This window comes from Oncorhynchus mykiss, chromosome 4 (assembly GCF_057628025.1).
Source record: "Oncorhynchus mykiss isolate SJ-2025 chromosome 4, ASM5762802v1, whole genome shotgun sequence".
In the NCBI taxonomy this organism is placed as follows: Eukaryota; Metazoa; Chordata; class Actinopteri; order Salmoniformes; family Salmonidae; genus Oncorhynchus; species Oncorhynchus mykiss.
In genome coordinates, this window is record NC_143025.1 from 35562503 (window position 1) to 35634591 (window position 72089).

Sequence of the window (72089 nt, forward strand, 5' to 3'; positions counted from 1 at the left end):
GGAATACAAGTCATTTGTACAACTGAATGCATTCAACTGAAAAGTGTCTTTTGCATTTAACCCAACCCCTCTGAATCAGAGAGCTGCGGGGGGCTGCCGTAATTGACATCCACGTCTTCGGCGCCCGGGGAACTGTGGGTTAACTGCCTTGCTCAGGGGCAGAACAACACATTTTTACATTCTCAGCTCCGGGGTTTAATCCAGCAACCTTTCGGTTACTGGCCCAACGTTTTAACCATTTGTAGCCTCAAACATGCAGGGGATTTGTTTTGGAAAACATTGTATCCCATTGTGCTGGGATATGGAAAACAAATTATCAATCATGTTGCTAAATCAGCCAATCAATTAATCAATCAATTTATCAACCAATCCATCGGTTTAACTTTATTAGTTATGATGTACCTCAGTATACTGCAGCACAGCTCAGGGGAGAGACAATTGATATTCAATTCAAAAGATATGTCCAACATATTAACAGTAGAAAAACAACATGAAACAGCTACATTATCTGCTTTTTATACAATCACTATAGATTTAAGGATTTACCTTAAACAAAGGAAGATCAGTCTGTGAGTGTATGTAAGTGTGTGTGTCTGTGATTAAGGGCTTGAATTTTTCATATCGCTGAAGCTATAGCGTGATTGCAATTTAAAGGTAATTTCCGATCCAGCTCAGATGTGCAGTCTCTACTAATGTGGGAAAATTGCCTTTAAATTCCTATGCCCTTTAGCTCAGCTCTTTGCGCCACGGATTGAATCGAGCCCAAAATATGAGAGGGATAGGAGGGGAGGACATATTAACAAAAGCAAAAATTGTAAGGAAGGGAGACAGTAAAAGAGTAAAAATGAATACAGTAAAAGTAGAATAAATCTGTCCAACCCACCTCCAATAATCTTTATTCATGAACATTGTTCATCCCTGCCACACCTTATACACGCATGTAAGCAGTGTGAATTGGCTAGCTAGTTAGCGGTGCGCGCTAGTGGCATTTCAATCGATGACATCACTTGCTCTGAGACCTTGAAGGTCTGCAAGGACTGTGGCTTTTGTGGAGTGATACAGTTGAAGTCGGAAGTTTACATACACCTTAGCCAAATACATTTAAACTCAGTTTTTCACAATTCCTGACATTTAATCCAAGTAAAAATATGTTTTAAATATCAATATGAACTTTATCAAACAAAACATATTATGTAACACAAAGTCCTATGAGTGTCATCTGATGAAGATCATCAAAGGTTAGTGATTAATTTTATCTCTATTTGTGCTTTTTGTGACTCCTCTCTTTGGCTGTAAAAATGGCAGAATTTTTCTGTGAGTTGGTGGTGACCTAACAATCGTTTGTGGTGATTTCGATGTAAAGCCTATTTGAAATCGGACACTGTGGTGGGATTAACAACAAGATTACCTTTAAAACGGTATAAGATACATGTATGTTTGAGGAATTTTAATTATGAGATTTCTGTCGTTTTGAATTTGGCGCCCTGCACTTTCACTGGCTGTTGTCATATCGATCCCGTTAACGGGACTGCAGCCCTAAGAAGTGTTTAAGAATGTGAAATGTCAGAATAATAGTAGAGAGAATAATTTATTTCAGCGTTTATTTCTTTCATCACATTCCCAGTGGGTAAGAAGTTTACATACACTCAATTAGTATTTGGTAGCATTACCTTTAAATTGTTTAACTTGGGTCAAACGTTTCGGGTAGCATTCCACAAGCTTCCCACAATAAGTTGGGTGAATTTTGGCCCATTCCTCATGGCAGAGCTGGTGTAACTGAGTCAGGTTTGTAGGCCTCCTTACTCACACAGGCTTTTTCAGTTCTACCCACAAATGATCTATTGGAGTGAGGTCAGGGCTTTGTGATGGCCACTCTAATACCTTGACTTTATTGTCCTTAGGCCATTTTGCCACAACTTTAGAAGTATGCTTGGGGTCATTGTCCTGACTGATGTCTTGAGATGTTGTTTCAATATATCCACATAATTTTCCCACCTCATGATGCCATCTATTTTGTGAAGTGCACCAGTCCCTCCTGCAACATGATGTTGCCACCGTGTTTCACGGTTGGGGTGGTGTTCTTCGGCTTACATGCCTCTCCCTTTTTCCTCCAAACATAAAGATGGTTATTATTGCCAAACAGTTCTATTTTTGTTTCATCAGACCAGAGGACATTTCTCCAAAATGTACAATCTTTGTCCCCAAGGTTATGTCGATATAGGACTCATTTTTACTGTGGATGAAGATACTTTTGTACCTCTTTCCTCCAGCATCTTCACAAGGTCCTTTGCTGTTGTTCTTTGATTGATTTGCACTTTTTGCACCAAAGTACATTCATCTCTAGGAGACAAAGCGCGTCTCGTTCCTGAGCGATATGACGGCTGTGTGGTCCCATGGTGTTTATACTTGCGTACTATTGTTTGTACAGATGAACGTGGTACCTTCAGGCTTTTGGAAATTGCTCCCAAGGATGAACCAGTCTTTTGGAGGTCTACAATCTTTTTTCGGAGGTCTTGGCTGATTGATTCAAATTTTCCCATGATGTCAAGAAAAGAGGCACTGAGTTTGAAGGTAGGCCTTGAAATAACATCCACAGGTACACCTCCAATTGACTCAAATTATGTCAATTAGCCTATCAGAAGCTTCTAAAGCCATGACAACATTTTCTGGAATTTTCCAAGCTGTTTAAAGGCACAGTCAACTCAGTGTATGTAAACTTCTGACCCACTGAAATTGGGATACAGTGAATTATAAGTTAAATAATCTGACTGTAAACAATTGTTGGAAAAAATACTTGTGTCATGCACAAAGTAGATGTCATAACCGACTAGGCAAAACTATAGTTTATTAACAAGAAATTAGTGGAGTGGTTGAAAAACGAGTTCTAATGGCTCCATCCAAAGTGTTTGTTATACTTCTGACTTCAACTGTAGATCGTGATGTTTCTAAGGTGACTGTCGTCAATGTGTTCAGAGAGTCCCTGGTTCAAGCCCAGGTTGGGGTGAGGCGAGGGATGAAAGCAACACTGTTACATACATATAAACTCATAAATTAGTTAATCAATATCTTTTAGCTATTGGAGAAACATCTCATATAGATCATTCAGGCCATAAAGGATAAGAAGAGAAAGAGAAGAGCACCCAGTTGAAAGGGTGTAGATTTGAACACGTACACTGAGAATGGAGGACCGCTGCTGTATGTTATCTAGGGGTTGGTCTGTGTTTGTGTCTATATTGCAAGTGTCTACATACAAAGTATGCTGTATGTGTTAAGTCTGTCTATATCTCTACAGAAGGCAAGTCTATTGTTGTGTCTATAGTCAGTCTACAGTCTTTGACTGTCAGTTTGCGTAGCAAGTCAGTCTCCATAAGATGTCAAGTCAGTCATAAGAGAAAGTCTTTAGGTCGGTCAGCATTAGAGATGTCAGTCCAGCAGAGATCAGTCTCTATAAGAGGTCAGTCTCTTTGAGGGGAGGGTATGGGTTAAGGGACTGTACAGTGGTCTGGTCTTCTCTCCCAGTGCACCTCACTAGTCATACAGAGGAGAGCACCTCCCCTGACGTCTCCCTCTCCCTCTCCTTCTGTTCAGCTCTCTCCACATCCATCACGGTGAAGGGGTGTTCTTTGGCCAGTTGGTCACGGTCTACCCTTAAGCTGCTCTGGACCTCTCGATATTTGGTGGAGGTGAAGCCAGTCTTGGAAAGGACCTCAGTATAACGTCTCTTCAGCTCAGGGTCGGGACAGAACAAGTACTCATACAGAGTTGCGGCTGTCACACCGCCCAGCACTGGGCCTACCCAGTACACCTGAGATGAGAGAGGGAGAACTATTAGTATACTGTATTTACCCGTGTGGGTATGTATGTGTCGGTGTGTGTGTCTATGGGTGCATCAGTATGAGAGCATAGCAGTGTGTTTGATGTATATGATGTACAGTATATCACAAAAGTGAGTACACCCCTCACATTTTTGTAAATATTTGAGTATATCTTTTCATGTGACAACACTGAAGAAATGACACTTTGCTACAATGTAAAGTAGTGAGTGTACAGCTTGTATAACAGTTTACATTTGCTGTCCCCTCAAAATTACTCAACACACAGCATTAATGTCTAAACCGCTGGCAACAAAAGTGAGTACACCCCTAAGTGGAAATGTCCAAATTGGGCCCAATTGGCCATTTTCCCTCCCCGGTGTCATGTGACTCGTTAGTGTTACAAGGTCTCAGGTGTGAATGGGGAGCAGGTGTGTTAAATTTGGTGTCATCGCTCTCACACTCCCTCATACTGACTGGTCACTGGAAGTTCAACATGGCACCTCATGGCAAAGAACTCTCTGAGGATCTGAAAAAAATAATTGTTGCTCTACATAAAGATGGCCTGGGCTATAAGAAGATTGCCAAGACCCTGAAACTGAGCTGCAGCACGGTGGCCAAGACCATACAGCGGTTTAACTGGACAGGTTCCATTCAGAACAGGCCTCGCCATGGTCGACCAAAGAAGTTTAGTGCACATGCTCAGCGTCATATCCAGAGGTTGTCTTTGGGAAATAGATGTATGAGTGCTGCCAGCATTGCTGCAGAGGTTGAAGGGGTGGGGGGTCAGCCTGTCAGTGCTCAGACCATACGCAGTACACTGCATCAAATTGGTCTGCATGGCTGTCGTCCCAGAAGGAAGCCTCTTCTAAAGATGATGCACAAGAAAGCCCGCAAACAGTTTGCTGAAGACAAACAGACTAAGGACATGGATTACTGGAACCATGTCCTGTGGTCTGATGAGACCAAGATAAACTTATTTGGTTCAGATGGTGTCAAGCGTGTGTGACGGAAACCAGGTGAGGAGTACAAAGACAAGTGTGTCTTACCTACAGTCAAGCATGGTGGTGGGAGTGTCATGGTCTGGGGCTGCATAAGTGCTGCCGGCACTGGGGAGCTACAGTTCATTGAGGGAACCATGAATGCCAACATGTACTGTGACATACTGAAGCAGAGCATGATCCCCTCCCTTCGGAGACTGGGCCGCAGGGCAGTATTCCAACATGATAACGACCCCAAACACACCTCCAAGACAACCACTACCTTGCTAAAGAAGCTGAGGGTAAAGGTGATGGACTGGCCAAGCATGTCTCCAGACCTAAACCCTATTGAGCATCTATGGGGCATCCTCAAACGGAAGGTGGAGGAGTGCAAGGTCTCTAACATCTACCAGCTCCGTGATGTCGTCATGGAGGAGTGGAAGAGGACTCCAGTGGCAACCTGTGAAGCTCTGGTGAACTCCATGCCCAAGAGGGTTAAGGCAGTGCTGGAAAATGATGGTGGCCACCCAAAATATTGACACTTTGGGTGCAATTTGTACATTTTCACTTAGGGGTGTACTCACTTTTGTTGCCAGCGGTTTAGACATTAATGGCTGTGTGTTGAGTTATTTTGAGGGGACAGCAAATTTACACTGTTATACAAGCTATACACTCACTACTTTACATTGTAGCAAAGTGTCATTTCTTCAGTGTTGTCACATGAAAAGATATACTCAAATATTTACAAAATTGTGAGGGGTGTACTCACTTTTGTGATATACTGTATATGAGTTAAGTTCTGAGACAGGATGTTTTTGGTTTTGTTTGAGTGACTGCACGTGGTTGTATATTATTGTGTGTAGTTTGTATATGGTTGTATGTGCATTGTGTATCATTTGTTCTCTCTCACCCAGTGGTTCTCCCAGCTCCAGGTGACCATGGCAGGTCCAAATGATCGAGCAGGGTTCATACTGGCACCAGTGAAGGGGATCTAAACAGAAGAGTATAGAGATCTTACACAAATACACTAATTGAGACATTCCAACCCGAGGACTTTTGTAGTGTAGTTTCCCTGGTTAATTTGGCCCCATGTAGCAACATGGCCAGTTGGGCAACCCATCATGGATATAGGATGACCAGACTCCTACACTGGCTATGGCTATGGTTGCAATGGAACATTCAGTAATTTTGGTAATTAACTGGTAATCTATGGTAACTTTCAGAATTTATACTTGAACAACTTGTGTTATTCACAAATGTTTTCATATATACAGTAGTATTCCGGTTTTATATCTGTGTCCATATTGTCCATGAGTTTCTAGTGGATGGATAGACCATATGGTTCAAGAGGAAATCGCCATAGCAGGGCTCTAAAGTGCGAAGAAATATTTTGATGTGCGACCAGAAGTTTTATTTTGGGAGCACTGGGACAATGAAAAAATAACCAAGATAATAATTATTGTAATCATCAGGCTACCCTGTACTGTGGTTTCCGAGTGCTTTAGAGAAACAAGCGAGTGCAGATTTGTTTATGTGAAGGTTGAATCCTTACTACAGAGAAAACGGCTTGCTTCTAGCCCAACAAGGTCAAAAGATCTGACCCATTTAACAAGTGTTGTGCCGAAAATCTCCCCCCCCCTGCCAGAATCCCCCCCCCCCCCCTCTAATTTCCTTAATTTTGTAGCTAGAGTCAAATACTTTCTGTGACACACATCAGAATCAAATACTTTCTATAGAACACACTTCACGTCAGCCGTTTTCTCTGTAGTAAGGATTCAACCTTCACACAAACAAATCTGCACTCGCTAGGCAACCGAAATTAAATAATGCATGTATGTGTGTTATATTAAACATAGAGGAGGGAGTAAAATGTTGGCAAGCAATAAACATTTCAGAACAACTATGGCTGAATTATTATCCTTACACTTTCAAAAATGCTAGTCGAAAAAGACATGGGAGAGATGACGAATTTTAGCAGAGATTTATTTATAGACTAATACAAAATCGGTTGCGGATTTAGGTACCGGCAACATGGCCAGCCGTGCGGGCGCTCAGGGCGCCACATCTACTTGAAACAAATAGCCAAACCGAAAACTGCAGACAAAAATTATTTCTGCTACTAAGATCAGTGAAATGTAGGCTAAACTGACAACAGAGTGAAGGGCAGAAATCTCAACTAGCAAGCAAGTCACAGCAATGAAGAACGCGAAGGGGGGGGGGGAATTCTGTCAGGGGGAGATTTTCGGCACAACACTGGCGCAACATTTCTATCTTCCTATCGCAGGGATCACATTTTACGTTCAAAAACCATGTCCCGGTCTGTTCTAAAACTACTCGCGCGTCGACGTTGTTAACCATTTGTTTATACTTTCTTTAGTCATGTTACCTCATTGGCTAGCTAGCTCACAACCTGGTAACTTTAACCAATATATCTAAACATTGGGGGGCACAGAAAGAAAGGAAAAGGAGATAAAAAAAAGGGGGTCGTTACTAGTTACCACAACCACAAAGTCATAATTATACCTAAACCTTGCCTATTTCTACTATTTCTCTTCTTAAGATCCGGTGTTAAATTTAACCATCAATGTAACCCTAACCTTAACCACACTGCTAACCGTATACCTAACCCTAACCTTAAATTAAGACCAAAAAGCGTTTGTTTTCATGCATTTTCATAATAAAGCTATTTTTAATTTGTGGCTGTGGTAACTAGTGACAACAATATAGAAACCTAATATTCCACAAATGACTTTGTAATTTCAATAAACATTTTTCGCTTTTATAATTTACAGTGTTACATATTAGTTTCTATGACGCAACATGTGCTTCAAAAATAGCTAGAAACTCATATAGGACTCCACATCTAGTTTCCTACAACTCATCCAAACTTCCCTGGATCTACACTTCATCTCTCCCTGTTACAATAAATATATTGGTTCATTCATTCCTGTTTTCTGGTCTGAGTCTGCTCTTGGGTTCCCCTGTGCTGCTTCGCCTAACACCCACACCCTGCAAAAAAATAAAAATAACTCCCTTGCCGTTCGTGAACTAACACTCACACTTGACTTTTTCCTACTAGCACTGCCTTTGCTGATAGCTAATAGCTGAGTAATTTTAAGTCACTCAGGATAAGAGTGTCTGCTAAATTACAATAAATGCAATTTAAAATGGAGCCTAATGAGAAAACACTCTAACTACTGTCTGTTTTTGTGCCAAAACATTTACTACAAAGACAAATTGACATTGTAAAATATATATACTGTGTAATAACATATTTCAAGCTGAAACACTCATGAATGGTATTCATTAAGTTGATGTTTTATATTTATTATTTACAGCTCTGTCATTACATGTTTTAATCATACTTGATTATTTTATATATTTTACATGTAATAAGGCCACACAGAGGGCCAGAGATAGACGCTTGTGATAATCTGAAGTAGCTACCCAAAAATGGCCACTAGATGTCATGCGATAAAATTCCCCTAAACCTTGAAAACTACCAAAATTCTGATAGTTTACAGGTAAACTTGAAATGTTATCAGTAATATACCCTCCCTTTGCAACCCTGGCTATGGCTGAAAACAGGTTAGGGTTGAGGGCAGGGCTAGAGTTAGGTTTAGGGGTAGGGGTAGGGGTAGTGTTAGGGTTAGTGTTCCTTGTTGACTGATGAAGTGTTGCTAACTATTTTGGCTACCTGAGGTACTACTCACAGCAAACAGGTGTCCAATGCAGACAGAGACGCCGATGGCCAGGGCAGCCGAGCCCTTCAGGTCGCTGCGTTTGGAGTCACAGGTGGCGAACACGGTGAAGACGAGCTCAAAGGTGATGAAGAATTCTATCACCAGAGCGTGACCCACGGAGATACTGGTGTTCACCTGGGGAGAGTCACATGACCTTGGTTAGCCAACAGGAGAGGATGTAAGGTCCGTACAGAAGACATGAGGACAAGGTCCCAAATGGCACCCTATTTCCTAAACTTTCCGTGGAAAGGGTTCTACATGGAACCAAAAAGGGTTCAAGGATTCCCACTGGGCACACACTAGTTAAATCAACGTTGTTTCCAGGTAATTTCAATGAAACTGTGTTGAACCAACGTGAAATAGACGTTGAATTGACGTCTGTGCCAACTGGATTAGTTTATGGGGCCAGCCAAATAACATATTTAAGCTCTAGATATAGCACCTTTTTTCAAAGTGTGTAGTTTCTCTTCAATGATGATGAAAACAGCTAATATACCCTAAAATAAGTCAACAGAATTGGCTGTCAGACAAAAGACTCTACACACTCAACTTATATTCATTCTACACTTAACACAACTATTTCAGTGACATTTAAAGTCCAGAGTCAGTCTCCCCCTCCTCCTCCTTACTGATGTGACGCCCATCTCGCCCCTGACGGAGCCTGGAGTAACCCCGTAGAGCACAGCCGCCCCCACCACGGCCCCCAGACATTGGGCCAGCAGGTAAAACACAGCCTTTGCCAGGCTGAGTCTCCGGGTCACCACCATGGCAGTGGTCACCGCAGGGTTAATATGGGCACCGCTGATGTGTCCGAAGCACTGGACCAGGGTGGCGATACTGAGTCCGAAGCAAAGGGAGATGAGGACCAGGTCAGGGTGGGGTGGATGCTCCTCCTCAACCGCCCAGTTGATGGTGGAACCCAGGCTGAGGAGCACGAAGATCATCATGGCCAGGAACTCCGCCCCGACGCAACGCCAAAACTCCTGCGTCCAGATCCCCTTGAAGGCAGCCATGATCTTGTCACTAGCGCAACACGCAGGCCAGGAAGGAAAATAGATGGGTAGGCACTGTTCGGCACAGAAAGGAATCACACACCGGGACCAACACGTCCTGAAGAGAGGGAGAGAGGAAAGAGGATGAGGGAGATGATGAAGAAGAGGAGTGAGGGAGATAATGAGAGAGAGAGAGAGAGAGAGAGAGAGAGAGAGGAACAAAAACAGTGTGAGAAAGGCGAAATAAGGTGCCCTCCTGCTTCACTCACTTGGAGCTTAAAAATATCCATCAACATCCCCTCACTGCTGATATAGGCTACACTGCTCAGTTTGGATAGGGAACAGACAGATCATCGCTGTCCATCATGAAGTCTTTCGAGTTCCTCTGCCATTCTAGCTCTAATTTGCACGTAATTCCTATGGAAATGTGTTCCATTTGAGTGGCTCGCTCTGCACTCAACATTCCGGGAAGCACAAGATGGGAGAGAAACAAGGGGGCAGAAGAGAGACATGGGACAACAGAGATGATAAACAACCCCCACACCGAATGAGAATGAGAGGTGCAGACCAAAGCCTACCAAAATGGGCAGGACAGAGAACACAACAGAAAAAACAACTAATTAATACAATGCCATTTTCGATATAAAAATAACCAAGGTTATATATTAGGCTGCAAAAGGGACACATTATTTTATATTAATGTATGTGGTGAGAATAACTAATAATGCAGGTAGGCTGAAAATAAATCCATATCACCAAGGAATAAATAGGTTACCCTATCAAACAAACTTAACGGAAAATCTATCAATCAACCAATAGTATAGGCCATGAAAGACTAACTTACTGGCAACTTTCACTCCTAACATTTTCTGAAATATTAACGCGGGTATAATCTCCACTCAAATGTAAGCCTATTTGTGATGGCACATTACCCACGAACTATAACCTAAGCTACATATAAAACAAGTAAATCTAAAACTTAAACATTCCAACGCACATGCACCTGCCACAGACACAAGTCGGAGACATAACTATTGTAATCAAAACCGTCCTTGTACTCCATTGTAACTACTTACACGGGAATGGTGTGTCTGGAGCTGTGGAGAAGTGCGTGTGAGTGAGTTTGGAAGTTTGGAATCGACCTTGAAGGCAGTGGTGGAAAAAGTACCCAATTGTCACACTTGAGAAAAAAAAGTTAATATATCTTAATAGAAAATGATTCAATTGAAAGGGAAAGAGTAAAATTCTACTTGAGTAAAAGTCTAAAAATATTTGGTTTTAAATATACTTAAGTATCACAAGTAAATGTAATTGCACAAATATACTTAAGTATGAAAATAAAAAATTAAAAGTCTAAATAATTTCAAATTCCTTATATTAATCAAACCAGATGTCACAAATTGTATTTATTGTATTTACTGTTAGCCAGGGGCACACTCCAACACTCAGACATAATTTACAATGAAGCATTTGTGTTTAGTGAGTCAGCCAGATCAGAGGGAGTAGGGATGACCAGGGATGTTCTCTTGATAAGTGCGAAGTGCGCATTTTTGGGTGTCTGAGAAAATGAATGGATTAAAAAGTACATTATTTTGTTTTGTAATGTAGCGGAGTAAAAGTAAAAGTTACTAAAAATATATAAATAAAAAAGTAAAGTACAGATACCCACAAAAACTACTTAAATAGTATTTTTACTTAAGTATTTTACACTACTGCTTTAAGGATATTAATAAAGGTCTAACCACACATTTCCAACCCAGTCAGCCCTCGAGGTAGCCCTTGGTCATGACTCTGTTCCATTACATTACACACGAAGACATCTTCTATACGGGGGAGTTATGTTACGAGCCCAGACGCTAAGTCTGAAAAAAACCCTAGAGTCGATTGATGCACTTACACATCATAAGGTAAATTAATTTTAATATTGAATAGCTCCCTGTGTGTTTACCCTAGAGACTTGCCGTTTCTTGTTGTGGCTGCAGCTCAATGCTCTCTTTCCGCTGATATAATGTTTGCTCTTATTCCATGTCATGGGGCTTATTAAAGCGTTTTCTACACAAGAGCATCCGGACAAGACAATTATAATGAAACTGTCTGTAAGTTGTTCTGCGCTACAATGCACACAAGCTTCCGAAGGTAACCTAGTACCAGGCTGTAACATTTGCTAAAAGTGCATAGGGGGTCAAATGTGTCATAAATAAGGTGACCAGACATGGGTCTAAAAAATATATATATTTCTCCTGTTTTCTTATATCTTTCAGATATAGGACAGACAACCTAGGACAGACAATTTTCACTTTTGGATAAATAGCGTGCCCAATTTCAACTTCCTACTACTCATGCCAAGCATATATGATATGCATATTATTCATAGATTTGGATAGGAAACACTCTGACGTTTCTAAAACTGTTTGAATCATGTCTGTGAGTATAACAGAACTTATTTAGCAGGCAAAACCCAGAGGACTAACTGTTCAGATTATTATTATTTTTGCTTCTCTCTGTTCACTGACTTGTTATTGCCAAGGGATATTTCTTAGGAACCTGTTTTCAGTTCCTACCGCTTCCACTGGATGCCACCAGTCTTTGGAATTTGGTTGACGTTATTCCTTTGTGCAGTGAAGAAGTAGGCCAACTAGGAACTGGGTACACTTTTGTGAGTTGCGCAAGACGTGAAAAGTGGCGCTGGTTTGTTTTCATTCCTGTATTGAACACAGATTGCCCCGTCTACAATTTGATAGATTATTAACGTTTAAAAATACCTAAAGTTTTATTACAAAAGTAGTTTGAAATATTTTGGCAAAGTTTATAGGCAACTTTTGAAATATTTTGTAGTGACGTTACGTTTTTTGTAAGCTGTTTTTTTCTGGATCAAACGTGCTTTATACATGGACATTTTGGATATATATGGACGGAATTAATCGAACAAAAGGACCAATTGTGATGTTTATGGGACATATTGGAGTGCCAATAAAAGAAGCTCGTCAAAGGTAATTGCATGTTTTATATTTTATTTCAGCGTTTTGTGTAGCGCGTGCAGGGTTGACATATGCTAACTCCTTTGTTTACTGCTGGTGCAGATTGTGCAGGCTATCAGATAATACTTTCTTTAGCTTTTGCCGAAAAGCATTTTTAAAATCTGACATGTTGACTGGATTCACAACGAGTGTATCTTTAATTGAGTGTCTTACATGTGTGATTTAATGAAAGTTTGAATTTTATAGTATTTTATTGGCGTTCTGCATTTTCCCTGGCAATTGGCCAGTTGAGACATTTGCGTCCCGCCTATCCCTAACTAGTTTAAAATCCTTATTCCTTATGATTTATTTTTTGACTGTCTGTGTACAAATGTGTTATTCAATGCATTTCTATGGGCTATAGCATTTGAGGCCAAATTCAATGTTTCATCAAATAATAATTACAAATATTTGTTTTATACCTATCTAAAATTATGCAAATGTTTTAGTTTTAGAGTTTATGTCATGCAAAAATCAATGGCCTTGATTACTACAAGTTTAGATAGCAGGCTAGTAGACTAACTTACCAACCTAATACATTTTAGCTTGCATGGGCTAATTGTGTGACTATCAGTGAATTGACATAACAAGAGAAAAACTGTTGATGCACAATAGTATTCTACTATTTGACCTCGTAAGTTGAGACTCAGACAAAACAAACTATTTTAAATTGGTCCGAGGGCCTTCAAAAGCTGGGCCACGGGCCACCGTTTGCCCATCCCTGGCTAAGACCTACTGGACAGGGGTTTAACACGCATATCATGCGGTACGGTTTTTGGAAGCATTAGGACTTTATCTTTCATATCAGCGAGAAACCATTTTCAAAAAACAAAACGTTAAATTGATACACACCTTTATGGGGTCAGGGTTAGTGTTACCACATGGCCATATCTCCATGTTAAACATGTTTTTACGGAAGACAGAGGGAAGACAGAGGGACCACCTGTGCTATTAGATATCTGCATGCTCCCAACACCTGTGTGTAATGACAGAATGCCCCCAGAAATGTTTTGTCACAGGAAAATACTGTTGGCTGCAACTGTGATAAAACACATCTATGCACAGTATTTGCAAATGAGGTAGGATAAGGGAGGTAAGGCAATAAATAGGACATGGTGGCGAAGTAATTACAATATAGCAATTAAACACTGTGCAGAAGATGAATGTGCAAGTAGAGATACTGGGATGCAAAGGAGCAAGATAAATAAATACAGTATGGGGATGAGGTAGTTGGATGGGCTATTTACAAATGAGCTATGTATAGGTGCAGGGATGTGTGAACTCCTCTGCCAGCTGGTGCTTAAATCTAGTGAGGGAGATATGAGTCTCCTGCTTCAGTGATTTTTGCAGTTCGTTCCAGTCATTGGCAGCAGAGAACTGTAAGGAAAGGCGGCCAAAGGAAGAATTGGCTTTGGGGGTGACCAGTGAGATATATCTGCTGGAGCGCGTGCTACTGGTGGGTTTCCTTAGCAGAGACTGTAGATGACCTGGAGCCAGTGGGTTTGATGACAAATATGAAGCGAGGGCCAGTAGTATAGTAGTATATGGGGCTTTGGTGACAAAATGGATGGCACTGATGTAAATTACATTGCTGAAGTTGAGAATCGGTAGGATGGTCAGTTTTACGAGGGTATGTTTGGCAGCATGTGTGAAGGATGCTTTGTTGTGAAATAGGAAGCCGATTCTAGATATAATTTTGGATTGGAGATGCTTAATGTGAGTTTGGAAGGAGAGCTTACAGTCTAACCAGACACCTAGGTATTTGTAATTGTCCACAATAGTGATGCTGGACGGGCGGGCAGGTGCGGGCAGAGATCGGTTGAAGAGCATTAATTTAGTTTACTTGCATTCAAGAGCAGTTGGAGGCCACGGAAGGAGAGTTGTTTGGCACTGAAAATCGTCTGGAGGTTAGTTAACAAAGTGTCCAAGAAGGGCAAGAGGTATACAGAATGGTGTCGTCTGCGTAGAGGTGGATCAGAGAATCACCAGCAGCAAGAGCGACATCATTGATGAATACAGAGAAGAGAGTCGGCCCGAGAATTGAACCCTGTGGCACCCCCATAGAGACTGCCAGAGGTCCAGACAACAAGCACTCCGATTTGACACACTAAATTCTATCAGAGAAGTAGTTGGTGAACCAGGCGAGGCAATATTTTGAGAAACCAAGGCTGTTGAGTCTGTCGATAAGAATGTGGTGATTGACAGTCAAAAGCTTTGGCCAGGTCGAAGAATACAGCTGCAGAGTAATTTCTCTTATCGATGGCGGTTATGATATCGTTTGGGACCTTGAGCGTGGCTGAGGTGCACCCATGACCAGCTCTGAAACCAGATTGCATAGCGGAGAAGGTACGGTGGGATTCGAAATGGTCGGTAATCTGTTTGTTAACCTGGTTTTCGAAGGCCTTAGAAAGGCAGGGTAGGATAAATATAGGTCTGTAGCAGTTTGGGTCTAGAGTGTCTCTGCCTTTGAAGAGGGGGATGACTGTGGCAGCTTTCCAATCTTTGGGAATCTCAGACGATACGAAAGAGAGGCTGAACAGGCTAGTAATAGGGGTTGCAACAATTTCGGCAGATCATTTTAGAAAGAGAGCGTCCAGATTGTCTATCCCGGCTGATTTGTAGGGGTCCAGATTTTGCAGCTCTTTCAGAACATCAGCTATCTAGATTTGGGTGAAGGAGAAATGGGGAGGCTTGGGTGAGTTTTGGGCGAGTTGCTGTGGGGGGGGGGGGGGGGGGGGTAGGGCTGTTGATCGGGGTAGGGGTAGCCAGGTGGGAAGCATGGCCAGCTGTAGAAAAATGCTTATTGAAATTCTCAAATATCTTGTATTTATCGGCGGTGACAGTGTTTCCTAGCCTCAGTGCAGTGGGCAGCTGGGAGGAGGTGCTCTTATTCTCCATGGACTTTACATTGTCCCAGAACTTTTTTGAGTTTGTGCTACAGGATGCACATTTCTGATTGAAAAAGCTAGCCTTAGCTTTCCTAATTGCCTGTGTATATTGGTTCCTAACTTCCCTGAAAAGTTGCATATCACGGGGGCTATTCGATACTAATGCAGAACACCACAGGATGTTTTTGTGCTGGTCAAGAGCAGTCAGGTCTGGAGAGAACCAAGGGCTATATCTGTTCCTGGTTCTACATTTTTTGAGTGGGGCATGCTTATTTAAGATGGTCAGGTAGGCACTTTTAAAGAATGAACAGGCATCCTCTACTGACGGGATGAGGTCAATATCCTTACAGGATACCCTGGCCAGGTCGTCTAGAAACACCTGCTTGCTGAAGTGTTTTAGGGAGCATTTGACAGTGATGAGGGGTGGTCGTTTGACCGCAGACCCATTATGGATGCAGGCAATGAGGCAGTGATCGCTGAGATCTTTGTTGAAAACAGCAGAGGTGTATTTGTAGGGCAAGTTGGTAAGGATGATATCTATGAGGGTGCCCGTGATTACAGATTTGGGGTTGTACCTGGTGGGTTCATTGATAATTTGTGTGAGATTGAGGGCATCAAGCTTAGATTGTAGGATGGCCGGGGTGTTAAGCATGTCCCAGTTTAGGTCACCTAGCTGCACGAGCTCTGAAGATAGATGGGCGGCAATCAATTCACATATGGTGTCCAGGGAACAACTGGGGCAGAGGGTGGTCTATAACTAAAGAAACAACTGGCCTAATGAAACAACAGTGACAATCATACAATACACCAATTGTTTCTAAATACTATTACATTTGGGTCATTTAGCAGATGCTCTTATCCAGAGTAACTTACAGTAAGTAGTGAGTGCCTAAATTTTCATGCTGGTTCCCTGTAGTACTACAGGGACTGTAGTACTAATTCGACTGTCTTTACACAAGCAGCTCAATTCTTATATATTTTTTAAACACAAATTGTTCTAATAAAAAACAACATTTATTTAACTAGGCAAGTCAGATATGAACAAATTCTTATTTACAATGACAGCCTACCAAAATGCAAAAGGCTTCCTGCGCGTATGGGGTCTGGGATTAAAAATCTAAATACATTAAATAAAAATATAGGACAAAACACACATCTTGACAAGAGAGACAGCACAACACTACATAAAGATAGACCTAAGACAACAACATAGCATGGCTGCAACACAGAATGGTAGCAACACAACATGACAACAACATGGTAGCAACACAAAATGGCAGCAGCAAAACATGGTAGCAACACAAAACAGGGTACGAACATTATTGGGCACAGACAACAGCACAAAGGGCAAGAAGGTAGAGACAGCAATACAACAAACAGACACAACTGTCAGTAAGAGTGTCCATGATTGAGTCTTTGAATTAAGAATTTGAGATAAAACTGTCCAGTTTGAATGTTTGTTGCAGCTCGTTCCAGTCGCTAGCTGCAGCGAACTGAAAAGACGAGCGACCCAGGGATGTGTTTGCTTTTGGGACCTTTAACAGAATATGACTGGCAGAACGTTGTTGTATGTGGCGGATGAGGGCTGCAGTAAATGAGGCCTAAGAGGCATACAGAGAGGACCAGGGTATACAGAGATGACCAGATGACCAGTATAGAGTGCAGTGATGTGTCCTATAAGGAGCATTGGTGGCTAATCTGATGGCCAAATGGCAAAGAACATCTAGCCGCTTGAGAGCACCCTGACCTGCTGATCTATAAATTACATCTCCGTAATCTAGCATGGGTAGGATGGTCATCTGACTCAGCATTAGTTTGGCAGCTGGGGTGAAAGAGGAGCGATTATGATAGAGGAAACCAAGTCTAGATTGAACTTTAGCCTGCAGCTTTGATATGTGCTGAGAAAAGGACAGTGCACAGTACAGTCTAGCAGTCTAGCCATACTCCCAAGTACTTGTATGAGGTGACTACTTCAAGCTCTAAACCCTCAGAGGTAGTAATCAAACCTGTGGGGAGAGGGGCATTCTTCTTACCAAACCGCATGACCTTTGTTTTGGAGGTGTTCAGAACAAGGTTAAGGGCAGAGAAATCTTTGTTGTAGAGCGTTTAACACAAAATCTGGGGAGGGGCCACCTGAGTATAAGACTGTATCATCTGCACATAAATGGATGAGAGAGCTTCCTACTGCCTGAGCTATGTTGTTGATGTAAATTGAGAAGAGCATAGGGCCTAGGATCGAGCCTTGGGGTACACCCTTGGTGACAGTCAGTGGCTGAGACAGCAGATGTTTTGACTTTATACACTGCACTCCTTGAGAGAGGTAGTTAGCAAACCAGGCCAAAGACCCCTTAGAGACACCGTTACTCCTTAGCTGGCCCACAAGAATGGAATGGTCTACCGTATCAAAAGCTTTGGCCAAGCCAACAAAATTAGCAGCACACATTGCTTAGATTCAAAGGCAATGATGACATCATTGAGGACCTTTAAGGTTGCAGTGACACAGCCATAACCTGAGCGGAAACCAGATTGCATACCAGAGAGAATACTATAGACATCAAGAAAGCCAGTCAGTTTATTATTGACAAGTTTTTCCAACACTTTTGATAAACAGAGCAAGTTAGTAATAGGCCTATAACAGTTAGGATCAGTTTGATCTCCCCCTTTAAAGAAAGGACGAAGCGTGGCTACCTTCCAAGCAATGGGAACCTCCCCAGAGAGGAGATACAGGTTAAAAAAGGCTTGGCGATGATAGAGGCAGCAACTTTGATGAAGGAAGGGTCTAAGCCATCTGATCCAGATGCTTTTTGGGGGTCAAGTTTAAGGAGCTCCTTTAGCACCTCGGAATCAGTGACTGCCTGCAGGATGAAACTTTGTAGCGGGGCAAGGGAAAAAGAGGGAGAAGTATCGGGAATAGACGCATTAGAAGGGGTGGGAGATGAGGAAATATTGGATGGCAAGCAGGCACGGCTGAGTCAAATAGGAATCCTGACTTTATGAAGTTGTGATTAAAGAGCTCAGCCATGTGCTTCTTGTCAGTAACAACCACATCATCAACATTAAGGGACATGGGCAGCTGTGAGGAGAAGGTTTTATTCTCCAGGTCTAACTGTTTTCCAGAACTTCTTGGGGTTAGACCCAAAGAGAGAGAACTGCTCCTTAAAGTAACTCACTTTGGCCTTCCGAATAGCCTGAGTGCACTTATTTCTCATTTGCCTGAATTAGAGCCAGCCAGCCTGAGTATGCGTGTGCCTAGCCCTTCGCCGAATGCAATTCTTGAGGTGGAGTAACTCTGCAAGATCACGGTCAAACCTGTGGCTGAACCTGTTTCTAATTCTAATTTTCTTTATGGGGGTGTGTTTGTTAACAATATTACTGAAAATATAAAAAAGAAGGTCCAAGCGTCTTCGACAGAGGGGTCAAGCTGATTCTATACCAATTTACAGAGGCCAGCTCATGAAGGAAGGATTGCTCATGAAAGTTTTAAATCAGGACAGGTCATTTCACTGAGCAGCCATTACGAACACAGGCTGTAAAACAGTGATCACTAAGGTCATTACAGAAAACACCAGACTGATACCTATGAGGATTATTTGTGAGGATAACATTTCCTGGGTGTTTGGAGTCATAATTTGTGGGATTGGTAATAATCTGAGAAAGATTTAGGGAGTCCCATTGCTTTAGGACTTTTGACCAATCAGATTAGTTCTGTAAAAAAGCTGACGTGAAAAGATTTGATGTGATTGGTCAAAAGAGCAATTAGTGGAACCAATGTTAGATTTGGGCAGCCAATGGGTTGCCATTTGTGATGCAAGGTAACAATCTAAAACCACCACAATAAGCCTAATGAATCAACAAATAAAGATGACAATTATAGGGTAGGCTAATTAGTGTTGCCATTGCTATGGCAGCAGGATGACAGCAGGTAAAGCATAACTCGAAGTGATAGGTGCATTAGGCTACAGAGTGCAACAAGTGGCATATTTGTCCATATTCAATATGTACTCATATATACATTTTCTTAATAATTAACCCTAACCATAATTTCTTCAATCAAATTAATATAATTAATGTTTATTTTTAATTGCAAGACTATTTCGATTGAGGGACACATAGGCTTCTTCTCAAGAAATTCGCATTGTACCAAGAGATCAGAATTGTACATAATTGACTAACATTGAGCAACCATACATTGTCCTTCAAATGTATAACAAAATTACATTTACACCAAAAGCAAATAACATTTTCATTGGAATGTAGCCTATTCTAACGGGTGTAAAAATAAATACAAATAAAAACATTCAAAGGAACACACTGTCAAATTCCTCTGACTCGTGATACAAAGTTGCAATCAAAGCTTCACAAACACTGTATATGCCTTTATCTCAGACAGACCAATCATCAAACACACCAGACAAGCCCACTTAAATAATTATATCCATTTTTTTAAATCTGAAATGCACCATATCAAAAAAGTATCCAGATAATCAACCCAAGGCGATGCATGGAAACATCATACATGTTAACCTGTAAAAACCTTTTCCCAAACACTAGCATTCCCATGACGCACCGTTCCGCCCTACTCACCTCAGGCGTTCTGCTGCCCCGCTCTCAGTTGTCATACCTTGCGATGCAGCCGACCCCGGTTGTGTGTGTGTGTGTGACTTTATAGGTTGGTCTATGTTGTGTGTTCTCCCCATCCCTTTGGCTCCTCTCATCTTTCTCACCTCCCTCATCTCTCCCCTCCCCCTGCTCCCGTCACCGTGCAGCTGCAATCCTCTAGAGGAGCCATGGACACAAACAAAGAAAGTTTGAGCAGAACCAACTTTGACAGGACAGAATGAGGGTGAGAAGGGAGAGTGATGGAGGGGAGAGAGATACAAGGGGTGTAAAGAGGGAGAAATAGAGAACAATAAAGAGATAGAGGTGGAGAAGGGGACAGAGAGGGTGTGAGGGAGAAATCGGGAGGGGGAGATAGAAGAAGGGAGAGAGACCAATAGAGAACAGTACTGTAGTGGGGAGAGGGAAGAGATTTTCCTGGTTTAGTCTGCTTTTGTCTTCTCTAATACACATTGATGCTGTCCTTTATGACAGAAGAGTATTCTCTACTTATCCTTATCGTATTCTCTACTTATCCATTCATTCTAGTTTCATATGCTATCTTTGTGTGTTTGAGGAGTTCAATATGTGTTAGAGTGTGTGTTTTAGGAGTATTTTCACTTCAAAGTGGGGTCCACAGTGTACATGGCTTGTTGAGTGTGTGTCTGATTGGTGTGTGTATGAAGACTGAGGCAGCAAAGACACATTACTCATCTGCCTGCTGCAGATTCCTGAAAGAGTGAAACCCCACAGAATGAAACACTGGCTGGTCCAGTCAGCCAAATCAATAGTTCTGAATAGAGGGGAGAGAACCCCCCTCTCTAGTCCCATCAAACCCCTTACCTCCTCCCTCTTTCCCTCCCCTTCTCTCCCAACCTCAACCCCTTACAGAGCCCCACTGTTTCATACTGCAGAGAAGCTTGGCAATAGCAGTTGCCCTAGTGTACACCTCAGATAGCGAGAGAGGGAAAAGAGGGAGAGAAAAGACATAAGAAAAAGAGTTAAAGGGATAATTCATCACACCTTTTTCTTGTTCAAGAGATCAAGAAAGTCAAAACCTTTCAGCCTTTATCTGAACTGAAAGCCTGGTCTCAGACTAGACGGAACATAGTAAATGTAAATCCGGGACACTCAAATTAGGGAAAGAGAAAGGGGGATATCTAGTCAGTTGTACAACTGAATGCCTTCATCTGAAATGTGTCTTCCGCATTTCGTCTTCTCATCCACCCCGGCCAACCACCCTACTTTCGTTTTTTGTCCTAAATAACCATCTGTCTTACATAACCCTACAAAATGTAACATATCATACTATCCTCAGAGGCGGAATGACAGATTTTTACCTTGTCAGCTCGGGAATTCAAACCAGCATCCTTTCGGTTAAGTATGATAGATTACGTTTTGTAGAGTTACACAACACAGATGGTTACTTAACCTCTCTAGGCTAGGGGGCGGTATTTTCACATCCAGATGAAAAGCGTGCCCAAAGTAAACTGCCTGCTACTCAGGCCCAGAAGCCAGGATATGCATATTAGTAGTATATTTGGATAGAAAACATTCTGAAGTTTCTAAAACTGTTTGAATGATGTCTGTGAGTATAACAGAACTTATTTGGCAGGCGAAACCCTGAGGACAAACCATCCAGGATTTTTTTTGTTGAGGTCACTCTCTTTTCAATGGGGTTTCTATGGGGATCTAGATTTCTAAGGCACTTGCTTGCAGTTCCTATCGCTTCCACTGGATGTCAACAGTCTTTAGAAATTGGTTGATGTTTTTCCTTTGTGTAATGAAGAAGTAGGGCTGTTCAGAACAAGGCTTGAGTCTAGTGTACTGTTTGTTAGAGGCGCGTGAAAGCACGCTCCACTTTGTTTTTGTCCGGTATTGAACGCAGTTTATCCCGTCTTAAATTGTATCGATTATTTACGTTAAAAAATACCTAAAGTTACATTAGGAAAGTTGTTTGAAATGTTTGGACAAAGATTACAGGTAACAAATCAGATATTTTGTAGTCATGTTGCGCGAGTTGGAACCAGTGTTTTCCTGGATCAAACGCGCCAAAAACATTTTGGATATATAACGACGGAATTAATCGAACAAAAAGACCATTTGTGATGTTTATGGGACTTATTGGAGTGCCTACAGCAGAAGTTCATCAAAGGCATGAATTATATCGTTATTTCTGAATTTTGCGCCTGGCATGATGAAATATGATTGTCTGTGTTTGCTTGATGGGATACTGTCCTCAGATAATCGCATGGTTTGCTTTCGCCATAAAGCCTTTTTGAAATCTGACACCATAGCTGGATTAACAAGAAGTCAAGCTTTAATTTTACATATTGCATGTGTATTTTCAAGAATGTTAAATATTTACAATTCTGTAGTTTGAATTTGGCGCCCTGCACTTTCACTGGATGTTGGTCAGGTGGGACGGTAGCGCCCGGTCTAGCCTAGAGAGGTTTTAAGACAAAAAACTAAAGTAGGGTGGATGGGTAGGCATATAATGCGAACGTCTAGCAACCCAAATGTTATGAGTTCGAATTTCATCACAGACAAATTTAGTATTTTCAACTACTATATAGTTTTTAGCTACTTTGCAACTACTAAGCATGTTAGCTAAACCTTCCCCTAACCCTAACCTTAACCATTTTTGCTACAATTCTCCTAACCTTAACCCTTTAAACTAACGCCTAAACTCAACCCTAACCGATAACCCTAACCCCTTGCCTAGTTAACGTTAGCCAGCTAGATAACATTAGCCACCTAGCCACCTAGATACAATCCGTAACATACTGTATCGTACGTTTGGCAAATTTGTAACATATTGCAAGTTTTGTAAATTCATAACATATTGTAGGTTTTGCAAATTCGTAACATGTAATACGAATTGTAATTTGTAACATATCATATGTAATGGGTGATGGCCATCCACAAATTAATACTTTCCATACGAAGTGTAACATACTAAATTGAGTGTATCAAATTGCGTACCGAATAATACGAAATGCTCTGAGGTTGTTGGAGTCTACCTTGACCCGAAAAATAGTCATATAGCCATGGAGAGTCATAGAGAGAGTCCTATGAGTTCACTGCCTTTGATCCTGCAGTTAGGTAGTCTATGCCTGTTCAGACATCAACATTGGCCTTTCATCATTACATCGATGATGGTCTTCAAATACTCAGTGATTGCAGGAATACACCATGGTGAGTTTGATTTATCTGTCCTGTTGGTGTAGGAAGTGTCTGAGCGTTAACTCATTATCAAACCACACACGGTCTCTCTCCCTGCACCCCTACAGAGAAGCTATTCTGGGGCTGACTCTGGGCCAGAACACACATACACATGCAAAAACGTGCACACACACACACACACACACACACACACACACACACACACACACACAGAAACAGGCACAAAGAAACGCATGCACACAGACATGTACACACATTAGGGGTAAGTGTTTAAACAGTTGGGTTGGCTGAGAGAAGGGTGAGGGTTGGAGGAGGGGAGTTGGAGATACATTGGTTCCAAGCAAACACAATGGAGTGTAAGATTTTGCACACACACAACAACAACAAAAACACTCTTTAACCCACCATAATGGGGGACATTGTTGAGTAATCCCCACTTTCCTGATATGTGCAGAGATGTCCACGTTATTAGTGTGAAGAGTTTTACATTTATTTGAATAGTATTCCCATGGTGTTGTGGTTGAATTTCAAGGGACATATGGCTCTCTATGGCATTCTGTATTCATCAGTATAAAAGGACACTAGCGACAGACGATCACATTACATCAGGGATCATCAACTCGATTCAGCCACAGGCAGATATTTTCTTAAGCGGATGGTCGGGGGGCCGGAAGATAATTGCAAAAAATTTAAAACTGACCACAAGCCTCCCAAAGAGATATAATATTTGACTAAAACATAATACATAGTACATAACAAAAATATGAACACAACATGCAACAATTTAATTTATTTTACTGCGTTACAGTTCATATAAGGATATCGATCAATTTAAATAAATTAATTAGGCCCTAATCTATGGACTTCACATGACTGGGCAGGGGAGCAGCCATGGGTGGGACTGGGAGGGCATAGGCCCACCCACTGGGGAGCAAGGTCCAGCCAATCAGAATATTTTTTTCCCCACAAAAGGTCTTTATTACAGACAGAAATACTCCATAGTTTCATCAGCTGTCCGGGTGGCTGGTCTCAGATGATCCCACAAGTGAAGAAGCCGGATGTGGAGGTCCTGGGCTGGCGTGGTGACATGAAGGCTGCGGTTGTTTGGTTGGAAGTACTGTCAAATTCTCTAAAACAATGTTGGAGGTGGCTTATGGTAGAGAAATTAACATTCAATTCTCTGGCAACAGCTCTGGTGAACATTCCTGGAGCCAACATGCCAATTGCTGACTCCCTCAAAAGTTGAGACATCTGTGTCATTGTGTTGTGTGAAAAACTGCACATTTTTGAGTGACCTTCATTTCGGAGATCTTTTATTTTGACTTGTTGCGTTTATGTTTTTGTTCAGTGTATATGATCACATGCCTCTATTATGCATGGGAATACTTTGGAACAGAGTTCCAAAATTAAAATCAATTGGAGGTGATTTCCTGGTGTTTTTATAGTCCTTTATGTAAAAATTATTTTTTTAGCTCAGAAAACTTGAGACAAATAAAACCATTTGGCCCACGGGTCACCAGTTGGGGACCTCTACATTACATGAAAGAGTTTGACTAAGAGCTATACCTATAGAGGGCAGCAGAGTTCTTTAGAAAGTACATTCACCAAACAAACTCATTGTGGTGGTAAAGTGATGACCATCTCTCTCGCTCTCTTTCTCGCTCTCATTCTCTCTCGCCACTCCCTCCTCTCCCTTATCCCTCTCTCTCTGGCTATAAAGAATGTTCTACTCGTCAGGGACAGGCTAATTGATCCTGACATTTCCACAGCCTGATCATTGATAATTTCCTCCTGTCCTGAATATAAATGTGTGTAAATGTCTTTCTGAGTTTGCATGTGACTGAGTAGGAGTGTGGTGCATAGTGTGTGCCAGTGGAGGCTGCTGAGGGGAGAACAGCTCATAATAATGTCCGGAACGGAGCGAATGAAATAGCATCAAACAGTGTTTGATACCATTCCACCTATTCCGCTCAGAATTTAATTGAGAATGACACAAATTCCAATTCAACACTTGAATTTGAATTTAAGTAGTAAACAGGATACATAATTGCAATACAAATTTGAAAATTCAAACGCCTCTCCTGTTCTATATTAGGTGAAGCTTACACACATATAATGTACATCTCGTACATAAAACATCAAACACGTCGTTATATACTGGCTGGGATTAAAAAGAAAAATATAGGACAAAGTACACATCCAGACAAGAGAGACACCACAACACTACATAAAGAGAGACCTAACAACATAGCATGGCAGCAGCACATGTCAACACAGAATGGTAGCAACACCACATGACAACATGGTAGCAACACAACATGGCAGCAGCACAACATGGTAGCAGCACAAAAACATGGTACAAACATTCTTGGGCACAGACAACAGTACAAAGTCAAGAAGGTTGAAACAACAATACATCACAAGATGCAGCCACAACTGTCAGTAAGAGTGTCCATGATTGAGTCTTTGAATGAAGAGATGGAAATAAAACTGTCCAGTTTGAGTGTTTGTTGCAGCTCGTTCCAGTCGCTAGCTGCAGCGAACTGAAAAGAGGAGTGACCAGGGATGTGTGTGCTTTGGGGACCTTTAACAGAATGTGACGGTTGTTGTATGTGGAGGATCAGGGCTGCAGTAGGTAATACTTCATGATTATAGTGAGCCTTTTTTCATTATTTTCTTTTAAGACTTAAGACTTGTTTCAAACTGTTAACCTTTGAATTGTTTCTGTAACCACGCAAAATGAATGGGTCAAAAATAAATGTTCATCCTTAATATGTCGAATTTTGAAGATCTTGTTGTGATCTTGTTGCCGCTGGGAGCTGGGACTGAGTCAGTGCTTTGAGCTGGTTGTTTATACAATGTTGGATAGGCAGAGTAGCGTAAAATCAAGATTACAACTTCAGCACTGTGATTGGCATAAATGTAGTTGAGGACTGATGGGAGATGTGCTATAATAATCAAAGTAAAATCATTGGGTTATGAATTAGTAATGAAGATGTTTGAGAGTGTGTGTGTATGTGTGTGTGTGTGTGTGTAACTACCTGCTCCATTCTCAAATTGGGCCAGGGTGTCACCACAGTGTCTAATGCAGACTGGGTCCTGCCTCCAGCCATACATAATAGAACAGGACAGGTCAATAGAGTCTAGAGGTGGTGCTACAGTGTGTGTGTGTGTGTGTGTGTGTGTGTGTGTGTGTGTACTGGTAGTATATGGACTACTTTAACTGCTATAGTATGGACTACTTTACTCTCTTTGTAGCTGAAAGTGGTATGGACTACTTGGCCATTCAGATTCCTCGGCAACATTAGTCGCGTGATGATTGACTGAGAACGCCTGCTTCAATAAGACATCTATTCCCTCATACAGTAGGTGCAGGGACATCAAATATATATATTCACAACCACATGAAATTTGGCTGATCTCTGGGGGTACTGAAAAGAGGGCAATCTCAGCCACTCAGAATTACCTTTTATGTCATCCATTTTCCTAATTGCGATGGGACTTCAGTTTTGAAAGCATTGGCTTATACTGTATTTCATGAAAAGCATGAGCTGGTGCACACACAGAGACAATTATTTAGAGTACAGGTGCTGTCTAATGGCGAATAAACTGTAAGCTATGAAAATAAATAAATAGAGTCGCACACAGTGCATTCGGAAAGTATTCAGAACCCTTGACTTTTCCACAATTTGTTATGTTACAACCTTATTCTAAAAATGATTAGAAAAAATATAATACCACATAATGACAAAGCAAAAACACGTTTTTTATTTTATTTTAGCACATTTATTAAAAATAAAATACGGAAATATCAAAAAATCTCGATGTTACCTCCTCTCCTTAGTAGAGTAACATGCTGAATGCCTGTGTATTTAAGGAAGGAGATTTAAGAAAATATTTTATTTCACCTTTATTTAACCAGGAAGGCTAGTTGAGAACAAGTTCTCATTTACAACAGCAACCTGGCCAAGATAAAGCACAGCAGTTTGACACATACAACACAGAGTTACACATGGAATAAACAAACATACAGTCAATAATACAGCAGACAAAAGAAAAATCTATATACAGTGAGTGCAAATGAGGTAAGATAAGGGAGGTAAGGCAATAAATAGGCCATGGTGGTGAAGTAATTACAATATAGCAGTGAAATGAGATAAGGCAGGGCTTTACCTAGCAGAGACTTGTAGATGACCTGGAGCCAGTGGGTTTGACAACGAGTATGAAGTGAAGGCCAGCCAACGAGAGAGTACAGGTTGCAGTGGTGGGTAATATATGGGGCTTTGGTGACAAAACGGATGGCACTGTGATAAACTGCATCCAATTTGTTGAGTAGAGTGTTGGAGGCAGTTTTATAGATGACATCGCCTAAGTCGAGAATCAGTAGGATAGTCAGTTTTACGGGGGTATATTTGACAGCATGAGTGAAGGATGCTTTGTTGCGAAATAGGAAGCCGATTCCAGATTTCATTTTGGATTGGAGATGCTTAATGTGTGTCTGGAAGGAGAGTTTACAGTCTAGCCAGATACCTAGGTATTTGTAGTTGTCCACATATCTGAACCGTCCAGAGTAGTGATGCTGGATGGGCGGGCAGGTGCGGGCAGTGATCGGTTTCCGAGCGTGCACTTGGTTTTACTTGCATTTAAGAGCAGTTGGAGGCCACGGAAGGAGAGTTGTATGGCATTGAATCTTGTCTGGAGGTTAGTTAACACAGTGTCCAAGAAGGGCCAGAAGTAAACATAATGGTGCGGTCTGCCAAAAAAGTATTTAGTCAGCCACCAATTGTGAAAGTTCTCCCACTTAAAAAGATGAGAGACCTGTAATTTTCATCATAGGTACACTTCAACTATGACAGACAAAATGAGAAAAAAAATCCAGAAAATCACATTGTAGGATTTTTTATGAATTTATTTGCAAATTATGGTGGAAAATAAGTATTTGGTCACCTAAAAACAAGCAAGATTTCTGGCTCTCACAGACCTGTAACTTCTTCTTTAAGATGCTCCTCTGTCCTCCACTCGTTACCTGTATTAATGGCACCTGTTTGAACTTGTTATCAGTATAAAAGACACCTGTCCACAACCTCAAACAGTCACACTCCAAACTCCACGATGGCCAAGACCAAAGAGCTGTCAAAGGACACCAGAAACAAAATTGTAGACCTGCACCAGGCTGGGAAGACTGCATCTGCAATAGGTAAGCAGCTTGGTTTGAAGAAATCAACTGTGGGAGCAATTATTAGGAAATGGAAGACATACAAGACCACTGATAATCTCCCTTGATCTGGGGCTCCACGCGAGATCTCACCCCGTGGGGTCAAAATGATCACAAGAACAGTGAGCAAAAATCCCAGAACCACACGGGGGGACCTAGTGAATGACCTGCAGAGAGCTGGGAGTAAAGTAACAAAGCCTACCATCAGTAACACACTACGCCGCCAGGGACTCAAATCCTGCAGTGCCAGACATGTCCCCCTGCTTAAGCCAGTACATGTCCAGGCCCATCTGAAGTTTGCTAGAGAGCATTTGGATGATCCAGAAGAAGATTGGGAGAATGTCATATGGTCAGATGAAACCAAAATATAACTTTTTGGTAAAAACTCAACTTGTCGTGTTTGGAGGACAAATAATGCTGAGTTGCATAGCTATGTTGTTAGGTCTCTCTTTATGTAGTGTTGAGGTGTCTCTCTTGTCTGGATGTGTACTTTGTCCTATATTTTTCTTTTTAATCCCAGCCATACCTACTGTGAAGCATGGGGGTGGAAACATCATGCTTTGGGGCTGTTTTTCTGTAAAGGGACCAGGACGACTGATCCGTGTAAAGGAAAGAATAAATGGGGCCATGTATCGTGAGATTTTGAGTGAAAACCTCCTTCCTTCAGCAAGGGCATTGAAGATGAACTGTGGCTGGGACTTTCAGCATGACAATGATCCCAAACACACCTTAGGGCAATGAAGGAGTGGCTTTGTAAGAAGCATTTCAAGGTTCTGGAGTGGCCTAGCCAGTCTCCAGATCTCAACCCCATAGAAAATCTTTGGAGGGAGTTGAAAGTCCGTGTAACAACCCCAAGTCCAGCAACAACCCAAAAACATCAGTGCTCTAGAGGAGATCTGCATGGAGGAATGGGCCAAAATACCAGCATCAGTGTGTGAAGACCTTGTGAAGACTTACAGAAAATGTTTGCCAACAAAGGGTATATAAGAAAGTATTGAGATAAACTTTTGTTATTGACCAAATACTTATTTTCCACCATAATTTGCAAATATATTCATTAAAAACCCTACAATGTGATGTTCGGGAATTTTTTTTCTCATTTTGTCTGTCATAGTTGAAGTGTACCTATGATGAAAGTTACAGGCCTCTCATCTTTTTAAGTGGGAGAACTTGCATAATTGGTGGCTGACTAAATACATTTTTGCCCCACTGTATATCGAGAAGAGAGTCGGCCCGAGAATTGAACCCTGTGGCACCCCCATATAGACTGCAAGAGGTCCGGACAACAGGCCCGCCGATTTTGACACACTGAACTCTATCAGAGAAGTAGTTGGTGAACCAGGCGAGGCAATATTTTGAGAAACCAAAGCTGTTCAGTCTGCCAATAAGAATGTGGTGATTGACAGTGTCGAAAGCCTTAGCCAGGTCGATGATTATGGCTGCACAGTAATGTCTCTTATCGATGCGGTTATGATATCATTTAGGACCTTGAGCGTGGCTGAGGTGCACCCATGACCAGCTCGGAAACCAGATTGCATAGTGGATAAGGTACGATGGGATTTGAAATGGTCGGTAATCTGTTTGTTGACTTGGCTTTCGAAGACCTTAGAACGGCAGGGTAGGATAGATATAGGTCTGTAGGAATTTGGGTCTAGAGTGTCTCCCCCTTTGAAGAGGGCGATGACTGCAGCAGCTTTCCAATCTTTGGGAATCTCAGACGATACGAAAGAGAGGTTGAAAAGGCTAGTAATAGGGGTGGCAACAATTTCAGGAGATAATTAAAAAAAGAGAGAGTCCAGATTGTCTAGCCTGTCTGATTTGTAGGGGTCCAGATTTTTCAGCTCTTTCAGAACATCAGCTATCTGGATTTGGATAAAGGAGAAATGGGGAGGCTTGGGCGAGTTGCTGTGGGGAGTGCAGGGCTGTTGACCGGGGTGGGGGTAGCCAAGTGGAAAGCATGGCCAGCCGTAAAAAAATGCTTATTGAATTTCTTAATTATAGTGAATTTATCAGCGGTGACAGTGTTTCCTAGCCTCAGTGCAGTGGGCAGCTGGGAGGAGGTGCTCTTATTCTCCATGGACTTTACAGTGTCCCAGAACTTTTTAGAGTTTGTGTTACAGGAAGCTGCCTAACTGCCTGTGTATATTGGTTCCTGACTTCCCTGAAAAGTTGCATATCACGGGGGCTATTCGATGCTAATGCAGAATGCCACAGGATGTTTTTTGTGCTGGTCAACGGCAGTCAGGTCTGGAGAGAACCAAGGGCTATATCTGTTCCTGGTTCTACATTTTTTGAAAGGGGCATGCTTATTTAAGATGGTGAGGTAGGCACTTTTAAATAATGACCAGGCATCCTCTACTGACGGGATGAGGTCAATATCCTTCCAGCCTACTCGCTGAAGTGTTTTGGGGAGCGTTTGATATTGATGAGGGGTGATCGTTTGACCGCAGACCCGTTATGGATGCAGGCAATGAGGCAGTGATCACTGAGTTCTTGGTTGAAAACCGCTGAGGTGTATTTGGAGGGCAAGTTGGTTGGGGAATATCTATGGGGGTGCCCGTGTTTATGGATTTGGGTTTGTACGTTCATTGATAATTTGTGTGAGATTGAGGGCATCAAACTAAGATAATAGGATGGCTTAGGTCACCCAGTTTAGGTCACCTAGCAGCACTAGCTGAAGATAGATGGGGGGAAATCAGTTCACAAAAGGTTCCCAGGGCACAGCTGGGGGCAGAGGGTGGTTTTTAGCAAGTGGCAACGGTGAGAGACTTGTTTCTGGAAAGGTGGATTTCTAAAAGTAGATGCTCGAATTGCTTGGGTACAGACCTGGATAGTAAGACAAAACTCTGCAGGCTATCTCTGCAGTAGTTTGCAACACCGCCCCCTTTGGCAGTTATATCTTGTCGGAAAATGTTATAGCTAGGGATGGAAATGTCAGGATTTTTCGTGGTCTTCCTGAGCCAGGATTCAGACACGGCTAGGACATCCGGGTTGGCAGAGTGTGCTAGGGCAGTGAATAAAACAAACTTAGGAAGGAGGCTTCTAATGTTAACATGCATGAAACTAAGGCTTTTACGGTTACAGAAGTCAGCAAATGATAGCACCTGGGGAATGGGAGTGGAGCTAGGAACTGCAGGGCCTGGATTAACCTCCACATCACTACAGGAACAGAGGAGAAGTAGGATAAGGGTACGGCTAAAGGCTAAAATAACTGGTTGTCTAGTACATTCAGAACAGAGAGTAAAAGGAGCAGATTTCTGGGCATGGTAGAATAAATTCAAGGCATAATGTACTGACAAAGGTATTGTACGATATGGATACAGTGAGGGTAAACCTGTGCACAGAGTCACGATGAAAGACATATTGTCCCTAGAAATATCATTTAAACCAGGTGATGTCACCACATGTGTGGGAGGTGGAACTAAAGGGTTAAATAAGGCATATTGAGCAGGGCTAGAGGCGGGGCTAGCAAGCTAACAGAAGGGCCTTGGAGGGACGTCGTAATGGAAGAAAGAGCGTTGTGGCCCTCTCGTGCTATTACATTGGCAGATGGATCAGCAGGGCTCCGTGTGGTAAATCAGGCCAGTTGGCAGAAATGGTATAGTGGCCAAAGAATTTGTCCGGTGGGCCTCTTAAGCTAAAAGTCCGATGTGCTCTGGACAGCTAGCAGGCCGTGGCTAGCATGCTAGCTAATGGGATTTTAGGGGACGAAGCGACGGCGGAGCCAGTTGAGAAAAACCCCACCGGGTGAATCACGTCGGTGGTCCAGTCGTGATGAGTCGGGGGGGGGGGGGGTTCCAAGCCAGTTCGCAAAAAGGGGTATTGTAGCCCAAGTAGTGGCTGATGGACCTCTTTGGCTAGCCGGTAGATGGGCCTAGCTAGGCTAGCTCCAGGCTAATTGGTTATTGCTTCGGGACAGTGACGTTAGCCAGGAGTGGCCACTCGAGTAGCAGCTACTTAGCTGCGGTGATCCAGGTGAAGAAAATAAATAAGTTCAGAGCTCGCGGTAGGAATCCGGAGATATGGTGAAAAATAAGTCAGATTTGCTCTGGTTTGAGTAACGCTGTGCAGACTGGCGAGAGTTGGCTAGCTGACTACTAGCTTGTTAGCTGGCTAGCATCTGTTGGGGTTTTGCTTCAGGTGGCGGTTCAGACGACAGATCAGCAGGGCTCCATATGGTGGGTATAGTGGCCAAAGAATTTGTCCGATGGGCCTCTTCATCTAACAGTCCGATGTACTTTAGACAGCTAGTGGGCTGTGGCTAACTAGTAGCCAGTTAGCTGGTAGCCAGTTAGCTGGCTAGCTTTTGATGAGTTGATGAGTTCTTAAGTATAAAGATAGCAGATCAGTACCACATTGGGTGAGGCGGGTTGCAGGAGAGTATATTCAGTCTGTAGATAGAAAGTGATATTAAAATATTAAATATATAGACGAGAAAAAAACAAGGAAAAACAATGTTTACAAGTGACAGGACAAAAACACACGTCCGACTGCTACGCCATCTTGGGAAAGAAAAATAGGATGGTTTGCTTCAACAAAGTGAGCTGCTACTGGATAGTCAATGTTCTTACACCTGATTGAACTGCGGTGTTCAGTTATGTGTTGTTTTAATTGTCTTCTCGTTTGTCCTACTTTCCCACATGAACAGGTGATGAGGTAGATTACTCCCTTTGTGTTGCATGAGATAATACCGCTAACAGGGATTTTTCGACCTGTATGTGAGTGTCTGAAGAAGGATGTTTTTGTGGTGCTATTGCACTGTGCGCATGAGCCACATTTGTAGTTCCCATTTGGAATGGGTGTCAAGAGTGTCTGAGTGGGCTCAGGGTGCAGGTCAGATCTCGCTAAGCTATCTCCAATTCTGCGACCACACAAATCTGATTGCATAATATGCCAGTGCTTTTTCAGGATTTCTTTCATTTTCTCTGAACACTTGGTGTACTTAGTGCAAAATACTGTTGCGGTGTTTTCTTATTTGGTTAAGTTTTTAGCAATTCCTCTCTTGGTTTTTGAGATATTTTCATCCTTGCAGCATCAAGAGTTTTGTCCTTATAGCCTCTCATTCATGAATGTGTCTGTAATTTTCTTAGCATTGCTCTCAATATCTGACAGGTGGCCACAGATTTGTTTAACCCTGCATAACTGGCTGAATGATAAACCCTTCTTGAGGGGAATGTAATACATACTATCCGCACGTAGCAGGGTATTGAGGTCTTTAGGCTTTGTGTATAAGTCTGTGTGTAATACACCATTCTCTTTGATGACATAGTCCAGGTAGTGTATTTTTCTCTCATCAGTCTGCATGGTGAATTTGAATTGAGTTCCTGCTGACTTCCTTCCCAGAGCACAAAGACATACTGTATCTCCACTAGAGGTCGACCGATTATGATTTTTCAACACCAATACCGATTATTGGAGGACCAAAAAAAAGCTGATTAATCGGCCGATTTTTAAAAATGTATTTGTAATAATGACAATTACAACAATACTGAATGAACACTTATTTTAACTTAATATAATACATCAATAAAAATCCAGTTAGCCTCAAATAAATAATGAAACATGTTCAATTTGGTTTAAATAATGCATAAACAAAGTGTTGGAGAAGAAAGTAAAAGTGCAATATGTGCCATGTAAAAAAGCTAATGTTTAAGTTCCTTGCTCAGAACATGAGAAAATATGAAAGCTGGTGGTTCCTTTTAACATGAGACTTCAATATTACAATGTAAGAGGTTTTAGGTTGTAGTTATAGTATTTATAGGACTATTTCTCTCTATAACATGTGCATTTCATATACCTTTGACTATTGGGTGTTCTTATAGGCACTTTAGTATTGCCAGTGTAAGAGTATAGCTTCAATCAAATCAAATCAAATTTTATTTGTCACATACACATGGTTAGCAGATGTTAATGCGAGTGTAGCGAAATGCTTGTGCTTCTAGTTCCGACAATGCAGTAATAACCAACAAGTAATCTAACTAACAATACCAAAACTACTGTCTTATACACAGTGTAAGGGGATAAAGAATATGTACATAAGGATATATGAATGAGTGATGGTACAGAGCAGCATAGGCAGGATACAGTAGATGGTATCGAGTACAGTATATACATGAGGTGAGTATGTAAACAAAGTGGCATAGTTAAAGTGGCTAGTGATACATGTATTACATAAGGATGCAGTCGATGATATAGAGTACAGTATATACATATGCATATGAGATGAATAATGTAGGGTAAGTAACATTATATAAGGTAGCATTGTTTAAAGTGGCTAGTGATATATTTACATCATTTCCCATCAATTCCCATTATTAAAGTGGCTGGAGTTGAGTCAGTGTCAGGGTCAGTATGTTGGCAGCAGCCACTCAATGTTAGTGGTGGCTGTTTAACAGTCTGATGGCCTTGAGATAGAAGCTGTTTTTCAGTCTCTCGGCCCCAGCTTTGATGCACCTGTACTGACCTCGCCTTCTGGATGATAGCGGGGTGAACAGGCAGTGGCTCGGGTGGTTGATGTCCTTGATGATCTTTATGGCCTTCGTGTAACATCGGGTGGTGTAGGTGTCCTGGAGGGCAGGTAGTTTGCCCCTGGTGATGCGTTGTGCAGACCTCACTACCCTCTGGAGAGCCTTACGGTTGACGGCGGAGCAGTTGCCGTACCAGGCGGTGATACAGCCCGCCAGGATGCTCTCGATTGTGCATCTGTAGAAGTTTGTGAGTGCTTTTGGTGACAAACCAAATTTCTTCAGCCTCCTGAGGTTGAAGAGGCGCTGCTGCGCCTTCTTCACGATGCTGTCTGTGTGAGTGGACCCATTCAGTTTGTCTGTGATGTGTATGCCGAGGAACTTAAAACTTGCTACCGTCTCCACTACTGTTCCATCGATGTGGATAGGGGGGTGTTCCCTCTGCTGTTTCCTGAAGTCCACAATCATCTCCTTAGTTTTGTTGACGTTGAGTGTGAGGTTATTTTCCTGACACCACACTCCGAGGGCCCTCACCTCCTCCCTGTAGGCCGTCTCGTTGTTGTTGGTAATCAAGCCTACCACTGTTGTGTCGTCCGCAAACTTGATGATTGCGTTGGAGGCGTGCGTGGCCACGCAGTCGTGGGTGAACAGGGAGTACAGGAGAGGGCTCAGAACGCACCCTTGTGGGGCCCCAGTGTTGAGGATCAGCGGGGTGGAGATGTTGTTGCCTACCCTCACCACCTGGGGGCGGCCCGTCAGGAAGTCCAGTACCCAGTTGCACAGGGCGGGGTCGAGACCCAGGGTCTCGAGCTTGATGACGAGCTTGGAGGGTACTATGGTGTTAAATGCTGAGCTGTAGTCGATGAAGAGCATTCTCACATAGGTATTCCTCTTGTCCAGATGGGTTAGGGCAGTGTGCAGTGTGGTTGAGATTGCATCGTCTGTGGACCTATTTGGGCGGTAAGCAAATTGGAGTGGGTCTAGGGTGTCGGGTAGGGTGGAGGTGATATGGTCCTTGACTAGTCTCTCAAAGCACTTCATGATGACGGAAGTGAGTGCTACGGGGCGGTAGTCGTTTAGCTCAGTTACCTTAGCTTTCTTGGGAACAGGAACAATGGTGGCCTTCTTGAAGCATGTGGGAACAGCAGACTGGTATAGGGATTGATTGAATATGTCCGTAAACATACCGGCCAGCTGGTCTGCGCATGCTCTGAGGGCACGGCTGGGGATGCCGTCTGGGCCTGCAGCCTTGCGAGGGTTAACACGTTTAAATGTCTTACTCACCTCGGCTGCAGTGAAGGAGAGTCTGCATGTTTTCGTTGCAGGCCGTGTCAGTGGCACTGTATTGTCCTCAAAGCGGGCAAAAAAGTTATTTAGTCTGCCTTGTAGCAGGACATCCTGGTCCGTGACTGGGCTGGATTTCTTCTTGTAGTCTGTGATTGACTGTTGACTGTCAAAATTGTTATCTGACGCAATACGAAACATGTCCCAGTCCACGTGATGGAAGCAGTCTTGGAGTGTGGAGTCAGCTTTGTCGGACCAGCTTTGGACAGACCTCAGCGTGGGAGCCTCTTGTTTTAGTTTCTGTCTGTAGGCAGGGATCAACAAAATGGAGTCGTGGTCAGCTTTTCCGAAAGCTTTTCCGAAAGGAGGGCGGGGCAGGGAACCAGGAACATCGACAACAGCCACCCTCGAATCAGCGTTACCAATTGCTACACAAAAGCCGCAGCCCTTGAGGAGCAAGGGGAACAACTACTCCAAGTCTCAGAGCGATTGATGATTAAAACACTATTAGCGCGCACCCTGCTAACTAGCTAGCCATTTCACATTGGTTACTCCAGCCTAATCTCGGGAGTTGATAGGCTTGAAGTCATAAACAGTGCAATGCTTGAAGCACAGAAAAGACCTGCTGGCAAAATGCACAAAAGTGCTGTTTGAATGAAGGCTTACGAGCCTGCTGCTGCCTACCATCGCTCAGTCAGACTTTTCTATCCAATATCAAATCATAGACTTTAATTATAACATAAATTCACACAGAAATACGAGCCTTTGGTCATTAATATGGTCGAATTCGGAAACTATCATTTTGAAAACAAAACGTTTATTATTTCAGTGAAATACAGAACTGTTTGGTATTTTATCTAACGGGTGGCATCCATAAGACTAAATAATGCTGTTACATTGCACAACCTTCAATGGTATGTCATAATTACGTAAAATTCTGGCAAATTATTTAGCAATGAGCCAGGCTGCCCAAACTGTTGCATATACAGTGCCTTGCGAAAGTATTTGGCCCCCTTGAACTTTGCGACCTTTTGCCACATTTCAGGCTTCAAACATAAAGATATAAAACTGTATTTTTTTGTGAGGAATCAACAACAAGTGGGACACAATCATGAAGTGGAACGACATTTATTGGATATTTCAAACTTTTTTAACAAATCAAAAACTGAAAAATTGGGCGTGCAAAATTATTCAGCCCCCTTAAGTTAATACTTTGTAGCGCCACCTTTTGCTGCGATTACAGATGTAAGTCGCTTGGGTATGTCTCTATCAGTTTTGCACATCGAGAGACTGAAATTTTTTCCCATTCCTCCTTGCAAAACAGCTCGAGCTCAGTGAGGTTGGATGGAGAGCATTTTTGAACAGCAGTTTTCAGTTCTTTCCACAGATTCTCGATTGGATTCAGGTCTGGACTTTGACTTGGCCATTCTAACACCTGGATATGTTTATTTTTGAACCATTCCATTGTAGATTTTGCTTTATGTTTTGGATCATTGTCTTGTTGGAAGACAAATCTCCATCCCAGTCTCAGGTCTTTTGCAGACTCAGGTCTTTTGCAGTCTTTTTCAAAAGACTCTCAGGTCTTTTGCAGACATCAGGTTTTCTTCCAGAATGGTCCTGTATTTGGCTCCATCCATCTTCCCATCAATTTTAACCATCTTCCCTGTCCCTGCTGAAGAAAAGCAGGCCCAAACCATGATGCTGCCACCACCATGTTTGACAGTGGAGATGGTGTGTTCAGGGTGATGAGCTGTGTTGCTTTTACGCCAAATATAACGTTTTGCATTGTTGCCAAAAAGTTCAATTTTGGTTTCATCTGACCAGAGCACCTTCTTCCACATGTTTGGTGTGTCTCCCAGGTGGCTTGTGGCAAACTTTAAACTACACTTTTTATGGATATCTTTAAGAAATGGCTATCTTCTTGCCACTCTTCCATAAAGGCCAGATTTGTGCAATATACGACTGATTGTTGTCCTATGGACAGAGTGTCCCACCACAGCTGTAGATCTCTGCAGTTCATCCAGAGTGATCATGGGCCTCTTGGCTGCATCTCTGATCAGTCTTCTCCTTGTATGAGCTGAAAGTTTAGAGGGACGGCCAGGTCTTGGTAGATTTGCAGTGGTCTGATACTCCTTCCATTTCAATATTACCGCTTGCACAGTGCTCCTTGGGATGTTTAAAGCTTGGGAAATCTTTTTGTATCCAAATCCAGCTTTAAACTTCTTCACAACAGTATCTCGGACCTGCCTGGTGTGTTCCTTGTTCTTCATGATGCTCTCTGTGCTTTTAACGGACCTCTGAGACTATCACAGTGCAGGTGCATTTATACGGAGACTTGATTACACACAGGTGGATTGTATTTATCATCATTAGTCATTTAGGGCAACATTGGATCATTCAGAGATCCTCACTGAACTTCTGGAGAGAGTTTGCTGCACTGAAAGTAAAGGGGCTGAATAATTTTGCACGCCCAATTTTTCAGTTTTTGATTTGATAAAAAAGTTTGAAATATCCAATAAATGTCGTTCCACTTCATGATTGTGTCCCACTTGTTGTTGATTCTTCACAAAAAAATACAGTTTTATATCTTTATGTTTGAAGCCTGAAATGTGGCAAAAGGTCGCAAAGTTCAAGGGGGCCGAATACTTTCGCAAGGCACTGTACCCTGACTCTGCGTGCAATGAACGCAAGAGAAGTGACACAATTTCACTTGGTTAATATTGCCTGCTAACCTGGATTTCTTTTAGCTAAATATGCAGGTTTAAAAATATATACTTCTGTGTATTGATTTTAAGAAAGGCATTGGTGTTTATGGTTAGGTACAGTCGTGCAACGATTGTGTTTTTTTCGCAAATGCGCTTTTGTTAAATCATCCCCCTGCGTTGCATTGATTATATGCAACGCAGGACACACTAGATAAACTAGTAATATCATCAACCATGTGTAGTTAACTAGTGATTATGATTGATTGATTGTTTTTTATAAGATAAGATTAATGCTAGCTAGCAACTTACCTTGGCTTCTTACTGCATTCTCGTAACAGGCAGGCTCCCCTGTAACATCAGTTCTGTGGCACTCACAGACAATATCTTTGCAGTTTTGGAAACGTCAGAGTGTTTTCTTTCCAAAGCTGTCAATTATATGCATAGTCGAGCATCTTTTCGTGACAAAATATCTTGTTTAAAACGGGAATGTTTTTCATCCAAAAATGAAATAGCGCCCCCTAACACCAAGAGGTTAAGCTCTCCCTCCGCTCGGTGAAACATAAAATGCCAACCTCTTCATAGAAACAAGGTGGCCCTGTGACGATGACTCTGTTAACTAGAAACCTCAAGTAGAGAGGTTTTGTAACGTTTCATTAGCACAGCATGGAGGAGAATAATAAGGAGTTAATACAAATTATATCAATTGATATGTGAAATAAGGGTGAAATAAAATTTGTTATTTTGTCTCCCGTAGTAATTATTTCTCTCTGTAGCTAGGTTTCTATCAAATTGACTTGATAAAAGGCTGTGAGTGATGACGTAGTGTCCATAAAAATACCTTCTGCAGGTAAATTCCCATGTACCAAATAAATCATAGAAATTAAATGGGTTTCCATCATATTTTCCCAAAAAAATGGCGTTATCCTTTTTGGGATAGGGGGCAGCATTTTCACTTTTGGATGAATTGCATGCCTAGAGTGAACTGCCTCCTACTCTGTCTCAGATGCTAATATTTGCATATTATTAGTAGTATTGGATAGAAAACACTCTGAATTTCTAAAACTGTTTGAATGATGTCTGTGAGTATAACAGAACTCATATGGCAGGTGAAAACCTGAGAAAAATCCAACCAGGAAGTGGGACATCTGAGGTTTGTAGTTTTTCAAAGCTTGGCCTACCAAGTACACATTGAGATATGGATGAGGTTGCACTTCCTAGGGCTTCCACTAGATGTCAAGAGTCTTTAGAAACTGGTTTGAGGATTCTACTATATAGGAGGGGCTCTTGAGAGCTGTTTGAGTCAGTGGTCTGGCTGAGATCCTTGGTCTCATGACCAAGCGCGCTCCCGACAGAGTTACCTCTTGTTCCAGTGCTTTTTCTGAAGAGAAAGGAATTCTCAGGTTAGAAAGTTATTGATGTTTTATGTTAAAAACATCCTAACGATTGATTCCATACATCGTTTGACATGTTTCTAAAGGACTGTAATGGAACTTTACGAGTTTTTGTCTAAACTTCATGTTTGAAAATAAAGCATTTTGGAGAACATTTGTGTGTTTGTTGGTAAATCTTCATGTATTTTTAAGAAGTGTCACTACCGAACAGCTAATATTTCATGAAATATGTAAAGTATAGTTTTTGAATTCAAATATATATGTTTGCTAGGATGTACATTGCCGAATGAAAGCTAGCCAGCTATATGCTAACTATATGGATTCATTCAAGTAAGTCTATAAGTCAAAATTGTTTAAACCGAAACGGTCACAACCGAAACAATTGACACCATATAAATAGAAGGAAGTCTCATCTTTTGTATCTGTGCCATTATGGCATCTCCATTAGTTGCAATTGCCATGCTCTACCAACTGAGCTACAGAGGATCACCACCAACACCATAGTGCCCTCAAAGCTCATCACTAAACTAAGGACCCTGGGACTAAACACCCCCCTCTGCAACTGGATCCTGGACTTTATGACGGGGTCCCCCCAGGTGGTAAAAGTAGGTAACAACACATCCGCCATGCTGATCCTCAACATGGGGGGCCCTCAGGGTTGCAGGCTCAGTCCCCTCCTGTACTCCCTGTTCACTCATGACTGCAAGGCCAGGCATGACTCCAACACAATCATTAAGTTTGGAGATGACACAACAGTGCCTGATCACCGACAACGATGAGACAGGCTATAGGGACGAGGTCAGAGACCTGGCCGTGTGGTGCCAGGACAACAATCTCCCTCTCAACGTGATCAAGACAAAGGAGATGATTGTGGACTACAGGAAAAGGAGTACCGAGCACTCTCATCGACGGGGCTGTAGTGGAGCAGGTTGAGAGCTTCAAGTTCCTTGGTTCACATCACAAACAAACTAACATGGTCCATACACCCCAAGACAGTCGTGAAGAGGGCACACCAAAATGTATTCCCCCTCAGGAGACTGAAAATATTTGGAATGGGTCCTCAGATCCTCAAAAGGTTCAACAGTTGCACCATCGAGAGCATCTGGTTGCAAGGCAGGGTAGTGTGTATGGCCCAGGCAATCACTGGGGCCAAGCTTCCTGCCATCCAGGACCTCTATACCTGGCGGTGTCAGAGGAAGGACCTAAAAATTGTCAGCCACCCTAGTCATAGTCTGTTCTCTCTGCTACTGCACGGCAAGTGGTAATGGAGCGTCAAGTCTAGGTTCAAGGGGCTTCTAAACAGCTTCTACCCCCATCTAATCAAATGGCTACCAATATCACATTTCATGTAAGACCCAAATACAGACTGTGTTGAAGTAACAATGTTTATTACAGCAACAGGGGCAGGCAAACGGCAGGTCAAGGCAGGCAGGGGTCAGAAAACCAGAGGTGGGGTAACGGTACCGGACGGCAGGCAGGCTCATGGTCAGGGTAGGCAGAGGTCAAGTAATCCAGAGGTGGGGAAAAGGTACAGGTCGCAGGCAGGCTCAGTGGCAGGCAGAGTGGTCAGACAGGCTGGCTCAGAGTCAGGACAGGCAAGGGTCAAAACCAGGAGGGCAAAAAAAAGAGAGACTGGAAAAAGCAGGAGCTGAGACACAAAACGCTGGTTGACTTGACAAACAAGACAAACTTGCAACAGACAAACAGAGAACACATGTATAAGTACCCAGGAGATAATGGGGAAAATGGGCGACATCTGGAGGGGGTGGAGACAAGCACAAGGACTGGTGAAACAGATCAAGGCGTGACAACCTAGACTACTTGCATTGCCCCCCCCCCCTCCCCCCTCTTTTACGCCACTAACTGGTGCCCTCGCACATTGACTCTGTACCGGTACCCCCTGTATATATCCTCGCTATTGTTGTTTTACTGCTGCTCTTTGTTACTTTTATTTCTTCTTTTTTTGTGGTATTTTTCTTAAAACTGCGTTTTTGGGTAAAGGGTTTGTAAGTAAGAATTTCACCTGTTGTATTCGGCGCATGTGACAAAGTACATTTGATTTGATTTGATTTGATGTGGGTTGTGGACAAATGCACAATTCAGAAGTAAAGTGAAGAGTATTGCGATGCATAGCCAGCACGGGGCTCCAACCGTCCATGAGGCCAAACATTGAAGTCTATAATGTGCATCACTTTACTGTGCTGCACTGATATAACTGTGTTTCCCAACCCCAATTACCCATATAGAGAAGATTTAACCCTTGTGTTGTCTTTAGGGTCAAAAATGACCCGCCACTATGTTTAAGAGCAAAGAAAACCCCTTAAATGTTATTTTTTCAACTTGAAATTTGATGAGTTTTCCTAGAGTGACCCCAACATTAGAAAAAGTGAAACATCGCCTTTGTTCATATTTCCATGAAAGCTGTATACCACCAGAGTACAAAGATTGTCTTAGGGTCATTTTTTGTCCCACCATGTATTGAAATCATTACACACCACAAAAAACACAAAGACACACATAACAATGAGAAATGAAGACGATGTGTGCTACTGATTGAACTCAGACAAAACTAAAACTTTCTTGTGCATGTGCAGCATCTTTCCTCCATGACCCCAGACAGGTGACTCACGATCAGACAAAATAAACACAATTTCAGACAAAATAAACATTTATTGAAGCATTGTTTACTAATAGGGAATGCCTGTCAGAGGGTATAAAGGTGCTGCAGAAGAGTTCTCTTTGCTGAAGCCCTGAGTGCACGATTCGGTGTCCAACAGGTCGTAGATCTGATTTTTTCAGATGGCCAGGAGGAACAAGAGAACTATGATTTAGAAGAGGGAGAGAGGCCTTCTCTCCTCGCAAACAAGGGGGAGAGAGGCCTTCTCACCAGTGTTTGCCTTCACCTCCACTACCACTCTAGTTTCTTACCTTCCAAAGAGGAACAAGAATGTGGTCCTCCTGAGCACACTGCACAAAACGGCTGAGATCAGTGATCGGGAGGAAAGGAAGCCAGCCATCATCCTGGACTACAACCACAACAAAGGAGGCATAGACAACCTGGACAAGATGATTGGAACTTACAACTGCAGGCGGATGACAATATTATTTATTGATGTAGTTTATACACCTTGTGGGGGGGGGGGGGGGGGCAATGGTTAAAAAAATGGGAGAAGGCTTGTATTTTGTAGTTGAATTCCTCATTGTACAGTATATAAGTATACTGCCAAAAAATGTCAAGCTTGTTATTGTTTCCCTTCAATAAAATGCATTCAAAACTTCTTTCTACACATTTCTGCTACTTTCTTAGGCTATAGAAGTGCAATCTTGTATAAATTATGTTTACACCTATGCAATACCTTTAGCAATAGTAGTAATAATAATAAACCTCTACTTTAATAGAGAAAACAATTAAGAAAGGTGTGTTGTTATAAAAAATGAGTGGTGCCCACTGATTAAATGCAGTCTTTCTGCATTGTGAAGAGGGAAAACCCAGATATTCACAAAGTTTGTGATGAATGACAGGTTGTTTCTTCATGCAAAACAGATTTGGGGTTTTAAATGAAATTAAGCTGCTTTCTTTTGATTTATTTTCCCTTTTGTACTTTAACTATTTGCTCATCATTACAACACTGTATATAAACTAGAGGTCGACCGATTATGATTTTTCAACGCCGATACCGATACCGATTATTGGAGGACCATAAAAGCCATAAAAGATTAATCGGCCAATTTTATTTATTTATTTGTTTGTAATAATGACAATTACAACAATACTGAATTAACACTTATTTTCACTTAATATAATACATCAATAAAATAAATTTAGCCTCAAGTGAATAATGAAACATGTTCAATTTGGTTTAAATAATGCAAAAACAAAGTGTTGGAGAAGAAAGTAAAAGTGCAATATGTTCCATGTAAAATATGTGCCATGTAAGAAAGCTAACGTTTCAGTTCCTTACTCAGAACATGAGAACATATGAAAGCTGGTGGTTCCTTTTAACATGAGTCTTCAATATTCCCAGGTAAGACGTTTTAGGTTGTAGTTATTATAGGAATTATAGGACTATTTCCCTCTATACCATTAGAATTTCATTAACCTTTGACTATTGGATGTTCTTATAGGCACTAGTATTGCCAGTGTAACAGTATAGCTTCCGTCCCGCTCCTCGCTTCTTCCTTGGGCTCGAACCAAAAATCACAACGACAATTAACGCGCACTAACTAGCTAGCCATTTCACTTCGGTTACACGAGCCTCATCTCAGGAGTTGATAGGCTTGAAGTCATAAATAGCGCAATGCTTGAAGCACAACGAAGAGCTGCTGGCAAAACGCACGAAAGTGCTGTTCGAATGAATGTTTTACGCGCCTGCATCTGCCTACCACCGCTCAGTCAGATACTTGTACGCTTGTATGCTCAGTCAGATTATATGCAACGCAGGACACGCTAGATAATATCTAGTAATATCATCAACCATGTGTAGTTAACTAGTGATTATGATCGATTGTTTTTTATAAGATAAGTTTAATGCTAGCTGTTCTTAACTGACTTGCCTAGTTAAATAAAGATTAAATAAAGGTGTAAAAAAAAAAATACCGATTTCCGATTGTTATGAAAACTTGAAATCGGCCCTAATTAATCGGCCATTCCGATTAATCGGTCGACCTCTAATATAAACTAATGTTTTTATTATTTTGGAACTTTTGGGAGTGTAATGTTTACTGTTAATTTTTTTAATTGTTTATTTCACTTTTGTTCATTATCTATTTCACTTGCTTTGGCAATGTAAACATATGTTTCCCAGGCCAATAAAGCCCTTTGAATTGAATTGATAGAAGGAGGGGGGAAAGAAGAGAGAGGGGAAGAGAGAGGGGGAAGAGAGCGAGTGAGAGTGAGTGAGAGCGAGAGTGAGATGTCCATGGTGATCTAGCCAGTATAGTCTATGTTCAGACGTTGGTAGTCCAGTATTCATACACTGGGCTGTGAAGGTGAGCTGAATTCTGAAAGAATTTTAAGTTTTCATTTGAAATGGGTTAAAGGGTTAGACTGGAGGGGAAATAGAAAAATACATGTTTATTGATAACTCTGTGTCTCTCTGTGTGAGACAGTCATGACTGACTGTTATGTGAGGTTTGTAATGTTTTTTGTTGGTTTGTGTATATGTGCCTGTTAGTTTATTTAAGCATTTCCATTATAAATTACATATAACATGCTATCTCAGAAAAAGATAGGGAGATTGAGAGTGTAATGTAGAGAAAGGCATTGAGGAAGGGTGCGAGGGTAGAACTAAGAGTGATGAATAAAAATAGAAAGAGATAAATATAATGAGAGAGGAAAGAAAAGGGGAAAAGGAGGGTGAGAGTGATGGATAAAGAACAGAGAGAGAGAGAGAGACCTGACTGTTGTGTCCATTCAGTATTTTCACGTCCGGATGAAATGCATGCCCAAATTCAACTGCCTGCTACTCATCCCCAGAAGATAAGATGTGCATATTATTAGTATATGTGGATAGAAAACACTGAAGTTTCTAAAACGGTTTGAATCATGTCTGTGAGTATAACAGAACTTATGTAGCAGGCAAAACCCTGCTACATAAAGGGATGGGAGGTAAAGGGGATGGGAGGTAAAGCCCTCTACAACGTCCGCATTAAGGTGAGAAATTAAAGTGAAAAACATTAGGAACATAACAGGAGTGAATGTGCCATCAGTGGCAGGGGGTATGTGGGGTAGAGAGCATGGTGGGTTTTAGATGGAGGCAGCTCTACAAACTTTCAGTACCAAAGAGGTCGAGGGACCTCCAGTGGAGGGTTCTACATGGAGCCCTGGCCACTAATAGCTGGTTGGCACAGTTGACCCAGGAGTCGGACAGGGGTGTCCTTTCTGTGTCACGAGTGAAACTGTGCATCATGTGTTTTCTGTGTGTGCCAGGTTAATGCCATTAATGTCTCTTTTGGAATGTCTGTGTTAGAGGTTGGGGGTGGAGTTAACTGTCGGGATGTTTATAATGGTGTACTAGTATTCGAATAAGGAAAAGGCCAAATGTGTGTTGACTTTTCTGTTTGCTCAGGCAAAGTTGGCTATTTGGCTAACAAGGAGGAACAGGGTCAAAGGTGGGGGGGATAATAGACCCTTTACTATTTAAACAGTTCCCTGAATTTCCTCACAAATGAAAACAACATATTTCAAACACACATTCAGACAGATAGAGAGAGAGAGAGAGAGATCGAGAGAGAGCAGGAGTGAGAGAGAGACACACACCTCAGTGCAAGACAAAGTGTATGTGGGAGATAAACAGAACAATATCACTGCTGAGTTCCATCCATGAAAACATCAACAAAATAAACTGTCTAAAGTGGTCATTCGGTCCGATAACCTCTCTCTGTCCTTGAGCTAGCCCACACTATTCTCTCTCCTATCTCCAGACTGTGTGTGTGCATGTGTGGGTGTGTGTGTGTGTTTGTCAGAAGATGAGACTGTGGCGTGCGGCACATTATGGTGTGATGGCCATGCCCTTTGTTCCACCAGCTGTCACACACACACACACACACACACACACCTTTGAGTTCTCCCTCCACAAACGCTCCGTCCCGTCTCTAGCTGACAGAACAAAAACCCAGGATAGCCCTCGGAATTCTGCCCTTCACACTCCTCTGGTTTCCAACTGTCATTTGTTGGTGAACAAGCAATTTCCCAGAATTGATTTGAGAGAAAGGGCTCCGACTGGGAAAAGAGGAAAATCGATGGAGTCTATAGAACCTGCGGCAAGTACACAGGTAGGACACACCTCCCTACAACAAAAGGCCAAAACAGGAGCTACGTCCAAAATGGCACCTAATTCCCTAAGTGGTGCACTAATTTGGACCAGGTCAAAACAGGGAGAGATGCCTCTGAATGAGATGACTCTGAACATCCCACTTCAGTCTGCAGAATGTGACAACACAACACAGCCAACTGAGAGTAAGGACTCTATTCAATATGTATCGCTGACGCGTTACAGATTGTTCAATTGAAATATAAAGTACATTTTCCGATTGAGCAGACATATGCGGCATTTACCGTGAATGCATTCTCCACTATTGACTCCAGCCACTCAAGTCATAGACTGTTCTCTCCGCATGGCAAGTAGAACCGATGCCCCAAGTCTGGAACCAATAGGACCCTGAACAACTTCTGCCACTAAACAGAAAGACTGCTAAAATATGCTGAACAAAAATATAAACGCAACATGTAAAGTTTTGGTTCCATGTTTTATGAGCTGAAATAAAAAGACCCAGAAAAGTTCCATATGTACAAAAAAGCTTATTTCTCTCAAATTGTGTGCATATATTTGTTTGCATCCCTGTTAGTGAGCATTTCTAATTTTTTAAGACAATAGAGAATTTGGCAGTACGTCCAACCGGCCTCATAACCGCAGACCACTTGTAACCACGCCAGCCCAGGACCTCCACATCTGGCTTCTTCACCTGCAGGATCGTCTGAGACCAGCCACCCGGACAGCTGATGAAACTGAGGAGTATTTCTGTCTGTAATAAAGCCCTTTTGTGGGGAAAAACCCATTCTGATTGGCTGGGCCTGGCACCCCAGTGAGTGGGCCTGGCTCCCAAATAGGTGGGCCTATGTCCTCCCAGGCCCACCCATGGCTGCGCCCCTCCCCGGTCATGTGAAATCCATAGATTAGGGCCTTTTATCTATTTCAATTGACTGATTTCCTTTTATGAACTGTAACTCAATAAAATCGTTGAAAATGTCAAAGTTGCATTTATATTTTTGTTCAAAGTATAGTTACTCTGACAATCTCCGTGCTTCTACACCTGCATTGCTTGCTGTTTGGGGTTTTAGGCTGGGTTTCTGTACAGCACTTTGAGATATCAGCTGATGTACGAAGGGCTATATAAATAAATTTGATTTGATTTGATTTGAATCTGCACTGACCCCCTTTTCCAAGAACTCTTTTGACTCATCATATACGCTGCTACTGTTTATTATCTATCCTGTTGCCTAGTCGCTTTACCACCTACGTATATATACACATAAATGATCTACCTAAATTACCTTGTACCCCTGCATATCAACTCGGTACTGGTAACCTATATACACTTCTCAAAAAAATAAAGGGAACACTAAAATAACACATCCTAGATCTGAATGAATGAAATATTCTTATTAAATACTTTTTTCTTTACATAGTTGAATGTGCTGACAACAAAATCACACAAAAATTATGGAAATCAAATTTATCAACCCATGGACGTCTGGATTTGGAGACAACACTCAAAATTAAAGTGGAAAACCACACTACAGACTGATACAACTATGATGTAAAGTCCTTAAAACAAGTCAAAATGAGACTCAGTAGTGTGTGGCCTCCACGTGCCTGTATGACCTCCCTACAACGCCTGGGCATGCTCTTGATGAGGTGGCGGATGGTCTCCTGAGGGATCTCCTCCCAGACCTGGACTAAAGCATCCGCCAACTCCTGGACAGTCTATGGTGCAACGTGGCGTTGGTGGATGGAGTGAGACATGATGTCCCAGATGTGCTCAATTGGATTCAGGTCTGGGGAACGGGCGGGCCAGTCCATAGCATCAATGCCTTCCTCTTGCAGGAACTGCAACTGACACACTCCAGCCACATGAGGTCTAGCATTGTCTTGCATTAGGAGGAACCCAGGGCCAACCGCACCAGCATATGGTCTCACAAGGGGTCTGAGGATCTCATCTCGGTACCTAATGGCAGTCAGGCTACCTCTGGCGAGCACATGGAGGGCTGTGCGGCCCCCCCAAAGAAATGCCACCCCACACCATGACTGACCCACCGCCAAACCGGTCATGCTGGAGGATGTTGCAGGCAGCAGAATGTTCAACCCCCGCCTGTGGATGTCGGGCCCTCATACCACCCTCATGGAGTCTGTTTCAGACCATTTGAGCAGACACATGCACATTGTGGCCTGCTGGAGGTCATTTTGCAGGGCTCTGGCGGTGCTCCTCCTGCTCCTCCTTGCACAAAGGCGGAGGTAGCGGTCCTGCTGCTGGGTTGTTGCCCTCCTACGGCCTCCTCCACGTCTCCTGATGTACTGGCCTGTCTCCTGGTAGTGCCTCCATGCTCTGGACACTACGCTGACAGACACAGCAAACCTTCTTGCCACAGCTCGCATTGATGTGCCATCCTGGATGAGCTGCACTACCTGAGCCACTTGTGTGGGTTGTAGACTCCGTCTCATGCTACCACTAGAGTGAAAGCACCGCCAGCATTCAAAAGTGACCAAAACATCAGCCAGGAAGCATAGGAACTGAGAAGTGGTCTGTGGTTATCACCTGCAGAACCACTCCTTTATTGGGGGTGTCTTGCTAATTGCCTATAATTTCCACCTGTTGTCTATTCCATTTGCACAACAGCATGTGACATTTATTGTCAATCAGTGTTGCTTCCTAAGTGGACAGTTTGATTTCACAGAAGTGTGATTGACTTGGAGTTACATTGTGTTGTTTAAGTGTTCCCTTTATTTTTTGAGCAGTGTATATAAGTTATCGTTAGTATTGTGTATTTATTTGTTATGTTATACTATTTTTCTCTCTGCATTGTTGGGAAGCGCCCATAAGTAAGCATTTCACTTAGTCTACACCTCTTGTTTACGAAGCATGTGACAAATAACCTTTGATTAGATTTTACTCACCACTTCAAGAATGTACTTTAAAAAAATCAAGTCACACACACACACGATTCACCCTGAAGGCACTTCACACAGCCAGCCAGACACACGCATTATAGCAGCTCTCTGCAGACACCTATACAGTCCTACACACCATGAGACCACACACACTTTACATGAAGCATATCGTATTATTGCCTCTGCTTCAACAGGTTGGCTGGATCAGATCTTACTTGAAAATAATCAACGTTAGTCAGAGAATCGCATAGCCAGTATGTGATATCATCATGATCATATTAGTAATATAGGACATCTTTTAGAAGGCCCCACAAACCCATAATTAGACCTCTATTCATCTCATATTCATGCAGCTCCCAGCAATAAGTGGATAAAGACGGTCTATTTAGAGGTTAAAGTATTTAGTAATGACTGCTCTAATGAGTTGGTCTAATGGTGTATATCCTGCGAAGAGAAACTACTTCTCAAGGCTGTTTCTCTAATTTTCTCTGTGTTTTACAGAATTCTGAGAGTAATCTTTCTTCTTTTACTGATAAGGAAAATGTCGTGGCGGCGGCTCATTCTAAAATGTTTGTGCAACCATGAGTGAGAGGGTCATTCCAGTTGAACTAATTTATTGTTTTATGTTATTGTATATTACAGGTGATTGACCAGTGACGGTGTCTTGTGAAAGACTCGTGTATGGTCTTGTGTCAATTGAGAACGGTTGATAAAGTCTGTAGTTCCCAATTCTCTTCTCAGAGACTCCTAGCTGGTCCAGTAGTGATTGGGAAATTAAGCTTCCTGAAGCGTTGAAGCTTTCCAGCCAATTGTGTTGAAAATAGGTTAATTACTTGAGGCTTTGATCTATGCAGTGTACACTAGTGTCATCTGCTGGTCAAAATCATTTAGACCTGCCAAGTCATTATACTGTAGATGACACACACTCTGGAGCAGGTGCACCGCGAGGCATTTTTGTCTTCCACTGAAACCAATACCAAACCAATCAGGGGGTTGTTCGACGAAATGAAGCTTCGGACGTCGTTCATCACGTGACACTATATACTGTAGAAGCTTTTTTAATGGTCCTCTATAGAACCTTAGGAAATGGTTCTTTATAGCACTACACCACCGGTCAAAAGATTTAGAACAACTACTCATTGAAGGGTATTTCTTTATTTTTCTTTTTTTCTACATTGTAGAATAAAGGTGAAGTCATCAAAACTATGAAATAACACATATGGAATCATGTAGTAATCCAAAAAGGGTTAAACAAATCAAAATAAATTGTATATTTGAGATTCTTCAAATAGCCACCCTTTGCCTTGATGACAGATTTGCACACACTTGGCATTCTCTCAACCAGATTCATCTGGAATGCTTTTCCAACAGTCTTGAAGGAGTTCCCACATATGCTGAGCACTTGTCGGCTGCTTTTCCTTCACTCTGTGGTCCAACTCATCCCAAACCATCTCAATTTGGTTGAGATTGGGGGATTGTGGAGGCCAGGTCATCTGATGCAGCACTCCATCACTCTCCTTCTTGGTCAAATAACCCTTACACAGCCTGGAGGTGTGTTGGGTCATTGTCCTATTGAAAAACAAATGATAGTCCCATTAAGCCCAAACCAGATGGGATGGTGTATAGCTGCAGAATGCTGTGGTAGCCATGCTGTTTAAGTGTGCCTTGAATTCTAAATAAATCACAGACAGTGTTACCAGCAAAGCACCACAACACCTCCTCCTCTAATGTCCATTGCTATTTTTTCTTGGCCCAAGCAAGTCTCTTCTTCTTGTTGGTGTGCTTTAGTAGTGGTTTCTTTACAGAAATTCGATCATGAAGGCCTGATTCACACAGTATCTTCTGAACAGTTGATGCTGAGATGTGTCTGTTACTTGAACTCTGTGAAGCATTTATTTGGGCTGCAATGTCTAAGGCTGGTAACTCTAATGAACTTATCTTCTGCAGCAGAGGTAACTCTGGATCTTCCATTCCTGTGGCAGTCCTCATGAAAGCTAGTTTCATCATGTCACTTCATGGTTTTGTGACTGCACTTAAAGAAACTTTCAAACTTCTTGAAATGATCCATATTGACTGACCTTCATGTCCTAAAGCAATGATGGACTGCCATTTCTCTTTGCTTATTTGAGCTGTTCTTGCCATAATATGGACTTGGTCTTTTACCAAATAGTGCTATCTTCTGTATACCAACTGATTGGCTCAAATGCATTAAAAAGGAAAAACATTCCACAAATGAAGAAGGCACACCTGTTAATTCAAATGCATTCCAGGTGACTACCTCATGAAGCTGGTTGAGAGAATGCCAAGAGTGTGCAAATCTGTCATCAAGGCAAAGGGTGGCTATTTGAAGAATCTCAAATATAAACCATATTTTGATTTGTTTAAAACTTTTTGGGTTACTACATGATTCCATGTGTTATTTCATAGTTTTGATGTCTTCACTATTATTCTACAATGTAGAAAATAGAAGAAAAAAATAGAAAAAATAGATGTTCTAAAACCTTTGACTGATAGTATATACTGGTTCCATTTAGTTCCTTATGGGCATGGTTATTTATAGAACCTTCAAAATATGGTTCCGCTATGGCTACAAGCCAAAATACCCTTATTTGGCACTAAATAGAACCGTTTGTTTTTAGAGCGCAAGATATGGTCACTATGCCAGCGTTCTCCCCAAATAAGAGGGGCGCTGTGCTACCTTGTCAGCTTGGCTGAGCCACTATGTAAAGATTTCAGAGCAAAGTAAACTGATATTTAATAATAGAGTAACTATCTCTGACCGCCATTGACATTGTTGTGAATGGCGAAAAAAGTCTGTTCATAAATTCAGAGCGTTGTCATGTTCCTCAATTATTTCAGTGCATTTCAGCAGTAGGCTAGCTCAACACAGAACGTGTTCAGGGCGCACATAGCCTACCCCCAGTATCACAGGAGGTTGCTGGGGGGAGGACGGCTCATAATAATGGCTGGAACAGAGTGAATGGAATGGAATCGAACACATGGAAACCATGTGTTGGATGTATTTGATTCCGTTCCAATTATTCCACTCTTGCCATTATTACAAGCCCCGTCCTCTCCAATTAAGGTGCCAACACGTCCTCTGGAGAGTATAGCGTTGTCGAATCATACCAACTTTGTAACGGCAGTCAAACAAAAGTGAAAAGTCCAAAGTTGCTAAGCTTGCTAAATAACCTCCTGACAGAATAGCTTCTATATTTTGCAAAATCGAGTTGATGATTACACAGACAGCTCATGAATAACGGGGAGATGAAGAGTGGAAATAGTTTAAATATATCAAGGTATGCTTATTGTAATGGGGACCAACTCGGTTTGTTGATCACACATTCTCTACCGAAACGCTCATGTGAATGCCAAGGTAACCTGTCTAAATATTATTGCCCAGTAGCACTAACATCTGTAGCCATGAAATGCTTTGAAAGCCTGGTCATGGTGTGTCACATCAACAGCATCATCCCAGACATCCTGGACCCACTCCAATTTGCATAGCGCCCCAACAGATCCACAGATGATGCAATCTCTATTGCACTCCACACTGCCCTTTCCCACTTGGACAAAAGGAACACCTACATGAGAATGTTGTTCATTGACTACAGCTCAACATTCAACACCAAAGTGCCCTCCAAGCCAAACACTAAGCTGGGAATGAACACCTCCCTCTACAACTGGACCCTGGACTTCCTGGCGGGACGTTGGTGAGGGTAGGCAACAACATATTTGCCACACTGACCCTCAACACGAGTGCCCCTCAGGGGTGTCTGCTTAGTCTCCTCCTGTAATCCCTGTTCACCCACGACTGCGTGACTGCGCACTACTCCAACACCATCATTAAGTTTGCTGATGACACGATGGTGGTAGGCCTGATCACAGACGACGTAGAGACAGCCTATAGTGAGGAGGTCAGAGACCTGGCAGGCAGTGTGGTGCTAATACAACAACCTGTCCCTCAATGGCAGCAGGTAGCCTAGTGGTTAGAGTGTTGGGCCAGTAACCATAAGGTTACTAGATTGAATCCCAGAGCTGACAATGTAAAATTATTTTGTTCTGCCCCTGAACAAGGCAGTTAACCCACTGTTCCTAGGCCATCATTGTAAATAAGAATTTGATCTTAAATTACTTGCCAAGTAAGAAAAAAAATGTAAAAAGTCATCAGCAAGACAAAGAAGCTGATTGTGGACTACAGGAAACAGAGGGCCGAGCGCACCCCCATTCACATCGACTGGGACTGTAATGGAGTGGGTCGAGAACTTCAGGTTTCTCAGTGTCCACATCACTAAGGCTCTATCATGGTCCAAACACACATACACAGTTGTGAAGAGGGCACGACAAGGCCTCTTCCCCCTCAGGAGGCTGAAAATATTTGGCACGGGCCCTCAGATCCTCAAAAAGTTGTTCTACAGCTGCACCATTGAGAGCATCTTGACTGGCTGCACCACCTCTTGCCATGGCAATTGCTTGGCATTCTACCGATAGGCGATTACAGAGGCTACTGGGTACGGGCCAGTACACCACCCGGGCCGAGCTTCCGGCCAACCAGGACCACTATACCAGGCAGTGTCAGAGAAAGGCCCCATAAATTGTCAAAAGACTCCAGCCACCCAAGTCAGACTGTTTGAGTTTATTTTTATATTTACAGGGATAGTGCATATTAATCATCATTTCAGTGCAAGTGCCAGTTTTTGTCAGCAGGCTCATTTTCAACCGCAGTCCCTGGGCAGGTTATTAAAAACAATGACAATAACAATATTGACAATCAATGAGCAAAGAGCACATGCAGAGCAACATAGGACAAGCAACAAGTAGCATGCAGACAGAGAAATAGCACAACAAGCAACAAAACAAAACACATAAAAGCAACAAAGTCTTCCAACACCTCACAAGCTACAGACATGGAAAGGAGCAATACACATTTAGGGGAGTATTTTCACATGTCTGATTGGCCTTTAGCTATGTCTTCATGTTTTTGTGAAGGAGTGATAGGTGGTGCAGTTGTGTGTCTAATGGCAGTGTGTTCCAGACATGGGAAGCTCTGGCAGAGAAAGGAGATTGACTAAAGGTGCTTTTTCTTAAGGGAACTTTACAGTCACCTCTCATGGCAGACCTTATGTATCTGCTGCCATGGGTTTGGGTTTTCTGTTTAACAAAAGTACTGAGTGGAGGAGGAGCCAGGCCATTTAGGATCTTGACTACATTGCAGAAGATTTTTTCCAATTCAGGAGTTCATGCTGTCTGAGGATGTAATAGTCATGACAGCTATTGTGCTTTCTATCAAGCACTGAGAGTCTGTTTGCAGACAGACTGAATGGGTTTTAATGTTGTACGCCAAGCTTGGGCCCAACTAGTAAATCAATATGTTAAGTGGGGGAGTATCATATATTTGAAGTACAGTTTTGCTACCTCTGTAGTGAAAATGAATCAGAAATTAGCTAGGTCGAGTTTGGTTGATTTCATCTATCTCAATGCATCAGGGGAAAAGTTGAGTTTGGACAGTTTTGTGATGAGAAAGTCATGGTTAACAGTATCAAAAGCTTTCATTGGGTCTAGAAATACAGCCCCAACAATGCCCCCTTTGTCCATTTACCAGAAGATAGCAGTTGGCTGTTTATGTGGAGTGTTTTGCTCTGAAGCCAAACTGAATGGAGTGTAATGTGAAGGGGCTGTTGTTGAGGTGGGCAATCAGTTGCTTTGCTGCACACTTTTCAGCAACCTTTGACACCACAGGTAGTGGTCTGTAGTACTAATGGGCCTGTAGTGACTCACGTCAGCAGGGTCACGACTTCCACACCCTTGGAAACACCACCTGACTAATATGTCTGTTGGTGAACACATCTTTTGCTTTATAGTTCTTTAGTGAGCTAATCACCTTGTTCACCTCTCACTCAGAAACCTCCCTTATGATGATGAAGACACGTTGAGTGTTATTCACTAGCGCTGAGCCCAAGAAACCAATGGAGGGGTTCTGTGTCAGTGCCTTGACAGAGTCAACAAAGTAGGAATTGAAGGCTGTTGCTATTTCGACTGCATCCTGTGTTAGACTGTCATTCACTTTGATTTCTAGTCTTTTTGCAGTGTTACTATGGTCTCTCCCAGATCAATTTAGAATTTCCCTTTGCTTCACCAATTATGTTAATAAAAAAAGTTTGCCTTGGCCTGTCTGGTTTCTTTCATCACCTTTTTTCTCAACATGGTAAACTTACATCTGTCATGCTCTAATTTGGACTTTAAGGCTGTTTTTAGAGCATGATCTTGTTATTTCATCAGTTTCCAGAGTTCTCCATTTAGCCAAGGAAGAGTGCTCTTTTGGCCAGGTTTGGATTTGATTTTCTTAAGGAAACCATTTACTGTAGTCTGGATTGTGGATAGAAAAACCTGACTATCAGCTTCCACATCTGTGTAGGACAAGAGATCATTCCAGTTAATTCCCTTAATTGTGTTTTCAAAATAATTGTATTATCTCTTAGGTATTCTGAGCTGATCAGGCTTTCTAACAGTAGAGAGGTTAAACCTGTTCTTGGAAAGCCTTTTGTCTATAAGTGTCAGATTTTGATCAGACAGCCCAGTAACCATATTGAATGATTTAGTCACTCTCTCTGGTTTATTACTGAACAACAGATCAGTTTGTGTTTTAGAACAACAAGTCACCCAAGTTGGCCCTTTAACTAGCTGTGTAAGGTCAAAGGTGTTAAGTGATCCGTTTGAGTGGTTTCCTATAAGACTTGTCTTCATAATTAATGTTGTTAATGTTGTCATAATCAATGTTAATTAAGTATCCCATTAAGATGACCTCTTTCCCAAAATCACATTCCCTAAACATGTTATTAAACTGATAACAAAACACAATTTTGGTGGAAGGTGGTATACACATCCCAATAAGGGTAAAATACATTTAGGGAGAGACTGTATTGGCCTAAATATAACATTCTAGTTCATTATCACATGACCACTCAATTTGTTTACATCGGCTATGTCCTGTAATGTAAATCATCAGACCCCCTCCTCTTCCCTCAATTCTGTCTCTCCTGAAAACATTGTTGCCAGGTACATTTTATTATTATTATATATATTTTTCAATCAAAGCAGCAGATGGATAGTTTTTATGGAGCCGTGTCTCTGAGAGGCAGAGGAAGTCAAGAGAGTCTGTGAGAAAATGTTGAATTGGATCACTTTTTGGAATGACACTGAAAATGTTCAAGTGCCCCCTAGTAGTCCCTTTGGCTTAGCTCGCGGGTCCCAGATGACTCAAGAGTGATTGACACATTCAAAAAAGTTGTATTATATGTGTTTTCTGATGGCTGGGTTTAGATAATTTTGTTTCAATTTGATTAGGGGCAGTTCGGTAGTGCAATTAACTATCCCTTCCGCTCACACTGGATGCGGGGAACTAATTGAAACAGCTTGCGTGCCAGAAGCAGAGTCGCGGATCGCCTATAGAGACTTGGATATGTTTGGAGAGTCAAATTTAATCTTAGAGCCATGTGACTCGAGAGAAATCATGGGACCATAGCACTCACCTACTTCCGCGGCGGTGATGATTAGAGGATGAGGCCATCCACTGCTTTCCAATCTGGTGAGTATCACTGGCTCGGTGATGTTAGGCCCAGGGTTGAGTTGCACATCCCCGGAGAGCGGCAGGGTAGTGAACATGTAATTTAGCAGTTTCTGACAGATTTTGAACTTGCTAGTTCCTTCCAAGCGATCCATTCGAATAGAGAGCAAGGTAGACTTGGCTGTTATTCAGAACATTATGGTATGCTGTGTACTGTCCTCTCCCGTGGAAAGGTGAACCAATGTGTTTGTCTGGGGTGTTGGCATTACCCGACAGTAGATTGATTGTGTCATCCCAGCAAGGACACACTGAGATGAGCGGTAGCGCAGCTACAAAACTGACAATCGTGGCAATGTACTGTAGATAAGGGGTCGGCGTACACCTGATGTTTTAGATAAAATAACAGCATCTGGAGGAGAAGCCACACCACCCTCTCTTCCGTCTGCCATTGATCTGTTCTATGTGCACAATTTCTTTGCTTCCTGTTCCCAAGATCCTCTCTCTCTCTCTGCTACCGCACAGCAAGCGGTTCCAAAGCAGCAAGACCCTGAACAGCTTCTACCCCCAAACCATAAGACTGCTATGTAGTTTGTTAAATAGTTAACCAAATAGCTGCCCAGACTAATTGCATTGACCATTTTTGCCAGTGTTGTGTGAGACCGATTTAAGACCAAGACCAGAGCAAATCGAGTCTAAGTCAAGACCAAGACTGGAGGGGGGGAGAAACTGAGTCAAGACCGAGACCAGGAGGGGGACAAGGGGTCTGAGTCAAGACCAAGACTGGAGGGGAGGAGAAACTGAGTCCAGAAAAATGTGAGTCCAATTCAAGAGCATGATTTGACAAAATTACAATAATGACTTCAAAATGTCCAGTATTTCTGTATTCATATTTCAGAACATATGGATTCTTTAGACATTCAGAATAGTGAGAAAAAAATGCATGCTGAGGGAAAATTATCAAATTATCACTAACCCAAATCCAGTGGGAAATAATGGGCCTTCTACGCCTTCAGAGAAGGGCTAAGGAGTTATGCAATAATAATAATCATCATTTTTATCATTATTTTCAATGATGATCTGATTTTATCTCTTCAGTTTGATGGAAAGGAAAAGACTAACACTGAAGAGAAAAAAAGATTAAATCACGATCTCTCTTTGCTGGTGTATGTAGAGATACATCTAGCTAGCTATGTCAGCCATTGTCTAGTCCATCAGGAGTTTATAAAGGCATTGTACTGAATAAGGGTAACATTTTGGAGCGACAATGGAATCAACCAATCACATTTTGACTTAGTGGGTGGGACTGTTTTTACAAAAACCTATGGAAACTTCTGCCTGCTTGAAGGCCGACAGGTCTTCAAGCGAGCAGTAGTTTTCTCACGGTCTAGCTAGCTATCTTTTGTTGTCGGCTATTTTGTCAGCTGCTGCAGCAGGTGTTATCAAAGAGGATGTTGTTGCTAATTTGTTTGCTTCTCCCTTTTCAAGAATAACTTTAAACAAGAAGTTCATTTTGGTGAGTAGAACTGTGAGCGCTTGCTGTTGTTAGCCATCTCTTTGAAAATAACTTATGAGTGTGAAATGTTGCATTTAAAGTGGAACTGACAGCCTTTTAACAACAATAAATATTGTTAAAATCTGTTCATATACACCCCCAGGAAGAATATGACACTTAAAAAAAAAAATCAGACAAGCGACTACTTAGATATGGTCATTTTCACGTTTTCATAAAATCTTAGAATGTTTGGGATTTATGCATACTCAGGCATTTGTGAAAATTCTATATCAATATAGAGTAGCGTAGCGGCCGTGTGTTTGGACAACTAATAGACACTGCAGTAAATAAAACCGAATAAAAACATCCTGTCTTGTCCAGGACCAGAGTCTCCACAGACCAGTGAGCTACAGTGTAGCCAATCAGAGATACAGTAGGCCTTTATACAAACAAGCCATTTGCCACACGGGCCTGCCATCATTCACTTTGAACTGGACGGTTTGTTTTCAGGCAGTTGCAACAACTCGACTTCATATCATTAGAAGGCATTTGTCAAAAGACACAAAATACACCTGAATGGATTTCTGCAAATATGTAAACACCACGGTAAAAACCATGAAAAGGTAGAATGTCTCATGCTTAATTTTGCACATCAATAACAACAAGATCAACAACTAATGCTAGCCAGAGCAGGATGAGCTAAAATCTAACGAAGGAACATTAGATAAACCCTCTCAAACTTTTTCAGCTAGTTGGCTGTCAAAATTGCACTGATAAACAAATCGGGAATTGTAGCCTCCTCGTCAGTGGCGATTTTAGCATGTAAATCTTGGTGGGGCAAACTCCCCCCAAAATGTTTGATCCATGCCAGCAAAGCCACAACACAACACTAAACAATACATTAATTGCACCATAATGGTGACAAACGGTGCCCACAAACTGTTAGGGCCTACATAAAGCTATCACAACATGTCGTGGAAATTTCCTCTATTTACCAAATCATGAGAGCAAACCACACACAAGTCAGAGTTAGAGCTCTATCACAACCCTGTGACTCTCAGATCAATTCAGTGTCTATCAATGAATTATCTGAGAGTCCCTTACACATTGCAACTGAGATCCTTTAATAGCAAAAGACACACATAGCCAGACAGCATAGGCATAATTTATCGTTCAGCTTTGTCTCCTAAACTATGCTCTCTTCTCAAACTCAGAACCATAAACAAATCCTCCATATCAACAGCCATATATCAAATCCATCCTATCTTGACAAGATCACAGAGACACACTGACTGGCACACAGACATTGTGGAGCCAAGAGATACACGCTTGACCTCTCCCCTCTCTCCGGCCCAAGCAACTTAGTCTTGACATAGAACAGATACTGCAACCCCGCCACAGTATTATACAAAAATAACATTCTGATGAGAAGTAACTTACAAACATATGATGAATATAAAACATCTTACCTATGTTACCAACTAACTCTGATTATTCCCCAAACAGCTTTCTGAGCTTTCTTTTTACCAGCAGGGAGTGAATCCTTCCCACTGCTACACCTGGCTATCAGCGGAGCCTTGTCTGGCAGTGTCCATTCAGCCTCATTTCCTGCCTTTAAAAATACAAGGCTGACTTGCTTAAACACATGTGGTTTCTACTGACAATTGAGGTGTACAAACTATGGCATAAGGAGATGACGAGCAGATAAGAGGCAATCTGTAATTTCAATTAAGACATTAATGAGCGAGCTAGGATGGACATAGTCAATATAACTGTTCAGCACTTTTGATATGTACAGCGACAGAATTCAGAACATGGGCCGTTCTTACAGTATTCTCCCTGGACACTAAGTCAGAACCATAGGATAAATAAAGGGGGCATATAGGCAGACAATGAAAGCTCTTACAATATTTGATGATTACATTTCTCTAAAACAGGCTATTGCTGTTATGCACGTGAGTGAGGACCCAAAAGCGGTTTAACAAAAACAGAGTCCTTTAATGTCAAAACACAGGTAAGACATAGATCCTCTTCAAATGTATATGATGGCAAAATAAACAACCCGCAGAGAGGGCGACAAATGAAACATAAAGTCCTTCTGAATAACACAGAAGAGTTCCCCTTCTAGCAGCAGAGGAGAATAGCTGGGTTGTAGAGGACAGTGGTACCTGATCACACGTAGCCTCAGATGAACAGGCAGATTCCGACAGGACAGGACAAGGTTGAAGCAAACGAGACGATAGTTTGGTTCTGGCATGAGAAACTCAAACAAGAATCTGACAAAGACAGAAGCAGGAACAGAGAGAGAAATAGAGACCTAATCAGAGGGAAAAAAGGGAACAGGTGGGAAAAGGGTGAACGAGGTAGTTAGAGAAGATGAGGAACAGCTGGGGGAAGGAGGGGAAGAGAAGGTAACCTAATACGACCAGCAGAGGGAGACGGAGTGAAGAGAAAGAACAGGAACAAGACATAATATGACAATACATGACAATTGCTACATGTGCACCACCAAGTCAGAACAGTAGGTTGAGGGGGGAAAAGAGCCAAATTATTAGGGTGAGGCACATGGGCTACTAACAGCTTACTACACAACATACACTTAGTAATACTTTCTTAGGTACAGTATACACGTCTTCCTGGCATATTACATAATGTATGCAGGAGCATACAATACATTTTTGGACTCACCTTGTTGTGCTGTGCTCACTTGAACAGGAAGGGGGTGCTTCGTGAGGCAAACTTTGTCATCAAAGTCTGGCATTCTCTGGATTTATGGTAATTTCAAGACAACTGGGAACTCTGAAAAAAACAAGGTCGAATCATGACGTCAGTGACCTTCAGTTCGGAGCTGTAGAAAGAGGCCCGAGTTCCCGACTTGCAATTCCGAGTTGGATGAGCGTTTTAAAATAAAAAAAATTCATAGTTCCCAGCTGTCTTGAACTTACTGAAGTCAGATTTCCAGAGTTTCCAGTTGTTTTGAGCACGGCAGAAGTCATGCTGGAAGTCAATTGTTGAATGTTTATCCTTTTAAGGTTGGAAAATATACCCTTAAACCCATACTTGGATCACACACCCACTCCACTGAATAGCAGACTAGTGATTGCTTTGCAATGCTTGCAGTTAGGCACTGACTTCTAATGCACCCAAGGCACTTCAATATTTTAGCTCTTCCCATAGATTTTGCTGTGAGCTTAAAAGCTTAAAGCATAAATCTTCAACAATGGCCATGCTGCCAATCCAGCATGACTTCTGCCCCATTCGGAATTGGGAAATCTCAGACTTCAGTGAGTAGTGTCCCCATGAGTGACAGAACACTGAGCCAATCATGGAGAAACTAGAGAACATTACCAACCCCTATTTTCCTGCTGGCTGCCCCATCACCACAGAATGCACTGAGCTAGGCTGAATCACCTGCATTTTGGATCTGTCTTGCATACAAACGTTGTCTCTTTTTTGCTTTCTTGAGCATCTTCATTAACTCAATTATTTTCTTCTTTTTTTTTTTACATTGTTTGCAAACTGATATGTGACATGTATTAATGCCAAAATTACATGCAATACAGGCAATAGCAAACAACAAAGTAAACCTCTTATAAAGTTGGTTTTGTAGCATAAATTGGGAATTTGATATTTATTACTGATATTATGATTGTTTGTTTCATATCTGCAAAGTAGTTAAAACACTGTCAGTTCCATTTTAAACTTTAGGTCACCTATTACTTTGTATGCTAAACGTTAAATGTTTTTTTGCAATGGGTAATAGTTTTGACATTTTGATTGGGAAATGCTTAATGGTTGTGTTTTTGTATTCTTATGACTGGAACCTACTGACTTATTATGTCCAAGTTTATGGACAGCTTATCTTTTAACATCATGCTGTGTGTGACTGCTGTCTTTCCATTGGCCCTATACAGTGGAGTAGTGGTGCATTAACATCATGCTCTGTGTGACTGCTGTCTTTCCATTGGCCCTATACAGTGGTGTAGCGGTGCTTTAACATCATGCTGTGTGTGACTGCTGTCTTTCCATTGGCCCTATACAGTGGAGTAGTGGTGCTTTAACATCATGCTGTGTGTGACTGCTGTCTTTCCATTGGCCCTATACAGTGGTGTAGCGGTGCCTACTCTAACTTAGCCAAAAAGTTCCCAAACGGCCCGCCGAGAGGAGGAAAGGCACCACTATGGTTTATGAGTTTTTGTCTGATTTTCATTCTCAAAAATCACACTTTATATATGTAAACATTACAGAAATTTGACGGTCAAAGTCCACAACAATGCTTAAACAACATAAATCTGTTTGGGTGGGCCTGGCAAGGCCTGGCTCCCCAGTGGGTGGGTCTGTGTCTACCCAGGCCAATCCATGTCTACGCCCCTGATGCAAACAGAATATGATGAAAATTGCGCATCACAAATAGCCTACTAACCAACACTTTCGGACTAAATGTTTTCAATATCTTTTTTGCATCTCCCTTATTGCCTTAGTTAGCATTTACTGATAGTCATTTTAAGATGAAACATCTTTCCTACCCTACCTGCTACCAATGTCATTCTTCTGTGAGCTGCTTCATGCCAAAACCAATTGAGAGCTGCACACTCTTGCTGCCTGCAGATGCTATTCTGCTGAAACTAGGCTGTGTGTGCAGGCATGTGAATATATTTCACGTGCTTTGTGATTGTGTAGGCTTCTTAGCGCATGACTTAACCATTGTACTACTTAATTGATAAATCATATACCTCCACTACACTACTTTGATGCTCATCGATAGGGATTAAGAAGTGAGTTTACGCAATGTCCACTGAAAAAAAATGGATATAGGAAATAAGGTTTTTAAATGTGAATACTACACCAATGGCCGTTTGTGTTTTACAAAAAGTGAACTCTCCTACATGAGTGTGCTGGTATTACTGTTGCTGTCCTTTCAGAACGAGTCAAGAGCAATACAAATGTGTCCCACACTAAGACAACACTAAGACACTCAATATGTTGAGACCGGACACGAGACCAGTACTATAACACTGCTTACTACAACATTTGACACATCACATAATCTGTAACTATATTCCTAGTTATATTACTACAAAAAAAAATATGTTTTAAGTGAAATACTTCAGAAAGTATTCCTATCCCTTGACCCTTAAAAAAATATTGCAGTCTGAGTGCATTCTGAAATTACTGCATCCAAAATACCACAGTCGACTGCACTCACTGCAGTTTCAAAACTGCAATTTGTTTTTGTAAGGGGACTTATTCCACATTTTGATGAAGAGGGCCGGGGGTGTGTGTTTAGACTGAGAGCAGCAGCAGGAAACTGAGTCTCATTAGTGAGAAGAGACAGAGCAGCATAAATGACCATTTTGACAACTTCTTACCAGTTGTAGGTAGTCTATTTAGATGGTCATCATTATGAGGACACCTATTTCCAACCCTTTTTCCATTAAACATAGTAACGCGCTAGAACTGATGTGCTAGCACGACAGTTGATCAGGCTGATTGTGGCTTGTGGAATGTTGGCCTCCTCCTCTTCAATGGCTTTTGGAAGATACTGCATTTCTACTTAAGTACTTCACACCACTGTTAATAAGGGGGCTGCAGGCAATTAGTTTATCATCCCTGACCTAAATCTTTTAAACTGGAACAACCATTGCAGTAATGGATGTAATAAATCCAAGCAACATATTGGATTAGTTTAGAAAATGTCTGAAATGTATATTTGCATACCACAAGATTAATTAATCAATGTACATGCAAAGATATTGAAACAAACTTTTTTTTAAAATCAGCCTGCAATAGAGTATGCTGGGAAATATAATGATGGATGTGCTTTTGGTTCAGGCTGCGCTTTGTTAGGGAAAGAGAGGTGCCTAGTAGAGAGTATGTGGCTAAAAACCTACTGATTGAATCCCAGTGGATCACTGCGGATGACGTCTATTCCTACATAGCCCTTCCAAATCGTTGAGAAAATGAAACATGCTTTTTCTCAGCCAACCCCCTACGCCAGTTTCTTGAACGCCACAACACAAATACACATGAGCAAAAATGGAGTGACTGGGAAGTGGAGTCCCCATTTAATGTGGATGAGAAGACCATAATGGTCAAGTCCTGGACAGGAAGAGTTTAAGACTAACAAAGTGTTGGAGGTGCAGTGAGTTTGGCCAACAGTCCAGAGTGTGCATGAGTGAAAGCAAGTGGAAAGGGAGCAGAACCTGAAGCGCAACAACCAACACAGCCAGCTACAGCCAGCCTGAAGAACCCCAGATTCCACAGCACGTCCCCAAACAAGAGGAGCAGTAGAGATGTGAGGAAGAGGAGGAACTGAAGCAGAGAGAGGTGAAGAGGAGAAACACGAACCCGAGAGCAAAAGCCATTCCTACAGGCAGTCTAGCAGTCAATCTGACAGCACACCAGAGAGCAAGAGTGATGAGGAGAATGATGACAGCTTTGAGTCCGCCAGTGAAGAGCCATCCCAAGATACTTCCATCCCTGATGACACAGGTCCTGCAACAGACTGGTCCACTTAAATGGAGGCTCAAGATGACGACCCACCAAACCTTACCAGTACTCTGGTCGCCTCCCACCTTTCTAGTGGCTACACTCCTCTGCCCCCAGACACTCCCAGCTTCATCAAAGCTACCCATCTGTAAAGGCATTCGTCCTCTGACGAGGAGTATGAGAGATCGGACCAATACGCAGCGTGGTAAGTGTTCATGATATTTCATAAAACCAAACACTTAATGACAAAAAGAACAAGAGAACGAAAACTGAAACCGAAACGGTTGTCTGGTGCAGACACAAAACCGAAAACAATCACCCACAACTAAAATGGGGAAAACAGGCTACCTAAGTATGATTCTCAATCAGAGACAACGAACTACACCTGCCTCTGATTGAGAACCATACCAGGCCAAACACATAAACACAACATAGAAAAAATAACATAGACTACCCACCCCTACTCACGCCCTGACCAAACTAACAAAAATACATAATAAAAAGGAACTAAGGTCAGAACGTGACACCGTCCAGCAAAAAGTGGTAAGAAATGTCTGGTCTCTTCCCTTCAGGAAGAGGGCCCCGCAAAAATGACAAAGAAAGATATTATAAAAAACAGCCCTAAATGAGTCTCATTAAATAGAAAGGTAACTAACAACTGTGTACAAACAACATTTTATCAAGGGAAATTATTACAGGTCTTTCTAATTAGTCTTGGCCTGCCATATAATTTTCTAAATGTATTAAATGTTCAAGTGATTATCTCAATTCACCAACAAATGGGAGTATTTATGTTTGGAATGTGTGCCTTCTATTATTAAATATGTATTTCACAAATATTGTCAAGTTATGAACGATTGAAAAATTATATTTAAACTAAATCAAACAACAACAAAAAAGCTATAAGATTTGATGCAAAACAACTTGTCTGTGTCTCAAACAAGATAAACAGAAAGGAATCTAAAAAAGGACAAAATGTTTTATTTTTAAAGGTAAGGGATACATTGCCTTGACGGAGCCAAGTCCCTTTGCAGAGTTCCTTTTTCCAAGGTAATGTACAGAATGGAGGTGTTTATCCCACTTATACCACAGTTGTCAAAGAAGAAAAAATGAAAGCACACATTTACCGGTAGAAATACATTTTTCGTTGACATTTTCAGAAGCAAATTCATACTTTCTCATCTTTTGGTTGCTAGAGATGCGACCTAGTCGTTAGTTTGATTAGTTCAATATTTATGGATGTGACCCAGTCATTCCTTCTTTATCTTCCATTGCCATGCTCACTGGCAATGTCCTTATCCCTCAATAAAATACAATTGTGCTCATTGTCCGTAGTTTATGCCGGCCCATACCATAACCCCACCTCCACCATGGGGCACTCTATTTGCAACGTTGACATCAGCAAACCGCTCGTTCACACAACGCCATACACTTGGTCTGCGGTTGTGAGGCTGGTTGGACGTACTGCCAAATTCTCTAAAACGATGTAGCTTATGGTAGAGAAATTCTGCTATGGTGGACATTCCTGTAGTCAGCATGCCAATTGCACACTCCCTGTGGCATTGTGTTTTGTGACAAACTGTGCATTATAGAGTGGCCTTTTATGGTCCCCAGCACAAGGTTCACCTGTGTAATGACCATGCTGTTCAATCAACTTCTTGATATGCCACACCTGTCTGGTGGATGGATTATCTTGGAAAAGGAGAAATGCTCACAACCAGGGATGTAAACAAATTCATGCACACAATTTGAAAGAAATAAGCTTTTTGTGCATATCAAACATTTCTGGGATCTTTTATTTCTGCTCATGAAACATGAGACCCCCCCCCCCCTTATACATGAAATACGTATGGTATTGTGTTAAACAGTATTTTATTTAATGATAACATATTCACTTAGGATCTCACTTGGTGAGGTCCATAGGACTGTAAATGGATGAATGGCAACAGCCGTATCTCTGTCACTAACAAATATAGTCATGGGTGGTAACTTTATAATTCATAATACAATAAAATGACTCTACACACAGACAAGCATGCGCACACACACACACCTTTATACATACTAGTACTGTATATACAACAACTTCAAGGTGATATTTCTATACAATGACATTATACTGCTGTATTCTGATTTAATATAGAGTAAAACAAACATTGTATTATTTTGTACTGTGATCACACTTGGGACTCAGCCTTAACTGGGATTTGAACTTAAAGCCTCATGTTCGCTAGCAACCTGAAATGTTCTGCTACACCACCACGTCTGTGAGCATGAAAGAGATATGGCTACAGACTTATTGGCAAAAATACATTCTCAGGCTGCCCAGAATCAAGTAAATAATTGTCACCAACAACATTACATCAACGTAAAACTAGCAGTGCTCAAGGACACTTGACCTGGAGTATACATGAATGCTTTGGGGATTTGAACTTGCAACCTATTGGTGCCACCAGGTTCATACTTAATGCTTGGAACATGTATTAACAAACTCTTTAAAAAATAAGGGTATGGTTAGGGTACAGTGTTTTTCCCTGGGGTACAAAAAAGTGTAAGGTACACATATGAACTCATATGGTACAGTTCCGTACCTTGTACAAATGATAGAAAACAAATTCTACCAATATTTTAAATATAATTTACAATCATCATAGGTAGGTGGGTGCAATGTACTGTTGGGGCTCATTAGCATATTTGGGGACAAGATCCCACCTTGTCTAGCGTATTTTGTTTTGTCAACATTTGGAAAGTTTACTGAAACATTTTCTGTTTCCATCAGGCCTGTCATGACATTTTTATCGGACATTTACTCTGCTCGCAGAAAAAGGTTGAATGGAAACCTGGTTATTGAAACTGAATAATACGCCCCACCAACATTAGACAGACAGAAAACCCTCAAATTGCTGAAATAAATTCATAAAATCAATGATGAGAGAATTGTCATATTAATTTAATAATAATTACTGTATAAATAAACATGCACAATGTAAGCACTGTGTATCATAATTACTTTTTTTTCCCTTTCACATGTAGTGTATCAAACTATGTTTTTACATGTGAAATGGCACGTGAAGTGTTCCAAAACCACAAGTTTCCACATGTGACATTTGTTCCAAAGCACATGTTTTCAAATGACATCACATGGGATTTCATGTGATTTTCCACAAGTGAAATTATGTTTTTTTCCCCCTGTAAGGGAGTAACCTATGTAATTGCCTTGTAAAATAATTAATTTCCCCAGTGTAATTAGGGACTGAGGTGTGCTCTACAAATGGCTGCACAACAAATATTATTACACCTAACTAAGCCACTCAGAACCAATCTAAAGGAGAGGGAGGAAAGAGGATGTGTAAATGACTGTGAATGACTATGTAAAAGACTAAAATTACTCTGTCGAACCTGGAAGTTCAGGAATCACTGGTAATGCCTTGTATGGATGGTGGTTATGTACATATCAGAACCACCCCTCCCTGAATGTTTATTTGAGGTGAGCAAATAGCCATGTTATAAACTGCATTACAGCACATCACATCATACAGTGGAGTACAATCGCTACCCACAGCTGCCAGAGGGGGCACACTTGCTGCATGAATGAATGTGAGAGTGTGGGCTCTAATCCAGTGGTTCCCAACCTTTTTCGGTTACTGTACCACCCACCTGAATTTTGTTCTACCTGGAGTACCCCTGAAGTACCCCCTATCATGTGCATTTTACCATTAGGCCTAATGTCTTATGGGTCTTCTCAAGTACCCGCTGTGGATAGGCCAAGTTAACCATGGTTGGGAACCTCTGCTCTAATCTAATGTCCATCACAACCACCAGGGTTGGGGGCAATTCCATTTCATTTCAGTCAATTTCGGAAGTAAACTGACAGGACAAACAATTCAAATTCTTCTCATTGCTTTGGAGTTGGAATTGGCATTTCTGTTTGCTTCCTTTACAGACTCTCTCTCATCCTAGGAATTCACCACTTCCAAAAATACACTACTCCTATCACCATTTGACCAATCCCAATAAGCTTGGTAACATCCATGGGCTAATCATGTTAGAGCACAGATGACTGTTTAGAGTTTATTCACCGGGGGCTCCTCAAAATAAAAAAAGTAACAACTCACAGAAAATCTAGCAAAGATTCTCACATCCATCCACCCACCCACCCACCCCTTACACACAGTAAAAGGAAAGGTCGCCTCATTGAATCAGTTCAGACTATCTTCCGGTCTTTGACCTTTCAGAGTGCTCCACTGACGGAATGAAAGGTGGTGAAATACCTAGAATGCAGCAGCACATCTCTGGATACATTTTTGTAATTAGAGCTTAGCACTGAGAAAGGTTACAGGCCATATCACACAGGAGAGAGAGAGAGAAAGCGAGAGAGTGAGAGAGACGGACACTCTACTTTCATGCTGTGTTCCGTCAGTAGGACAGGCGTCTCTGTCTTTCTCTCTCTCTCTCTGCTGAAACAAGCCCTCTCTGTAGCTATGCCAACCAGTCAGATTGGCCTGACTGAATATGCAAGATAAAGCTGACTTGAAAGAGTGAGAAAATCAGTTTCCTCTCTCAGTTTCTCCTTTCTCTCTCCTCGCTCTCCCCTCCCTTTCCTTCTCTCCCTCTTTTTGCTCTCTCTCTCTCTCTCGCTCGCTCTCCCTCTTTTTCTCTCCTCTCACGCTCCTTTTTCCATCTGCCTCTCTCTTCCCCTTCTTTCCTTCTCTCTCTTTCTTTTTTCTTTCTCCCTGCTTGGAATTATACTGGCATAAGCACACATTGAGATATGAGGCCTTGCATGGTTATGACATTCTCCATCTGTCTTTGAGACACAGAGACTCGGAAAGGGAGAAGAGACTTCAGAAACACTGCCACAAGGAGAATACAGTGCTCTGTTTATTTTTTACTGTGCGTTGGTTTATGTACATGTGTGTGTGTGTATGCAGCGCTTCAAGGCCAAATCTGAACTTCCACTTGAACAGAACAAATGCTCCAATTCTGATTGAATGATTCTCAGCTCTCCTCTCAGCTCTCACACTGCTGTCTCCATGGAAATTCAATTTGGTTTGGGTTTCTTTGCAGGGCTGTTAGACTATTTAACAAGAGTATGGACTGATCAGAGTGAGACAGTGTGTGTGTTACAGAGTGACAAAGAATGTGCGTGTGCTATATAAAGGTTATGAACAATCTTTCAGACAATTGAGAAACAGATGTACTATATTGATTAAAACTAAATCAAGCTACTTTTTAAGCTCTGATTCTGCTGGTGATCCTTCTACATTTTGTAAAAAAGTAAATGCAGTGAAGTATACAAAGTCCTCTTTACTGCCTAAGCAAGTTCTGTCTGACTCTGGTATAATAACTGATAAGAATGAGAAGTGATGCATTAAATCATAATTTTATCTCGTCAGGCTTTTAATTTGAGAGAACCGGTGGTGTATAGTTGAGTCAATCGATTGCTCTTCCCTCTGCCAGCCTCTAGCTGACTCGACAGTTAACCCGTCAACTTCTAGTGAATCTTTGTTTTCAACTTACTATCTGTGATGTGCTAGATGCCTTGCTTAAGATTGATGTAAAAAAAACACGAACTGATATACTTGATCCGTTTTTTTCTGTAGCTCTCTGCCCCCCTGATTGCTGAATCATTAACCCATACTTTTAACCTAGTTATATCTGGTAGAATCCCCAAGGTTTGGATGGCGGACCATGTACTCCCCCTTCACAATGGTGGTGACCCTTGTGAACTAAATCATTGTTTGCCTTCTAAACTTTCTTGCTTAGCTAAATTATTAAAAGTCTTGACAAATTCTCAGCTAAGATCTGTCTTATCTTTGAAATCACTCAGGTTTTAGACCAGGTCCTAGTGCTATCTCTACTGCATCCCTAGTTAGTGTAAATTAGCTTTTAGTTTGTTCCACAAATAAGTTGGAAGAAATCTTCAAAATGTTCTTAAATTTGAGGTTCTGGTTCCTCTTATTCAATTCAAAAAGCTCATTGAGGACCTTATTACTGATTAATGTGTTTATTTTTTTATGACCCTGTTTTTGTTTCTGCTTGCATTTTGTATTTATATTGATCTGTATATTTGCTGTAATTTATGTAATTCAGGGCTCAACTGTAAGAGACCTTGGTCTCAGTATGACTCTCTGCTCATATAAAGGTTAAATAAATAAATGAAATACACATATTGAATTCTGTGTTATGTGGCAACTTAGATCATCATATCACCCAACGCTCTTAACCACTAGGCTACCTGCCTAATGCTAGACAACAAGGCTAACACTAACGTATGTAAGTTAGCAGCTAGTATAGCTAATAGTCTAAAGCCATCCATTACGAAATTTTGGATTATTCATAGCTAGCTAATTTCCTTACCTCTAGAATGTTTCCTCGAGTTTTGTTGGCTGCCACCTCCACCATCCTGGATAAGCAAAGCTTGCATTTCATCACCTCTCCTGACATCCCCATCCGCGTCCTGAGAGCATGCGCAGACCAGCTGGCTGGTGTGTTTATGGACATAATCAATCCTTATTCCAGTCTGCTGTCCCCACATGCTTCAAGAGGGCCACCATTGTTCCTGTTCCCAAGAAAGCTTAAGGTAACTCCAATTTGCAGACG

General features: G+C 41.8%; 1 protein-coding gene across 2 annotated transcripts; it reads right to left on the reverse strand.

Annotated features, from left to right (window-relative positions):
* Window positions 1–357: 357 nt before the first annotated feature.
* On the reverse strand, window positions 358–43410 carry LOC110521743 (aquaporin-4-like). 2 transcript variants are annotated; one of them, XM_090231914.1, is made up of 5 exons: window positions 43202–43410; window positions 9165–9645; window positions 8506–8670; window positions 5703–5783; window positions 358–3805 (listed from the first exon to the last, which is right to left on the reverse strand). In XM_090231914.1, the coding sequence occupies exons 1-5, from the start codon at window positions 43291–43293 to the stop codon at window positions 3533–3535; spliced, it is 1092 nt and encodes a 363-aa protein (XP_090088040.1). In that variant the 5' UTR covers window positions 43294–43410; the 3' UTR covers window positions 358–3532. The 2 variants fall into 2 exon arrangements, with proteins under 2 accessions (XP_090088040.1, XP_090088041.1); XM_090231915.1 differs by lacking the exon at window positions 43202–43410 and adding an exon at window positions 20017–20339.
* Window positions 43411–72089: the final 28679 nt, after the last annotated feature.

Excerpts from the sequence above, each read along its gene's own strand:
- LOC110521743 (XM_090231915.1), bottom strand. The coding sequence starts at position 20,165 with ATGAGGGAGGTGAGAAAGATGAGAGGAGCCAAAGGGATGGGGAGAACA. Across the intron at positions 8,671-9,164 it reads GCGAGATGGGCGTCACATCA|GTGAACACCAGTATCTCCGT; the intron begins GTAAGGAGGAGG and ends GACTCTCCCCAG. Across the intron at positions 5,784-8,505 it reads GCATTGGACACCTGTTTGCT|ATCCCCTTCACTGGTGCCAG; the intron begins GTGAGTAGTACC and ends TCTTCTGTTTAG.